This window comes from Leopardus geoffroyi, chromosome C3 (assembly GCF_018350155.1).
Source record: "Leopardus geoffroyi isolate Oge1 chromosome C3, O.geoffroyi_Oge1_pat1.0, whole genome shotgun sequence".
Lineage (NCBI taxonomy): Eukaryota > Metazoa > Chordata > Mammalia > Carnivora > Felidae > Leopardus > Leopardus geoffroyi.
Genome location: NC_059338.1, coordinates 58,596,711 through 58,667,478, shown reverse-complemented (window position 1 = coordinate 58,667,478; position 70,768 = coordinate 58,596,711). Strand labels below are relative to the sequence as shown.

The window sequence follows — 70,768 nt, the reverse complement described above, 5'->3', positions numbered from 1 at the left end:
TCATGACCTGAGCAGAAGTGGGACACTTAAACGACTGAGCCACCCAGGTGCCCCTGGAATATAGCATTTTAACTGTACTTCTCCAGTGGGGTATGTTCTAAAGACAAAAAGAACCTCTGAAAAATCCTAATCTCATTCAGTCGCCTTACGTCAGTGACAGTTCGTTACTGTTGTCTGAAACAACGATAGACACTGTGTAGGAGAAAGCAAACAAACAACCGTGTTTACGGTGTGGGACCTGAGATTTTGAGCGATGAAAAAAGGAGATGAAGGGTAAAATTGAGGAGGTTAAACAAAAACCTGCAAAAAAGTAATTTGCATTGGAAATGTCAATACGATCTCATGATTTGTTTCCTCTTAAAAAGTCTGTGTTTCCTAACTCTAGCCACTAAAGCAGGAAAAAATGACAACCCAGAAGCAATAAACACCCTTAGCAACCAGACCTGGTCTCAAAATACCATTTCTTATAGAGAGGAACTAAGTCTCCTTCCAGAAATGGCTGATTATTGCCCTGGACCAGAACATGTGTAAAATGGATCTAGAACATCTTGTACCAAAAACGAAGAGAGATTTCAAAGATGAATGAAGTATTTTCAAAACGACACAAGAGTCAGGGCACCTGGGTGGCTCAGTCGGTTAAGCATCCGACTTTGGCTCAGGTCATGATCTCATGGCTCGTGGGTTCAGACCCTGCAACTTCTGTCTCCCTCTCTCTCTGCCCCTCCCCTGCTCGTGCTCACTCTCTCTCTCTCAAAAATAAACGTTAAGGGGCGCCTGGGTGGCGCAGTCGGTTAAGCGTCCGACTTCAGCCAGGTCACGATCTCGCGGTCCGTGAGTTCGAGCCCCGCGTCAGGCTCTGGGCTGATGGCTCAGAGCCTGGAGCCTGCTTCTGATTCTGTGTCTCCCTCTCTCTCTGCCCCTCCCCCGTTCATGCTCTGTCTCTCTCTGTCCCAAAAATAAATAAACGTTGAAAAAAAAAATTAAAAAAAATTAAAAAATTAAAAAATAAACGTTAAAAAAAAATTTAAGAAGACGCAAGAGCCGAAGTGAAGGGACAATCTGAGCATCAAGAAGGAATAACTGCAGTGGATGGAAAATACCCAATAAATAAAACTCTGCTTTTGTAGTTAAATCTAGTGGTCACCACTGGTGATTGCTAAGTAACCAACTAATTTCTCTAAAAAATTAATAAACAGAAGGAATCAAATATTCATTCCACCTTTTCTATAGGAATTGCATGCCCGTGTAACCAAAAGGGAAGTGAAGGAAGAGTTCTTTTTGATGGAAAAGTTCCAGCCAATAAATGCAGAAGAAAGAATAGAATTTTAAAATCGCTCCTTTGCCACTGTTAAGGGAATCAGGGTGGTAGGCACCAATCATCAACGGATACTGAAATCATTAGGTGAATGGTTGATGAACAACTGATCCATTTAATCTTAATATGCCAAAAAATGGGATGCAATGGAAGTCTACGGCACCATTTAGTAAGTATTCTTGCATGAATCTTACGAAGCAGGTGGATGTTCAGCAGGAAAAATGAGTAAAAAAAAAAAAAAAAAATTGCCATGTTAACCTTCAAGCAACAATTACTGACTTAGTGGACTTCCAGCTGAGAGAAAGCCCCAGTGGAATAAGAGAAAAGCCCGGAACACTACCACCGCGTTCTACCCACCTTATGATTTTACCCTGAAGGGGCTTTCTTTGCGCTGTTGACTTGTCAGTTTGCTGCCGTGCTAATTTCGAGGTGCCTCTTAGCGATTGGCTCTGGCCAGCAATGAAATCTCGAAAGTCAGAATACGTGGGAAGGAACCCATCAGGTTAAAAATGGGAGCTCTTGAAAACCTGTACACTCGCAGGGCAGAGAAACTTAGTATTTTTTTCAGTGACGTTCTGAACCAGCTGAGAAGGCAAAGATATATCTGTGTTCTTACACTTGATTTGTTCAGGCTTAAAACTCAAGATCTTTTCGGATTGCAAACATGTGTATATGCATACCTTTCTAGTCTATTGCTGCTGTTACTATATGCATTATGCATATAATACATATATCACTTCATGCATGGCCCTTTGAAGGATGGCCTGTGGTATAAATGGCAGTCTGCAGTTTGAAAGTCGGAAGAGCTGGGTTCGGATCCTGACTCAGCCCCAGCCTTGCTGCTAGTCCTGACTCCACAGGGAGTCAGATCAGATACTAGCAAGGGCAGACGTTGAAGGTAAGGCTCCCAATGCTAAGAGCCATAGAGACCTCTGAGTGGGCTCAAGAAAAACACCCAGGAGGCTGGCGCCCGAGGGCCAGGAAGTGGAGGGAAGGTGAGACCTCAGGACGGTTGCAGAGCAAAAGCTCCCCAGCAAGGAAAAGCAAGAGGAGCTGGGAGAATTCTCCCCAAGATCATGAGGAGAGAGATGGTTAAGAACGAAGTGTTGAGGGGCACTCGGTTTCCTTCCTGCTAACTCTCCTGTCATGGCCAATGTAACTTACTGTTGCTTTGTGTTCCCTCAGAGGGGGGAAGAAACGGAACCGAGGCTGGAGCCAATCAGCCGTATCAATCGAGAGCTAAGACTAGGTTTGGGTCGTCTTAAACTCGGAAGCTGTATTTGCTGTTTGGAGCGTCTTCTTAAAATTTCTCTTTGTTTTCCCTTGGTTCGTCTGGGGGATATCCTTTTGAAAATCCCCGGGAGACTTATTTCCATTAAGAAAGTTGGAAACGATGGGGCGCCTGGGTGGTTCAGTCGGTTGGGCGTCCGACTTCGGCTCAGGTCGCGATCTCACTGTTCCTGTGTTCAAGCCCAGCGTCGGGCTCTGCGCGGACAGCTCAGAGCCGGGGGCCTGCTTCGGATTCTGTGTCTCCCTCTCTCTGCCCCTCCCCCACGCAAGCTCTGTCTCTCTGTCTCAAAAATAAATAAACATTAAAAAAAAAAAAAAAAGTTAAAAAAAAAAGAAAGTTGGAAAAGAGAAAAGGCATTTTTCTCTGCCCACAGGCCAGGGGAGCAGAGGGCCCCTAGTGGTCAAAGTTGGAACTGCAGGAGCCCCAGCCGTCCTGGTGTGCGGACCTAGGGTGAAGAATGGGTTGGAGGGGGGAGATGGGGAGGGGGGAGATGAGGAGGGAGAGATTGGGAGGAGGGCAAGGAGAAAATAATAGAAAATAATAGAAATATAGAAAATATAGAAAATATAGAAAATAATAGAAAGAAGAAAAGGAAAAGAATGAGGAAATGCCAACATGGGAATATAAAACATATGGTATATTCAGTATTTACTTTTAGCAAACAAATCTAATATTTTATCCAATACAAGATCATATTTTGTTTCTCTACAGAAAAACTAAAACATTAGGGTATTTTTGACATAAAGGTTAGAATTTTTGTAGCAAAATAGTATTGCTGAAAGAATTGTTCTGATTACTGTTTGAATGACAGCCATGTGTTATACTTAAGCTCTAGACTTAATTGAATTTAAAATATTCCATCAGAGACGGCAACGTTATACCATATACTTGTGCTCACAACAAAAATTTATTAAAAGATAAGTATTACCAGTGGGGTGGACAGATAATGAGACATATATTTAAGGTTGAATTATTAATATTTTCTTTCTCCAGTCCTGTCAAGTTTTCTGTTGCTTATAATTTTATTATTGTTTTAATGTTTTAATGTTTACTTATTTTTCAGAGAGAGAGAGAGGGAGAGAGAGGAAGAGGGGCAGAGAGAGAGGGAGGCATAGAATCTGAAGCAGGCTCCAGGCTCTGAGCTGTCAGCACAGAGCCCAACGCAGGGCTCGAACTCAGGAACCCCGAGACCATGACCTGGGCTGAAGTGGAACGCTTAACTGACTGAGCCACCCAGGCACCCCTGTTGCTTATAATTTTATTTGGTGATAATGTGAAAAGTTTTCATTGAAAGTCCTTTGTTAAAGGGAGTCCCCCATCAGTTGTCTTTCCTGATCTCTGCCCCTTCATTCTCCCATGGGGTAGATCCTACAGAGACAAACCTGTGACTTCCAAATCTTAGTACCTATTAAAATTACATGGAGAGGGGCGCCTGGGTGGCGCAGTCGGTTAAGCGTCCGACTTCAGCCAGGTCACGATCTCGCGGTCCGTGAGTTCGAGCCCCGCGTCAGGCTCTGGGCTGATGGCTCAGAGCCTGGAGCCTGTTTCCGATTCTGTGTCTCCCTCTCTCTCTGCCCCTCCCCCGTTCATGCTCTGTCTCTCTCTGTCCCAAAAATAAATAAACGTTGAAAAAAAAATAAAATTACATGGAGAGCTTTGAAAAAAATAGAGATTCCTGAGTCCCTCCCGATGCCTACTAAATGGACAATTCATGAGGCGGTCTCAGGCTAGCATTTGGAACTATGACCTGTACTCTCCTACATTGCTGGTAAAGTGTGTGTTTGTATAGGCATTGAAAAGCAATCTGGCAATATCTATTCAGTGATAATAATTGTATGCCCTTTGACTCAGAAATCCTACTCCTGGGAATCTATTCCACAGAAATAAAAACACCAGGGGCACCTGGGTGGCTCGGTCAGTTGAGTGTCCAACTTCGGCTCAGGTCATGAGCTCACAGTTTGTGGGTTCGAGCCCCACGTTGGGCTCTGTGCTGACAGCTCAGAGCCTGGAGCCTGCTTCGGATTCTGTGTCTCCCTCTCTCTCTGCCCCTCTCCCCTTCGTGCTCTGTCTCTCTGTCTCTGTGTGTCTTTCTCTCTCAGAAGTAAATAAACATTAAAAAAAATTATTAAAAAAACCCCACCAGTACAGAAGAATATACATATGCAAGAAAGTTTATTGCAACATTATCTGCTGTGGCAAAAAGTATAAACAAGTAAATACCCATCCATAGAGGAAAGTTTGAATAACCTAGAATAACCATACTATGGGTTATATTATTAAATAAAAAGGGTTAAAGTGATATCAACTGATCTGGAAGGATTTTCACTATTGTTAAGAAAATATAGCAATAAGTAGTATATATATATATATATATATATATATATATATGTGAGCATAGAAGTGCATAAAACTATATATTGTGAGAAGTATACAAAACAGGGGCACCTGGGTGACTCAATCAAGTGTCTGATATCAGCTCGGGTCATGATCTCACGGCTTGTGGGTTTGAGCCCCACATCCAGCTCCGCGCTGATGGTGCAGAGCCGGCTTGGGATTCTCTCTCTTCCCTTCTCTCTGCCCCTGCCCAGCTCAAGCTTTCTCTGTCTATCTCAAAATAAATAAATAAACTTAAAAAAAAAGAAAAAAGAAGTATATGAAACAAACTATGGCAAGTTCCTCAATGCCACCAGCGAGAAATGTATGGGAAATACACACCAACTGCAATTGTTTTTGTTGGGGGAGGGGGTGACCCAGGGAGAGGGCAAGAGGTGTGTAAGAGAAAAAATAACAAGATGATAGAAATACATGTATGCATATGTGGAAAAGTTAAAAATACGTAATTTCCATAGACTATATAAAATATATTAAAACAATAAAACTGTACAGTATAGTGGCAATTGAGAATGAATACTATAGAATTCTGATATTATGGTAAATCTGTAAAAATTAAGTATGCAGGGGCGCCTGGGTGGCTCAGTCGGTTGGGCGTCTGACTTCGGCTCAGGTCACGATCTTGCTGGGTTTGTGAGTTTGAGCCCCGTGTCGGGCTCTGTGCTGACAGCTCGGAGCCTGGAGCCTCCTTCGGATTCTGTGTCTCCTCCTCTCTCTGCCACCCCCGGCTCGCGCTCTGTCTCTCTCTGCCTCTCAATAGTAAATAAACATTAAAAAAAAAAGTAAAAAAATAATTAAGTATGCAAATGCAAAGTTCTAGAAGATGACAAAGACAGATGAAAATCAATGGGAGTTTTAATGAGACCAAGAGTAAGTTTCTTCTTAAATTTGCTACTTAATGCAGAATCTGTAATTGTGTGGGTTTTTTTTTTAAGAGAAGGAAAAAATAAACCTCTGCTCTGGACTCCAGCTGGGAAGAATTGCTTCCCTTAAAAGGCGTATGAAAGAGTTTAGACTTTCCAGCCAGACGTTCTTGAGTTTGGCTTTCGATTCTATCACTTAAGGAGCCTTGCAATCTTAAGTAAGACCCTTTGACTCTCTAAGCTCTGGTTTCTTTGACTATAAAGTAGGGATAATAATTGTACCTGTGGGTAAAGGGCTTAATGTAGTCCCCGCACACAGCAAACTTTAAAAAAAGGTAGCTTCGTGGTCGATTAATTAATTGCAATATTAATTGGAATTTTTTTATTTTTACTCCTGTGGAACTGTCCAAGAGAAAAAGCTATTTGTGCTGTACTCTGAGTATTTCCCTCCCCTGCTCTAAAAGGGCTTCTTTTTTTATTTATGTATTTGGAGAGAGAGAGAGAGAGAGAGAGAGAGAGAGAGAGAATCCCAAGCTGACAGTGCAGAGCCCCACGTGGGGCCTGATCTTCCGAACTGTGAGATCATGACCTGAGCTGAAATCGAGAGTCAGTTGCTTAACCCACTGAGCCACCCGGGTGCCCCCTAAAGGGGTTTCCTGTTTCAGGGGATATTTGCATCATTTGGTGGGGGAAGGGGAGGGGAGGAGAGGGGAAGTGGGAGATAGGCAAAAACAGAGACATCGAGACTTCTGCCAACGGAGAAGGATACGGAGAATTAGGGGAACCATGAGTGGCACGGACCTCCCTCCCCACGCCCTCCATACATCCTGCAACCTGGGACAGGGCAGGATCTCCACGCGACAGAACTCTCAGGGGGGCTGAGCACAGGCAGAGGGGCTCCGGCACTCCAGGAAGCTGCAGGCTGGACTTGTGGGCATCGCAGGGGTGAGCACGTGAGCCAAGACCACAGAGGCTTCCTCAAGCACTTTCCCCTGCGTACGATCCAGAACCCTAAGACCTTTGCATCAGCCTAAGGACAGGGGTGGATCGCACTGGGGTAAGGATGGCACTCGGCTGAGGTTCTGAGTTGAATTTAACCTGATTTGAAGAAAAGGCAGGGGCTATCTCTAGTGTTGCAAGTACCTTCCGTATTTGTATTCTTTTTCTTATTTGCTTTATTACTGTGTGATACTGGGGAGGTAGGCTGTTTGACCCTTACCCTCAGCTTCCTCCTCTGTAGAATGGGCATAATAGCGGGTAGCTCCCAGAGTGTGGCAGGTGAAGGTTGAGAGGGAGCGTGTGTCTGCAACGCCGTCTGTAACTGGTCACTGTTATCGCCCCTTCTATCATTCCCGTGGGCGTTCCGGGCTCTTGGCCTCTGGACGTGACGCTTTAGCGCTTAGAGTCATTTTTCCTCTTCTGCTGTTTGAATCCTACTTCCTCATTCAAGTCCTAACGTTAGCACGGTCCGTTTATGCCTTCCTTGACCACGAGGCAACATTCCTTTCTCTGGACTCCTGAGGCATTTCTTGATCTCGCTCCATTCTCCTTTCACTCATCTGACATTTCTTAGACACCCTCCGAGCGGCAGGTACACCCAGGGGAAGAAGACAAGGTCTTGCCCCCACCCCCCACAGCTCACGTAAGCAAATTGTGTCCATGGTTTTTTTTTTTTTTTCCTGCCCCAAGAGTGGTCAAGGTTGTACTTACCGCAAAGAAAATGTGCACATAGGGGCGCCTGGGTGGCGCAGTAGGTTAAGCGTCGACTTCAGCCAGGTCACGATCTCGCGGTCCGTGAGTTCGAGCCCCGCGTCGGGCTCTGGGCTGATGGCTCAGAGCCTGGAGCCTGCTTCTGATTCTGTGTCTCCCTCTCTCTCTGCCCCTCCCCCGTTCATGCTCTGTCTCTCTCTGTCCCAAAAATAAATAAACGTTGAAAAAAAAAATTAAAAAAAAAAAAAAAAAGAAAATGTGCACATGAGCATCTATCGTATCCACTTTCCATGCCGTATAGCCTGGGATTGAGCTGGTGACCCTGGGGGCCGGCTGGGCTGCCCTTTCCACATTGGCTTTGGCTTGGGGCTTCTGGGAGGAAACACCGTGAACAATCCGAGAACAGTGAGATCTCCTGCACCACAGGAGCACTTCCAGCTCCTTGATGTGGTGGACGAGGAACCTCCAGAAGCTTCTGGGCAGCGTGGGCTTTGTTTTCTGGTTGCCCCACGGCCATCATGGGGCATCACCATCTGGCCCTGGAGGGAGGACGTGATGCTGGGGTAGGAGACGGCTGCCATCCCAGCTGGTGGTGTGAAAAGGGAGCGTATGTCTTTTTTTTATGGAGATGTGTCACGTTCCCCAATACGCTATCTGCTTCCTAAGGTCAGAGGTGACGTCCTTTACTTCAGTATTGTCTACAGAGAACAGTGCCTAGAATACAGAAGATACAACATGGATGCTCTCTTGACTGGGTGTGCCCTGAGGCAAGCGATTCCTCCTTCCCCTTTCTTTCAAACCTAGATTCCCCCTCTGTCATTTAGTCCAAAGTGGCGCTTCCTGGGCATCGTGGTCCGTATCATTAGCTCTTTTCCCAACCCAGCACAAACCAAGCTCGTGTATGTTGGAATACATAAAATAACACAATATTTGAAAGATGGCTGACAGGATTGGGGTGCGATCTGTGGCATGGACCCGTAGGATTCTGGGCAGATGCTCCTACCCAGTCCCCACTTTACCCCTGCTCGGTCACCTGAGTGGCTTCAGAATTACTCAGAAGAGCCAAAAATCATTGGGATTTCCAGAATTCCGTATTAGGGTCAAGTAATGGTTGCCTGCATCTTTCCACGTTTGCGTCACAATCAGGAAAACAGACCTGTGTGGTTGAACGTTTGAATCATTATAGTAACTGATATTTGCATGGCCATTAATGGTTTAGGAAGGGTCCCACATTTGTGAGGAAGCTAAGGGAAGTCATTCGATCGTCATCGTTACTATTATTACCACTATGAGGTTACAAAAATACAGATTCCAAACATTATCTCAAGGCCTTATGGCACCGCAAGGCAGTAGCAGATTCAGGAAACGAACAGGCCGACTATTCCAACTCCTGTGGTCTTTGCATTACATCACACGGTGTTTTTTGCTTCACTTTCCCAAAAGCCCACCTCCTCTAGCCCTCAAAGATTTCTTTCATCGTGTAAGGAGGAAATAGATGTCTACATTCAGTCGCTTCCTGACACGCCTAGTTCACAGCCAAGCTGAAGTAACCACCCTTGGTTTCAAATACCCTGCTATTTTTTTTTTAATTTTTTTTTCTGAATGTTTTTATTTATTTTTGAGACAGAGAGAGACAGAGCATGAGCAGGGAAGGGGCACAGAGAGAGAGACACACAGAATAAGAAGCAGGCTCCAGGCTCTGAGCCATCAACACAGAGCTCGATATGGGGCTCGAACTCACAGACTGTGAGATCATGACCTGAGCCGAAGTCGGACGCTCAACTGACTGAGCCACCCAGGCGCCCCTCAAATACCCTGCTATTTATTTAGGCAGCAACCACTATAACCCCCTGGTTCCACGCAAGGGGGTACTTCTCAGGAGAAAAAAAAGAAAGACATTCCTTGGGTGGCGGTGGGGGAGTCGGTCATAGGAAAGACACGGAGAAACAATCTGATATTGTTATCGAGTTGATTCGTTAATCGTGCCTTCCTTGGGGAATATTTGTTAAACTGAATCATGGTTATGCAGTAATCAATTAGCTCTCGCTGTGTGAGGAGAAGGTCATTGTTTTCTCGCTGAGGTAATAAGAAAGCCCAGTATAATCCGGGCCTCTTTATTTGTGCCTCAACTTAAGTCAGCTAATACATTTCCCGGACACCCTCCGAGGATTTGCAAGGGCTGGCTTTTATTTCTCCTTTACTAATGAGTTGGTATGATTTCCAACTCACGGTACAAGTGAGAGTAGGCAACGTTTCTTTTTTAAAAATAAATTTGGATGGGGGCGCCTGGGTGGCTCTGTCGGTAGAGCGTCCGACTTCAGCCGAGGTCACCATCTCACGGTTGGAGAGTTCGAGCCCCCGTGTCGGGCGCTGTGCCAACAGCTCAGAGCCTGGGGCCTGCTTCCGATTCTGTGTCTCCCTCTCTCTCTGCTCCTCCCCCCGCTCATGCTCTGTCTCTCTCTCTCTCAAAAATAAATAAACATCAAAAAAAAATTTTTAAATAAATTTGGATGCAGTCAACTCTCCATAGGAGAAAACTCCCGTGGGTTTTCTGCGTCCTCTCTCCCAACCCACTTAGCTTGTTGAAATATTTATATTCTCACCCCTGGCAGGCTCCTCCCCTCCTTTTTGAATTCCCCAAAGCCAGAATTCCCTTATTCTCTCATTCTGCTCCCTCCCCTGCACAGAACCTGGCCTCCCTTATACATTCTATGTGAAAATTGGGGGATGAAGGGCCGTGGCTAGCGGTACTCCGGGAGATGTTGCAAGCAGGTTTTTGTTTCCACTGAGCTCTTTGGTTGTAAGGAACGGAGACTCTCACAAACGGACTTGACGAGATGATACACATGACAGTGAGGAAAGAGCCATCTCAGCCCAGGGACTAAGTTCTTCCCTTGTTGTTCTGTGACGAAACCTCTCTCTTGAGTGATGGAGCCCTCTTTTCTCCCTATGGGTCTGATGCTCTGAGCCCATTCTTTGTTACAACACCTGTCGGTGGACGGGCTTCTGACTTCCTCTCTTCATGCTGTGGAGCTGGAGTCCCAGTCTTGGTCCTCAGATCTGTGACTGCATCTTCCACCTAGATGGTCCCACCAACGGGATACTTCTGTCTGGGCTGTTTCTCTCCTCGTCTACTGTTGGATTTCTCCCGAGACGGTCCCTGTCTCCCTGGGCTTCCTCCCACCAACTATCTCTGGAATCCATCCCAATCCTTGCCTTGACCCTGGGAGTCCCTCCAGTCCCCAGCCTGGCCCTTCCCACTATTGCCCAAGCCCTGGATCATCTGTCCGCTCCTTTGAATGGTTTGTTGAATGACTACTGTGTCCCTCACGGTTCCAAACAGGCTCTGAGGGCACACACGTGAGTAAGACGAAGGTCCCTGCCCTTGAAGAGCTCAAAACTGAGGAGTTTTGATAATAGCTTCAACTGAATGGGTAAATCAGTGAGGAATTGGAAGCTATTTTGAATTGGGAGCCAAGAAGAGTCGGAGGGAAATAAATGGACCAAAGGAAGTAGGAAGGAGAGTTTGTCACCTAAAGACAGCCCGGTAGAGCTATAGTTTGGTTCAGTGTGGCTCATTTGGAAGGTAGAATCACACTGTTATGATACAAAGCAAGTATTTAAAAAATTTTTTTAACGTTTATTTTTGAGACAGAGAGAGACGGAGCATGAACGGGGGAGGGGCAGAGAGAGAGGGAGACACAGAATCCGAAGCAGGCTCCAGGCTCTGAGCCGTCAGCCCAGAGCCCGACGCGGGGCTCGAACTCACGGACCGTGAGATCGTGACCTGAGTCGAAGTCGGACGCATAATCGACTGAGCCACCCAGGCGCCCCCAAAGCAAGTATTTTATTGCTGATTCTTCCTATTGAGACTCCCAGGAAATTGAACAGAGTGGAATAGTTTCAGCACTGGGCCATTTTATCTGTGTTTATGCAGCCCCAGCCCCAGTTGTCCCATATGTGTGTCAAAGGTACTCTTCACCGTGTGCATTCTGCAAGGCAAGGTGAGTTCTAAGCTGGCTCTTCCTGACACTTAGAAGATTCTTGGGTCCATTCCTCCCATTAGAACTAGCTCAGGGAAAGTGCCAGGAAATGTAAAGGCCTTCCATATTATTTTATTAGAAATGTGGTTTCATTTTTTTTTTCATTTTTGAGATCTTAGCATAATCGGATTTTCAGAAATTTCTTTTGAAATATGTTATAAAATTATTTATCCTAGGAGCACCTGGGTGTCTCAGTTGGTTGAGTGTCCGACTCTTGATTTCCGCTCAGGTCACGATCCCAGGGTCATGGGTCGAGCCCTGCATCAAGCTCCGCATTGCGAGTGCGGAGCCTGCTTGGGACTTTCTCTCCCTCTCTCTCTCTGCCCCTTCCCCGCTCGCGTCCTCTCTCCCTCTCCCTCTTCCTCTCTCTCTTTCTCAAAAAAAAAAAATTATTTATCCTAATGAGACGAAACTTTTATTACTGCTTATCTATAGCATGACCACGAAAAAAAAAAAGCCACGTAATGGTTTTTGAGCAGGAATAAGGTATGTCGATATGGTGTAGCCTCTTCCCAAACTCGCCATGCTCCACCTGAGACATCACACTGTTCCTTCTTTTTGGCTTCTCCATGGGGATTCATAGCCTTTTGGGGGTCTGCTTTCACATGAGAACCCTGCAATCATTCCAGTCTGGTCAGCGGCCCCTCTGTATTTTCGTAGCGCTTCCCACACGTGTCTACTGGCATTGGGGACACTGTTTATGTGTCTGTCTTCTAGGTGTAGATGGACATTCCTAAGCGTACATACCTTGTCTTTCTCATCTGTCAATCTTCAGGACCTAGCAGGTGCCCGCACTGCAGTTGGCTTTCAGTAAAAGCTTCTGAATCCGTGAGTAAGTCCAGTCACAGGCCCAGACTTTTTTTTTTTTTTAATTTTTTTTTTCAACGTTTATTTATTTTTGGGACAGAGAGAGACAGAGCATGAACGGGGGAGGGGCAGAGAGAGAGGGAGACACAGAATCGGAAACAGGCTCCAGGCTCTGAGCCGTCAGCCCAGAGCCTGACGCGGGCCTCGAACTCCCGGACCGCGAGATCGTGACCTGGCTGAAGTCGGACGCTTAACCGACTGCGCCACCCAGGCGCCCCTTTTTTTTTTTAATTTTTTTTTTTTTAATACTTTTACATGCCTCGCAAAAAGGCTTTGAAGCACTCTGTTAAAACATAAATTGGGGGGCGCCTGGGTGGCTCAGTCGGTTAAGCGTCCGACTTCAGCTCGGGTCACGATCTCGCGGTCCGTGGGTTCGAGCCCCGTGTCGGGCTCTGGGCTGACGGCTCAGAGCCTGGAGCCTGCTTCCGGTTCTGTGTCTCCCTCGCTCTCTGCCCCTCCCCCGTTCACACTCTGTCTCTCTCTGTCTCAAAATAAATAAACGTTAAAAAAAAAAATTAAAAAAAAAAACACATAAATTGGTAAATAAGCTGGAGGAACATGCCAATCACTAGTACTAAATCACTAGTGTGCTTGTTTCGATTAGCTTATCAGATAATTTTGTCAGTTACCTAATGAGTACTGAGATAATGAGACACAGAGAAAGTGAGCTTTCACTGGAGAAGGTGTGCAAGGTTCCATGGTGACCCTACCTGCCTCAGGAAAACAGGGGACGCTTTAAGGGACTCCCTGCTCATCGGGGGTTGATGTTAAGGGTACGAGTAGAGGAAAGGGGGTGGGGGCTATGATCAACCAGGCACAAAGGTTGCTTAATATACCGTTGAAAACCCATGTGAGCTTTCTGGATTTATTTATTCAACAAATATCCATGGAAGGTTTATCACGTGCCAGGCACTGTGCTAGGGAATTGGGGAAGATGAACCCACAGCTTCTCCCGCGCAGGTTCTTGACATGCGTCACCTGGACCAGCAGCAGCAGTATCACGTTGGAACTTACTGGAAATGCAGATTCCTCGAGTTCCTTCGACGGAGTGGTAATAAACCCCCTAAGTAACTCTGGTGCACACTAACGTTTGAAAATCACTGGCTTATACTATGTCGAGAGAAGCAGAGGAAGAAGGGGACAGTTGCTATGTGATGAGAGAAGAGCTTTGATGATGCTGAAGGGAAGGTTCGGTGACAGCATGAAAGAAACATTTCATTCTGACAGGATAGGTGGGGAGGGAAGATTTTCTCAAAGACAGAACACCGGGGCCTGCTTCTGAAGGAATTTATGATGAGTGAGCCAGATGGGGCGGGAGGATGGACATTCTCAGGCCAGAGGGGTTTGTGCAAAGGCCCAGGGGTGGGAGAGAGAGAGAGAGAGAGAGAGAGAGAGAGAGAGAATGAGAGAGAGCAAAGGAGAGGGGAAGGAAGGAGATGGGGGTGCCATTCACCGATATCCATGAAAAACAAATTCTTACGTATGTTTTTAAGCTGTGTATAGACTGCTCCTTTCAGCGTCCTTAACTGAAATCTTTCCAGGAGGACTCTGCTTCCCTCGCAGCCCTCGTCAGCTGGGCGGCTCATTCTTCCCGACCCGTATATGGTGGTGGGTTTCAGTCTCCTTACTCGACAGTGGTGCTTCAGAACCATTGCTTTTCCAACACTCCCTGAACCCCCTACCCTCTGAGGCCAAATCACCCCACTTTATCGTTCTCCCACCATCCTCCGCTCTGTCGTCTCCGGGCCTGAGAGACTTGGCAACTGGCCTTCTGTTGCCTGTCCCTGCTAAGTCCTGCCATTACCCAGGGGACCTCAGTGCTCAGCAGATGGTCTACCCATCTAGAATCCTGGCCCGGCGGCCCCCGGGAACAGTTTCAGTTACCTGTAGCCCCTTTGCTGAAATTAGGATGCCCTACTCATAGGTTGGCAGGACATGGGTCACGGTCTACATCAGGTGTCTCACAAATACGGTTAGCTGAAGCTGAGATCATATTATGTTTTTAACGTAAAAGAAGAGTGTAACTTAAATTTTATTCATGTTAAGAATTAATTTTTTTTCTAATGTTTATTTATTTTTGAGAGACAGAGCACGAGTGGTGAAGGAGCAGAGAGAGAGGGAGACACAGCATCCGAGGCAGGCTCCAGGCTCGGAGAGGTCAGCACAGAACCCGATGCGGGGCTCGAACTCACGAACCGCGAGATCACGACCTGAGCCGAAGTCGGTGTTTAACCGAAGGAGCCACCCAGGCGCCCCTATTCATGTGAAGAATGAAACGGGGATGCGCGGGTGGCTCCCTCCGTCCAACATCCGACTCTTGATTTTTGGCTCGGGTCACGATCTCACGGCTCGCGGGTTCGAACCCCGTGTCAGGCTCTGTGCTGACAGTGCAGAGCCTGCTCTGGATCTCTCTCTCTCTCTCTCTGTCTCTCTCTCTCTCTCTCTGCCCCTCCCTCTTCCAAAATACATACACTTAAAAAAAAAAAAAAAGAATTAAATGAACTCATTTTGTAAGTAACTTATCCCAGTGTCTGACACAGAATAGGTGTCCAAAACATGGTAATTACATCATCACTATGTTTAGCATCAGGCTCCACCCCTTCCAAGCGCACAGGGGTGCATACACGCCGACACACCCCTCCCGGCAGAAGAAAAACACCGTGACCAGCAATTTGTAGAGACATCACATTTTCTCCCAACAGCCCGTGCTCTCTCTTTCTGGGTGAAAGCTGCCTCTGGGGTTGCTGCGTTCTGAAGATTCTGAGTTTTACATACCTAAGACTAGTGTGGAGGGCTTGCTAAAAACGAAGTACCCCTCTGGAATCAGATCCCACTCTTGGAGATGGCGGATTAAGTGATTCCGGGGTGCACGTGGCCTCAGGACCACACTTGAGAAGGAGCGACGCTCTGAGCGACCCGCGTGCCCTGGGCCTTTCTCCACTGCTGCGGCTGCATTTATTTATGCCGATGGACTGCTTACCGAGCAAGGGCCTTTGCGAGGTACTGTGCTAGATGTCCGCTTGTGTCTACCAAGGAAGAGGCCTGATTGCCACTGAGGATCCCCCCAGATCTCAGCCCTGTTGTCCCCCACCCCGCCTCGACCAGCTCATCCCTGCCTCCAGGGTCTGAATTTACGTTGACGCTTAGCTTTCAGAAAGAAAGCCTGTTTTAGCCATTCAAGTTCCCGGCCTGTAACTTGCCTCAGTTTCTTTTATCCTTGTTTTGGCTACAAAAGAAGCGGGGGAAAAAGAAAGAAAAATATTTTGGCCATACAGCATCCCTGGATAAAAAGAGCATGGATTCCTGAGAACAAAAAGAGCACAGATACTCATTTTGTTGTTGTGTTTTTTATTTTATTTTATTTACTTACTTATTTACTTATTTTAAGCCATCTCTACACCCCGCATGGGGCTCGATCTCACAACCCCAAGATCAAGGGTCGCATGCTTCTCTGACTTAGCCAGCCAGGCGCCCCTATTCGTTTTGTTTTTATTTTTTATTTTTATTTTTTAATTTTTAATGTTTATTTATTTTTGAGACAGAGAGAGACAGAGCATGAACAGGGGAGGGTCAGAGAGAGAGGGAGACACAGAATCGGAAACAGGCTCCGGGCTCCGAGCTTTCAGCCCAGAGCCCGACGCGGGGCTCGAACTCACGGAACGCGAGATCGTGACCTGGGCTGAAGTCGGACACTCAACCGACTGAGCCACCCAGGCGCCCCTCGTTTTGTTTTTAATCCGTGTTTCTCGGCCGGCGGCCTTAGAATCCCTGGTTCACTTGCTCATTCCTGCCTTCAGACATGAGCATACGGTGTAGTTCCCCGAGTAAATCTGTGCATCCTCTGGAGTTTTATAACTTCGTATTTGTTACCCGAATTAAGGCACACACACATCTACCTGTACCAGAGTCTACTGCTACAAAAACACTTTCGAAAGTGTAATCTGTCTTGTTGAAGAATCATCCGGTAATTTTCCTCACAACCTTTTCAGATAACGTTCGAATCAAGGTCTTTTGTGTGTGTATATTTTCCCGAGTCCCCAAATGCCCACCTATGTACGGAAACAACACCAATTGTCTATGAAATGGACCAGTGACTCCAAAAGTTCACATTATTGTCACAAAGAGATAGTACCCGTTTCCCTTTATAACAGATCCTAAAATAGCGTCATTTACGGTCTGTCAGCTTTTCTGCCACTGTGGCATGCCATGCGCCTAAAGCTACACTCACAACGGGTCCCTCTATCGTATGCATGACACAACAAAGCGCTACAACGTTTGTGTAATTAAAACCGCGATGCCCAACGTGAACATCAAAGACCAAAAAATTAATGCAAACAATGCGACTGATTCCCAACATGGTCGCCACTCTCAGCCATTCGAGTGCTCTGAGAGGGTCTCAACACAGCTAGGGACCCCCAGCTCTCTGGATGGCCACTCGGTGGGTCCTGCTTCCTGGCGCTCGGCAGCTCTCCAGGCAGGTGAAAAGTCACATCGGCCCTGGGTAAATTCAAAGAAATGCCTCAGAGGCCTAAGGAGGAGTGTTCATTCTCATCGATTGGGTTTCTCCTAATCCAAATGGGCATATATCAGGTTATAGCAGTAACTATTGAAGACTAGAAGACTGACCTATAAGTAGATACCCCCCCCCCCCCCGTTTTGCAAATTTTGTGAGCCTACATAGTTTTAATGTTGACTTTCGGAATAACCTGGTGCACACCTTTATTCCATCCTTTTGCGGGTCCCCAAACCTTGCCAAAGTGTTGATGAGACATTGGGTCTGTTTTGGGTCACAGAAAACTGTAAAGTACGTAGAAGTAAAATTTCATAACTTCTCTTGCAACTTCTTTTTTCATATCCCATTCTGCCAATATTTTCCGTCCCCAGTGGGGCTTGCCTTTACTAAATAACACATACTTAAAAACCCTTCTGTTTCTCCCCTAATCAGCCCAAAGCCCACTGTTACAAACACTGGGGGTGGGGGGTGGGGGGTGTATATCTATCTCTGAGAACCATTGTCTCCAAAGTCGAGAGGCTTGTACTAACGTGGCCCCATTTAGTCATGCTGACTGGGCTATGCTGAACACGGGACTCGAGCTGAGCCAGTCAGATTCTCCCTTCTGGAAATTTAAAACGTGAACCAAGAAACGGCTATCAAGATGTCTACCAGGAAGCTTCTTAAACACGTAGAATAGACTACTTTGCTAAAGCTAGTTTGAAGAGGGTTTCTGTTACTGTCAACCAAGAGTAACCTGAGTAAGATGCTCCCTTAGGGAATGTGCTTTGCGTTTAATATTCTCTACAGGCATTTAAGTCAGGAGACACTTCCAGGCCCTAGGCTAACCCACTGTGAGCTGCTCTCTCTGCTGCGGGGGCTTACAAAACATCTCACATGTCTGCTGCTCCTCTCCACCTTTCTTTTTTTAATGTTTATTTTTGAGAGAGAGAGAGCGTGAACGGTGGAAGGCAGAGAGAGAGGGAGACACAGAATCCAAAGCAGGCTCCAGGCTCCGAGCTGTCAGCACAGAGCCCGACGCGGGGCTCGAACTCACAGACCGCGAGATCATGACCTGAGCCGAAGTCGGACGCCCAACCAACTGAGCCACCCAGGCGCCCCATCTCCACCTTTCATAAGAACTTTTCTTCTCCTTGCCCACGTTGGAAGGGACCAAAGGGTCCCGACCGCCACCTCCTCTGTTTGTTTTTGATGCAAGTACAATTCCTTTTGAGGGTTTTTGAAAAAAAAAAAAAAAAAAATCAGTTTAGGCAGCTAGTGAAAACAGGGAGCCAGAGAATGGATTTTTTTTTTTTTTAAAGCACAGGAGGAAAATAATATACATAAAGTGAGATGAGCGGTCAGGATGAAAGCATGCCAAGATCCTTATGTTGTCTGAGAGGAGGGTAGTCGTATAAACTAATAGGCTTTGGGAAGTACGCATGTTGGAAATTTCAGGGGGAACGTTAAACGGGAATAGAATATAGAGCTTAAATCCTTGGCCTCGTGCACTGTAAGCAAGAAATTCAGGGAGTGTCTATGGTCACCTGTTATAAGTATCTCTGGCCTGTTAGAGCTACGAAGCTAAAATAGCACAAAATGAGCCACAGTGATGGCCTTGCAGGTAGCCAACCTGCAAGCCTCTTTTTTTTTTTTTAATGTTTATTTATTGTTGAGAGAGAGAGAGAGTGGTGCAGAGAGAGAGAGAGAGACAGAGGATCTGAAGCAGGCTCCAGCAGACAGCCCAACATGGGGCTCAAACTCACACCCCATGAGATCGTGACCTGAGCTAAAGTCAGATGCTTAAATGACCGAGCCACCCAGGTGCCCGTAGCTCACAGGCCTCTTTGGGGACTTATTCGACCCCGAGTGGGACATTTAGAGCTGAGGCAGTGAGATTTGAGAAAACTTTAAATACCCTGTTCCCTCAATCGCTAGCCCCCTTCCTGTCTTTAAGGTGGTCCTGGTTTGCTTCAAGGCTCTAGGATGACCTCCTTTGAGGCAGACACCTTGCAAGAGGGTGCCAGTTTTCTCTGTGCCCAACACCTACCCCTTCTCGTGGCTTCTGGGTCCTTAGCTATATTCACTGTCAGGGCATCCAGAGGGCAAGACGCAAAGTCACATCTAGAACTTGTAAACAGCAAACGAATCGCAATAATTTGGTAACTTACGTTGGCAAGATTCCAGGAAACCAGTAGCAAGATTCCAGGAAATCTGTATTTCCATGCTGAGGATGCTGGGCCAGCAAAGGAGGAATGTAATTTTACAGAGAGCCGAATGCGTTGCTCTGTGGATTCGATGTGCTAGTGTGAGCAACTGGGACTCGTTCGTTCAGTAGGCTCACTGCAACTTGATCTCAACCATGACCCGTGATGCCAGAACTAGAGATCCTGAGTTTCTTTCGTTTAACGTAGAAGTAACGCAAAGACGTAGGGGACAAGCACGTTGGCATGGATTTCGCTCACGTCACCTGCTCATCCGCCTCCTAATTATGTCCCGAGAGGACTAGAGTCCATGCCCTTTACCCAGAAATACACTGACAAAAGGGGCACCGCCATCCTTGAGAGGTGTTTCGTTGGCTGACTTCTGCAAGGCAGGGATGGAGATAGGAGATGTGCCATTAAGAGTGGACTCCATGATTTCCGTGAGGATGTAGCGATGTCCAAGATGGCAAAAACCAAATAGCGGTACTTAACCGGCCAGAGGCAAGGTGAGTACGGTGACTATAACAGGCAGCAAAGACAGAGTGATCATCAGAACGGGTTGACCCACAGAGATCTTGGGAATGTAGGGGTAACTGACAGTGGGTCCCGAGGCCAGAAATAGATGAGCGATACCTTAAAGTTCCCCTTGACGTGTACTACCAACACAACCCCGAGTGTAGTAACACATACAAACTGGGATCGCCACAGTAGTAGCCACAGCTACTCCCTAATTCCCAGATCGGAGTCAGTTCACAGACCCTGAACCCCTAGAACGAAGGAGAAGCTGGGCAGCCTTGTAGATGGGCAATGTGGCCAAACTGTTTGCAGTTTTAAGGTTCATCTTTCTGCATGCTCTCTTGCAGAGCAGAAGGGAATCACTCTGAAATAGAAGAGACAGTTAAATCAACTTATAACTGATGCCATATACATACTTCAACAATATCTACTGTTTAATGACCACGATCTTTCTTCTAGAAATGCCCCCGCCTCACACAGATCTTAGCATTCTGTGCCCATGTGCATCATCTGGAATTTCACATATGGGGGAACAAAGCAAGTTGGACTTCGTTTCCACAGGCTCTTCCTCAGAAAATTCCTTTTCCTCTCTTTTTATATGATCATGTCTTTTCTCTTGGGGGTCCCTGTCTTTCTTTGTCATTGCAGAATACACAGGTCAGTTGACAGGCACCCTGATATCGGTGTCGTGATATCCAGGCCACAGACCGGATGCTTCTCTAACATCCAACCAGTCACCTAGCCCTCTCCCATATCTGTCCTCGCCTCTCTAACCCCTCGACTACTGCCTTCAAGTAGGTCGATGGTCCACAAGGTCATTTGATCACTTGACATTAGTATTTGTAAAAAATTGAGCACACATCCCAATATTTGTTTGCAAATAAAATACACATGAGTATGTGATATATTATATACATTATGAAACATGCACAAAAACAGAACTAAAAAAGGCGAGAGATAAATATAAATAGAAGTATTAATATTTTCTTCCTCCCCTCCAATGCATTTTGCAGTATGATGATATGTGTGCATGGATCTCACTTTGAAGACACAAGTTTAGGCCATCACACTATCTCACGGAGGCAGTGGCCCCTAATCACCCATTGGAAAAAGTCCCAGGTTCTTTAGCATGACATTCAAGTTCCTTCTCAATTTGGCCCATGCCCACATTTTTCGACTCATCTCCTAGATACTCCCAGTAATGGGCTCGTCTGATCACTCCATCTGTACAGTGTGCTCTCTGTCCCCAAACACACACACACACACACACACACACACACACACACACACACAACTTAACTGTTTCTACCTAAGTTGCTTAATGTTCTGCACAGAACTTATCCATTTATGAAATTATAAATCGTATTTGTTTACTTACTTATTACCTGTCTTCTCCATTATCATGAAAGCTCTAAGACGAAAGGGATCTTGCCTGTCTTATTTCCTGCTGTGTCCTTAGGCCTAAAACAGATTCTGTCACCACAGTTCAGTGCCCCAAAAAGCCTGTGTAATGAGCAAATTTCTATAATAACCCGTTGGTTGTTCTCAGAACTGAATCTTGACAAACTTGTGTGGTAGATGGCTTGATTTTGCGGTTCAAACATCCTTTGTCCAATCTAGCTGAAGAATCAAGTCCCAGGTATTATGCCTTCCCTAGAACCAGCTTTATAAAGCAGATAGTTTTTGCATGATAATACTTGAATGGGGATGGACAGTACCCAGTTAATGCCTAAATATCTCTCTTTCTAATGTGTGAGTGCTTTATCTTTCTTTAAGTTTATTTATTCATTTTGAGAGACAGAGAGAGAAAGCATGAGCAGGACAAGGGCAGAGAGAGCAGGAGAGAGAGAATCCCAAGCAGGCTCCACGCTGTCAGCACAGAGCCCAACTGGGGGATTGAACTCATGAACTGTGAGATTATGACTTGAGCTGAAACCAAGAGTCGAATGCTTAACCAGTTAAGCAATCCAGGCACTCCTCTAATGTGTGAGTGCTTTAAATTGTACCTTTAAAGATTTGTTTCTTTGTACTCTCAAGAATTTTAGTCTTAAAAACTCTAATAAGTTGCTGAATTGGAGGCCATAGAGACAACGGGCTGAAATGTTAGATTTTAAATTTAAATTAAAAACTCCTTCTAATAGGCAGTCTTCATCATATCTTGCCTAGGAAAATCTGGGAGCAGGACAAATGTTTTGGAAGGGTAGGTGGGAAAGCACTGACTCAGGTCTGGATAGTGTGGCCTGGTACTTCTCTGTCAAGGCCAGCTCACAGAAAATGCTGTAATAAAATCATTTAGACTAAGACGTAAATGACTGATTAAGCAAATCAGTGGCCCATGGCCCTATCTAGGAGTATTTGAAATTTTAGATGAAATTGGATAGATAGATAGATAGATAGATAGATAACATACATTTCAAGGGGAAGGCAGTCCTGCCTTGTATCGCTGAAATCATGTCTAAGAATTCCATTGTCAAGCTCTGTTATAAGACAGGGTGAGAGTGCTATTTTTGTAATAAAACGAATAGTTGGCAAATAGCAGGTGCTTACATTTTGACAATCATTTGGATGAGTGGACACTGAAGTTGATTTAAATAAACATGTTGGCCCAGAGAAAGAAGTAAGTAAATCCAGCTCCAAGGTTTAGGAAAAGCCATGCCGTTTTGCGGCAACTGAACCCCAAATCATTAGTTAAGTGATTTGCCCAAGGATGCACAAAACAGCACTGCAGAAGAGGGTTTAGCACCGGTCTCTCCGGTATCGCTTCCACCATATCAAGGGCCTAGACCAGGAGAGCCTCGACCTGTCCGAAGGATGAAATTTTTGACAGGAGTCTGTCTTAGTCAACAGTAATTACGTGTCCACTTCTAACTCATGTAACGCTTGGTGCAGGACCTCCTGAATTACAAGGATTTCTGCTTTGTGGCCTCAACAGAAGAATATAAGGGCCTCTCCTTTGCACAACGATTCGCCAAAATGCAAGGTAATCACACTGCTTTGCGAGGTCCGGAAAGGCCTTGTAGAAGTCGCTTTCTCCACCTCCGGCATTCCGTTAAGTACTCCCATCGGTACCAGCAAGTATCGGATGATGACCCAATGAGTCCGGGGACGGGGGCGGTGCGTCCCTGACCACACCCACTGCCGCCGAAGCCCCGCCCCTCAGCGTTTTCTCCCCTATTCTGTTTTCCGGTGCATGGTGACGTAAGACGTGGGTCACGCAACATTGGCGACTGGTCCCGGAAGCAAAAATCGAAAGGGCGGGGTAGGCGGAAAGGAGGGCCTGCGTCCGGGTCGGCCGGCAGGGGGCGGGGCGGGAAGGGGCCGGGCATGGACGGCTCGGAAGCCGAGGGGGCTGGGCTGGACGGAGGCGGAGGAACCGGTGTCGGCCGCCGCCGCTGCCGCCGCTGCTCCAGCCTGTTCCGCGAGGCCCGCGCCGGCGCCGCCTCGGCCATGATGATCCACGGCTTCCAGAGCAGCCACCAGGACTTCTCCTTCGGGCCCTGGAAGCTGACGGCGGCCAAAACCCACATCATGAAGTCAGCAGATGTGGAGAAGTGAGGCTCCGGGACTCGGGACGCGACGCGGCGCGGGGCGCGGGCCGGGGAGCTGGGCCTGGGCGGGAGGCAGGGCGAGCTGCACGCAGCCCCAACCCTCCCCGGGGCGGAGGCTCCGTCCCTGAGGACGGGACCTTCGAATGACATCGGGAGAGAATCCTGTCGCCACCTCCCGCCCTGCGGTGGGGGGTTCGCCAGGCGCTGCCTTCGTGCAACTGTCACTCCGCCCGGGTTTGAGCGGCGCTTGACTGTGCCGGTGGACTTCGCCCTCGCCGCAGGTCCCTACCTGCCCCAGCCTGCCACACCTTTAGACCGTTGCTTCCTGAGTGGCTGGGACCGGTTTTCTTGGGGGTCGATAGCGGGGATGATACATGTGCTTGGATTTTGAGCGCGTCAGGTGCTGTGCCAGGCGCTTGAGATACGGAAGATGAAAGAGCCTCTTGCAGGAATTCACCGTCTTAGGAGAGAGACGGAGAGGCCATTGTAATGCCGGGTGAATAACGGATAGAGACGTGTACGCGAGGTTATTTGAGATCGTTGAGAGGGGACAAGGCGTCCGGGAAATTCGGATGCCCGAGTGGATCTTGATAAAAATCAGAGGCACGGGGTGGGGGTGGTCGCGTGTGTGAAGCCGGGAGGCCAGGCATGGGGCGAGCCGTGAGGCGTTTGTGATGCCTGAACAGGATCTGGACAGAGTTTGGGGCTGTCAGGGGACACGTGTAAAGCCGGGAGGCCGGGGAGAGTGCGGGCCTCCATTTGTTCGAAGAACCGTTTCTGCCTGGTTGGAGCGAGAGGTACCAGAGCGGGAATAGTGGGAAATGGGAGGGCCCCAGGGGAGTGGAGCTACTGAGGGAATTTGTATGCCAGGCTAAGGAGTTGGTATTGTATGGGGGCTCCCACCGGTGTCCTTTTGTACGAAGGAGTGACATGGGCAGATGTGCACTCGGAAAGGTTTCTCGGGGGTTGGGGGGGGGGCGGTGTGTGTGATGCGGAGGATGGATCGGAAGGCCACAGGACTGGGTAAGGAGACCAGTTAGAAAGGGCAGAGAAGAGGAGAGGTTTCAGGAGATTAAGTGCCTGGATGGCCACTTGGCAGGAGGAGGGAGGAGAGAGGAGAAATCTATGCCAATGAGAAGATTTCTGGCTTGGGAATAGGAATGGGAAGCCTCGCCATTGAACACGATGGGCACAGGAGGAGGAACAGATGGGGGCAGTTGTTGGATAGAGGATGAGTTTAGATGGTTGAAGTGTGAGTCGCGTGGAGGCCCTAGAGTGGTGGGCATTTGTCTTGGAACTCCAAAAAATGGCTGTCGGTGGGTTTAGATTTGGGAATCATCAGCTTATTGTTGACACCTGGAGCCTTGGGCGTGAACTAGGATCATGTAGAAGTCATCCTGAAGAAAAGGAAAGGTTATGGGATGGTATCCTAGGGAACCCTAGGGTATTTTAAGATTCAGGCAGAGGAAGTCATCAGGGAAAAGAGTCATGAAAGGATGGTTTAGCAATGTAAATTAGTGACTAATTATTTTATGTACATAACCGGAGTATTTTGTAAGACCCCTAGATTTTTTCAGGTATATTGGGGAAAATTCAGAATCACATCTTATTTCATGTGTGCATTATTCCGTTAAGTAGTTAAAATTTATTTAATTGCTTTTTTATGGAATTTTTGTCCTAATACATTCAGTCTTCATCTTATTTAATCTTTGAAGTATTTAATTTTTTTTTTTTTTAATCTTGGTGTAGGGGCCCCTCGGTGGCCTGGTCAGACTTGGGCTCAGGTCATGATCTCATGGTTTGTGAGTTCGAGCCTCACATGCACCCGGCTCTCTGCTGTCAGTTTGGATCCTCTGTCCCCTCTTTTCTCTGCCCCTCCCCCATGCACTCTCCCCTGTCTCTCTCTCTCTCTCTCTCTCTCCCCCTCTCTCTCTCAACAATGAATAAACATTAAACAAATTTTTTTTAAATTTTGCTTTATTGTAGTAGAAATACTTAACATGAGATCTATGTTTGTAATAAATTTTTTTTCTTCCCCCTTGGGAGTTTGCACTTTTTTTCCTTGGAAGTGTGTGTGTGTATATATCTGTCTATATTTCTATCTTTATCCATTTATCCTTCGATGGACACCAGTTGCTTTCATATCTTGGCTATTGTAAATAATGCTGCAGTGAACATAGGGGTACATATATCTTTGCAAATTGGTGTTTTGGTTTTGTTCAAATAAATACCCACAAGTGCCATTGCTGGATCGTATGGTAGTTCTAGTTTTAATTTTTGGAGGAACCTCCATAGTCTTTTCCATAGACTGCAAAATGGCTGCACCATTTTGTATTCCCATCAACAGTATATGAGGGTTCCCTTTTCTCCACATCCTTGTTAACACTTGCTATTTCTTTTTTTTTATTTTAGCCATTCTGATAGGCGGATATCTCAATAGGGTTTTGATTGGCATTTTCCTGATGATTAGTAATGTTGAGCATCTTTTCATGTGTCCGTATGTCTTTTTTGGAGAAATGTCTATTCAGCTGCTCTGCCCATTTTTATTTTTCTATTTTTTTTTTTTTTTTTTTACAACGTTTATTTATTTTTGGGACAGAGAGAGACAGAGCATGAACGGGGGAGGGGCAGAGAGAGAGGGAGACACAGAATCGGAAACAAGCTCCAGGCTCCGAGCCATCAGCCCAGAGCCCGATGCGGGGCTCGAACTCACGGACCGCGAGATCGTGACCTGGCTGAAGTCGGACGCCCAACCGACTGCGCCACCCAGGCGCCCCAGTTTTTATTTTTTAGTTGCTCTGCCCATTTTTAATTAGATTGTTTGTGTGTGTGTGTGTGTGTGTGTTTTTTTTTTTTAATATTGAGTTGTGTGAGTTCTTTACCTATTTTGGATATTCATCCCTTATTGGTTATTTCACTTGCAAATATCTTTTCCCATTGGGTAAATTGCCTTTTCATTTTGTTGATGGTTTCTTTCGCTCTGTAAAAGCTTTTTAGTTTTATGGAGTCCCATTTATTTATTGTTTTTGTTGCCCTTGCTTGAGGAGACAGATCCAAAAAACATTGCTAAGACCGATGTCAAGGAGTTTATTGCCCAATATTTCCTTCTAGGAGTTTTATAGTTTCTGGGCTTACAATGAAATTGTCTTTAATCTATTTTGAATTTTGATTTTATTTTTGTGTATGGTGTAAGAAAGTGGTTCAGTTTCATTCTTTTTCTTTCTTTGTTTATATTTTAGAGAGAGAGCGTGTGTGTGCATGAGTTAGGGAGAGGGAGAGAGATTGAGAATCTCAAGCAAGCAAGCGCCATGCTCAGTGTATGGAGCCCGACACAGGGCTGGACTTCATGACGCTGGGATCATGACCTAAGCCAAAATCAGGAGTGGGATTTTCAGTCAACGGAGCCACCCAGGCAACGCTCAGTTTCATTCTTTTGCATGTAATTTTCCAGTGTTCCCTACACCGCTTATTGAAGAGACTATTTTTTCCTCTTCGTATAGTCTTGCCTCCTTTGTCAGAGATGAATTGACCATATAAGTGTGGGCTTATTTCTGGCCTCTCTAGTCTGTTCCATTGATCAGTGTGTCTGTTTTTGAGCCAGCACTGTATTGTTTTGATTACTACAGCTTTGTTGAAATCAGGGAGCATCATACCTCTATCTTTGTTCTTCTTTCTCAAGATTGCTTTGGCTATTCAGGGTCTTTTGTAGTTCCCCTCTTTACACGTTTTTAAGTTTACAATGCTTTATTATTAACTACAGGTACAGCAGATTTCTAGGGCTTATTCCTCTTGCTTGACTGAAAATGTGTGTCTGTTGGTTAGTAACTTCTTTCCCCACCCCACCCCAACCTTTAGTAACCACCGTTCCACTTTTTAAAAATAATTTTTTTTAACGTTTATTCATTTTTTGATAGAGAGAGACAGAACGTGAGTGGGGGAGGGGCAGAGAGCGAGGGAGACACAGAATCCGAAGCAGGCTCCAGGCTCTGAACTGATAGCACAGAGCCGGACGCGGGGCTCGAACTCACGGACCGTGAGATCGTGACCTGAGCTGAAGTCGGACGCTTAACCGACTGAGCCACTCAGGCGCCCCCACAATTCCATTTTGTGATTCTGTAAATGTGACTATTTTAGATACATCATTTAAGTAGAATCATGCAGTGTTTGTCTTTTTGGGACTGGTTTATGAGGCCCTCAAGGCTCATCCACGTTGTTGCATATCGCGGAATTTCCTTCTTTTTTTTAAGGTTGCATTGTGTTCCGTTGTGTGGATAAACCATGTTTTCTTTATCCGTATATCTGTGAGTGGATGTTAGGTGGTTTCCACATGTTGGCAATTGTGAATAGTGCTGCTATGAACATAGGTGTGTTAATCTCTCTAGTACTTGATATTTTCTATTTCCTTTTTTTTTTTTAAGCAGGCTTCACACCCAGCACAAAACCCAACGTGGGAGCTTGAACTCACGGCCCCGAGATCAAGACCTGAGCTGAGATCAAGAGTCAGACACTTCGGGCGCCTGGGTGGCTCAGTCAGTTGAGCGTCAGACTTCAGCTCAGGTCATAATCTCATGGTTCGAACGCCACGTCGGGCTCTTTGTGCTGACAGCTCGCTCAGAGCCTGGAACCTGCTTCGGATTCTGTGTCTCCTCTCTCTGCCTCTACCCCACGCGCACTCTGTCTCTCAAAAATAAATAAATGCTTAAAAAAAAAAAAAAAAAAAAAGTCGGACATTTAACCAATTGAACCACTCAGGCATCCCAATATTTTCTATTCCCTGATAATGAATACATTTTACTTAAATTTATGATGAACAATTAACATTATTAGATATCTTAAAGACGTGCAGCTTAAAATGTTAAATCACTGATAGGTGCACACATACATACACACACAGATGTAATAAATATGTGTCCACTTTTTTACTACTATTGTGTCATAAACATTTTTCTACATTATTTTCTTGTTAAATAAACATTTTTAACGATTCTATAATGTTTCATTCATCCTATGGATAGACCGAAGTTTACATTATGGTTTATTTCCTTATATTTGGACATTCCAGGTATTTCTCATTTACTATTATAAATAAGATGATTTTGAATGTCAATGTGTATAGCTCTTTTCTGCATTGGAGATGATTTTTTTTATTACGGATTTCCCATTGCTGCCCTTTGGAGTCAGAATATAAATTTGATGAAATTCCTGGTGCTTTCTCCCTAATTGGTGCCCCAGGGGATAGACGGTAGATTTGCACAATCCTTCCAGAAATCCATGTAAGCAAGTGCTGGTTTCCCTCATCAGCCTTGGTGCTTTTGCCTTCTTCATTACCACCTTTTAAAACTTGTGACAAGGCAGGGCACCTGGGTGGCTCAGTTGGTTAAGCGTCATGATCTCACTGCTTGTGAGTTCGAGCCCCGCGTCGGGCTCTGTGTTGAGTTGTTTTAGCTTGGACCCTGGAGCCTGCTTCGGATTCTGTCTCCATCTCTCTGCCCCTCCCCTGCTCACACTTTGTCTCTCTCTCCCTCTCTCTCTGTAATATAAAATAAAACATTAAAAAAAACAAAACGTGACAAGTTGAGAATTATACTGGAAAAGTTGTTTTCCTACAAGAGACAGCATCTTTAATTGCTATATTTTCTTCATAACTTTAATTAATATAATTGTGTAAGAACAAAAATCTACCAGAAACATGAAGCTTATGGAAACATGAGACTGTGGTATGTTAGGTCATCTCCTAGGCAGTCATAGGAGGATTGGAACCCATATTTATTCTTGAAAGTGGTGGGCCTTTGATGACCCAGGAATGAAATAGATATTTCTAGTTGGAATCAGTATTTTTTTCCATTGTTTAATTTGTTCATGTAGTTTTCTTGGCTTGTTTGTTTTTAATATGTATGCAACACTTGATTGGTATGTCTGATTGAAAATAAATCTAAAGCGATTAGAAAGAGGGTAATTGTGGTCTTAGGATATGTGTGATCTTTTACTGGATTTATGTAAGAATATATTCTTTAATATAGTGTTATTTTACCTTACCTAACAATAATAGCTGTGTAACTGTTCAAAAATGCAGAAGTCTCGGGGCACCTGGGTGGTTCAGTCGGTTGAGTGGCCCACTTTGGCTCCGGTCCTGATCTCAGGGTTCATGAGTTTGAGCCCCGTGTCGGGCACTCTGCTGTCAGCATGGAGCCCTCTGCTTTGCATCCTCTGTCTCCCCCTCTCTCTGCCCCTCCCCTGCTCATACTCCCTCTCTCAAAAATAAATAAACATTTAAAAAAAAATCCAGAAGTCTTAAAGAAAAGAAAATCGAAAAGAAAACCTGATCTGCTAAAGTGGCTGTCGTAGAACACTTGCACTAAAGTCCGATGCCGCCTTTGGGGTCCCCTAGAACTTTACTCAGGGCACATTTAAATTTTTGCCTCTGTTGCACACTTTATAATTATACACATATTGGAAATATTACCTGACTTTTGGTCTTGCCTAGGTTAGCCGATGAATTACATATGCCATCTCTGCCTGAAATGATGTTTGGAGACAACGTTTTAAGAATCCAGCACGGCTCTGGCTTTGGGATTGAGTTCAACGCTACGGATGCCTTAAGATGTGTAAACAACTATCAAGGAATGCTTAAAGTAGCCTGTGCCGAAGAGTGGCAGGAAAGCAGGTAAGAATCTCAACATTTATGGGTTAAGTGAAAAACAAGAGTGGGGCGCCTGGGTGGCTCAGTCGGTTAGGCATCTGACTTCGGCTCAGGTCATGATCTTGCGATTCGTGAGTTCGAGCCCCACGTCGGGCTGTGAGCTGACAGCCCAGAGCCTGGAGCCTGCTTTGGATTCAGTGTGTCCCCCTCTCTCTGCCCGTCTCCTGCTTGCACTCTCTCTCTTTCTCTCTCTCAAAAAGAAATAAACATTAAAAAAAAAATGAAAAAGAAGAGTTGAAAGAAATCTTCTGTCATGATGTGTGTATTTTATGAGAGTGAAGGGCAGGTATTATTATTAACTTAACAGTTGGATCATTCTAGAAGTCATTTTTCCCATCCATAAAACGGAGATTAGTTACCCTACCTTTTAAATACTTGTTGGGTTAAATTGAGTTGAGCCATGCAAGGTTTACATTTTTGAGCTTTCAGTGTTCCTTGGTGAAGACACAATAGGCTGTGTACTTCACTGTTCCTGTTTTTGAAGAAAAATGTTTACTGATGATTTGAACTGTAAATGTGAGGAGCATTAAAATAAAAAAAAATGTGTTTTCTTTGATAATCAAATCAGCGGTTATTTACTTTGTGCCTGTCGTATACTAGGTACCTTGCAAGATACCAAGAAGTATAATAACGCCTTTATTTTTTTTTTTTTAATTTTTTTTAACGTTTATTTATTTTTGAGACACAGAGAGACAGAGCATGAACGGGGGAGGGGCAGAGAGCGAGGGAGACACAGAATCAGAAGCAGGCTCCAGGCTCTGAGCCATCAGCCCAGAGCCCGACGCGGGGCTCGAACTCACGGACTCACGGACCGCGAGATCTTGACCTGAGCTGAAGTCAGACGCTTAACCGACTGAGCCACCCAGGTGCCCCAATAACGCCTTTAAACTGTGTCCTCAAGGAGTATACTAACTAATTGGAGAGACCACATCAGCATATGACAAGTTTAATAACTGTAAATATGCAGACAAACCAAGAAGGATCTTGTATTAGTGAATTATGACAAGTATATGTATGTATTTATTAGGATATTTGCATTATTTGTAGAGTGTAACTTGGTGTGATATATGAATACAGACAGTCTATATTCTGCATCACTGAATCTGATCCTTCTCATTTTAATATTTGAGGACGGAGGGCGAACACTCCAAGGAAGTTATTAAACCATACGATTGGACCTACACAACGGATTATAAGGGAACGTTACTTGGAGAATCACTTAAGTTAAAGGTAAATCTTTATTTTTTGCTTTTATGATAAAGTCATTAACTGTCTTGGACAGTCTCAGCATTAGAACTTTCTAGTAATGGATTATTTTTGCTACTACTTTCATCCCACTTTCTTTCTAGTGAGGGGAAGCTTCAGAATCTAATGTGAAGGGGTTTTGCTAATTGATTATAAGCGGAAAATAAGAAGGCCACAGTGAAACAATGTTTTTTTTTTTTAATTTTTTTTTTCAACGTTTATTTATTTTTGGGACAGAGAGAGAGCATGAACGGGGGAGGGGCAGAGAGAGAGGGAGACACAGAATCGGAAACAGGCTCCAGGCTCTGAGCCATCAGCCCAGAGCCCGACGCGGGGCTCGAACTCACGGACCGCGAGATCGTGACCTGGCTGAAGTCGGACGCTTAACCGACTGCGCCACCCAGGCGCCCCAACAATTTTTATTCTCAAAAGTAACCATGGCAAACTGCCTTAGTGTTACCGTTATCACTGTCAAGAAGCATTCAAGGGGCACCTGGGGCGGCTCAGTCGATTAAGCGTCTGACTTCTGCTCAGGTCATGATCTTACAGCTCCTGGGTTCGAGTCCCGTGTCGGGCTCTGTGCCGACAGCTTAGAGCCTGGAGCCTGCTTTGGATTCTGTGTCTCCCTCTCTCTCTGCCCCTCCCCTGCTCACGCTCTGTCTCAGTCTCTCAACAATAAACATGAAAAAAAAAAGAAGCATTCAAATGTGTATCTGTTCTTGGTGTGGTTAATTGGGTGATTGAGACAGAACCTGCTAGTTAATAGGTTACGGTTTTCCAGATGAACAGGTAGGTGGGCAGACTGCTTCAGACTTTGTTCAGACTGCTTATGTTTTTGTCCTTCCTGCACTATGTGTGAACCTGGTATGACTCCAGGCCAGTTACTGAATCTGAGTCTCAATTTATTAGTAATTTGGGTAAACAGACATATTTACCTCACATCAGAGTTTTGATAGGAGATAATCTGTGGGAAAGCTCTAGGTGAATTCGAAAGCCCCGTATTAATAATGCGAAGTTGCATCTGTGTGAGTCCTACTTAGGAAGAGATTCGCTTCGCGGTGAATGACACTGGGAAAGTGGATTTGGTTGGTGTCGTATTGGGAGCTTAGCTACATTTCGAAATCAGACCGTATGACTGAAATGAAAATCTGGCTTAGGTTGCATGTCTCTGATGATCAGAGATAACATTATGGAGAACAAAATTATTTTACCGTAGATGAACTATTTATTGGAGACCCTATATCATGTGTCGGTGCTTAGGCAGAAATGTTAAGGAGATGAGTTGTGTATGGGCTTCTGGTCTCTACAGAGATTTTTAGTCTTGGGAAGACAGAACTTAAAGCAGGAATTCAGTTCTCAGTTTTTGCCGCTCTTACAATCCAAGCTTTACCTATTTTTCTGTGCTGCTTCTGAGACAAATACACACATTTTTTGAGAGAACATGTATTCATTCACTCACTGACTCGCTCTTGAGCTCTTCTCTGTGCCAGGCACCAATCCTAGGAGCCATGGATACAGCAGAGAACAGACAAAAATCCCTCCTTTACAGTCTGTGGGGAGCAAGGTTATGTCAGCCCCTTAATACTTCACAGATGAACGTTCTCCTTTCTGTCTCACTCCGGATTGAAAAACTTTGTAAAGAACACAGTCCATTTGATATTTCATTGCCGGGATTGAAGAAATGGGAACTTGTTTTAACCCTGTGCAGGAATGATGACTTCTAAAAAGCCTCCTCTAGGTTATGAAGTAGCATTAGCTGTGACTGAGGAGCTAGAACCATGGCAGTAGAAATGGGAAAAGGAGAGTAGTGGGAGGTGAAAAGCGTGTGTTCAGTCCTCTTCCTGACAACTTCCGCCTGTAATGCAATTTGTTCTGAGGCGTTGTTGACAAATAGCGGTGTGATCACCTACTCACTGGAGTTCAGGCTTTGGCAGGCCTGGGTTCAGATCCCAGCACCATCACTCGACTTGGAAAAGCAATTTAATCTTGCTGAATACTGTTTCTCACTTTGGTAAACTGGATAATAGCAGTTGTGGGAAGTAAATAAGATTATATATGTAAAGTGTTTAGCACAGTGTCTGTTATACAGCAAGATCTCAATAAATGGTAGCTGCTGCTGTTAATAATATATCTCAAATGTCAGGGGAACTAAAGTAATATTATTGAAATACCAAGACTAGAAGTAGATATATAGATATAGTATCTAAATATTTATTCTTGCTTTATGGTCTAAACAGAGTTGTGAGTACGTTCCTTTGCTTTCTTAAAAAAATTGAATATCTTTTTTTTTTTTTTTAATTTTTTTAATGTTTATTTTTGAGAGAGAGACAGAGACAGAGCATGAGCAGAGCAAGGGAGGGACAGAGAGAGAGGGAGACACAGAATCCGAAGCAGGCTCCAGGCTCCAAGCTGTCAGCACAGAGCCCGACGTGGGGCTCAAACTCACGAACCATGAGATCATGACCGGAGCCGAAGTCGGATGCTTAACCGACAGAGCCACCCAGGTGCCCCTTGAGTACCTGTTTTCTAGGCAAAAGTGTTAAAACTTTGTTGCTTAATCTTCAAAATAACCTTGTAGGATAGGCCTTCTTATCCTCGTTTTGTGGATGAAGAAATAGGTTCAAGATCTTAAAGTATGTATCTCTTGATAACATAATACCAATGCTGTAGCTTATTGTTAAGCATGTTGTATGTGGAAGATCACTCCACGGGCACATTTTTTGCATTTGACTTTCTTAATACCTAAGGGTTTTTTTGATCTATAATATTACTTGGGATTTTAAATTATTTAATGCTTACACCCTTTCTGAAATCAAAAGCCGTAGTGTATATAGGAAATATATGCCTGTGTAGGAGCATATATCTTATATGAACAGTAAGAATGTCAGAACGAGGCATTAGAATGAAGCCTTTCCTTTTGCACTTAAATTCTTGCCTTTTAATTGCTGGGAGCTGCTGGTGTGTGTGTGTGTGTGCATGTGTGTGTGTGTGTGTGTGTGTGTAGTGCTTTCTCGCTCTTTTTTGAGTTGTTTTACCTCTCACTCGTGAGTTGTAGCATAATTTAAGAGAAGAAAGCCAGTCATAGAGTTGTGCTGGCTGCATTCAAATCCAGCTTTGCTATGAATTGGCTGGGCCACCGTAGGAACATCTCAAAGATTATGGTATAAGAATGTTAGGAGGTCATAGGGCGCCTGGGTGGCTCAGTCAGTTGAGCGTCTGACTTCGGCTCAGGTCAGATCTCACAGCTTGTGAGTTCAAGCCCCGCGTCGGGCTCTGTGCTAATAGCTGACCCACTCGCATTCTGTCTCTGTCTCTCTCAAAAATAAATAAACATTAAAAAAAATGTTTTTAAGGACTGTTAGGAGGTCAGATGCCTAAAAGGTACCTGGCAAAATGTGGCCATTTTCTTCTTTTCGGTTAAATACGTAAACTGACATTGTAGGAGAATAGAGTAGAAGACTACCTCTTCTAATTATATTGCTTTTTTGGAATAAAATGTGTGTAATGTCCACGCATTTAAAAAGCATTTTTTTTAAAGCATGTTGGAACATTTGCCAACTCCTTCAGTGTGATTTAATGTTTTGAACTTTTTTTTTTTTTTTACTGTGGTAAAAAACAACAAAACTTACCATCTTAATTTCTAAATATATTAAGTTAGTGGTAAATAAGCATATTTATATTGTTGTGCAGCCAGTTTCTGGAACTTTTTCATCTTGAAAAAATGACAATTGGTACTTTTTTTTTTTTGGGGGGGTGCATAAAGGCAATTTTATTAAGGCATCCTAGGACACCTGGGTGACTCAGTGGGTGAAGCGTCAGACTGTCCATCTAGGCTCAGGTCATGATCTCATGCTTTGGGGGTTCGAGCCCCACGTCGGGCTTTGAGCTGTGCTGGCGGCATGGAGCCTGCTCGGGATTCACTCTCCCCGTCTCTCTGCCCCTTCCCTGCTCGTGTGCATGCTTGCTCTCTCTTTCTCAAAAATGAGTAAATTAAAAAAAAAAAAACGAAAAAAAAACTTTCTTGTCCTTACTTTATATATATATATATATATATTAAATGGCAAATATAGGGGCGCCTGGGTGGCTCAGTCGGTTAAGTGGCCGACTTCGGCTCAGGTCACGATCTCACGGTCCGTGAGTTCGAGCCCCATGTTGGGCTCTGTGCGGACAGCTCAGAGCCTGGAGCCTGTTTCAGATTCTGTGTCTCCTTCTCTCTGACCCTCCCCTGTTCATGCTCTGTCTCTCCCTGTCTCAAAAATAAATAAAAACGTTAAAAAAAAAAAAATAAATGGCAAATATATATCTCAGTGTGTACATACACATATGTACTGCTTTCGGTAATATTTAGAGAGGACATTTTTGAAACAAATTTAAAATAGGGTTCTTAGGATTTAGCATTAGTTGACTTTATATGGTAAATTTAAAAACACCTATAAATCAAGTGACTTCCTTATCATAAACCTCCATCTGACGTGAGGGAGGACTTCTTCAAAGGATGTAACTAGGACTCATTTTTCTTGTCAGGTGTCAAGAATGCGGTGTTCCATATTTTTTTTAAGCCTTTTAACGATTGTCAAACAACTCCGAAAACATGAAGTTACAGTGTAATGATTTGTGAAATGTAGCCATTCAGGAAAAAAAAAAATAGAACATTGCAACCACCCTCCAGCGGGACCCTACCTGATCACAATTCTTTTTCAAAAAACATTTCCTAGTATATTGTGGCGTTTTTCAGCCTTAGCTTTGATTCCCTTGAAACTAGCGTGCATTGTTGCTGAACAGCTCAGGCCTCATTTCCAGTATCTGGGGTCCCTTGGGTCTTGTTCTATTGTCCTGTTCTTCTGTTGGTTCTGGTTTATGGTGTGCAGGCTCCTGATGGACCTGACCTCCTTAGTTTTGAGTCCCAGGATGATGATGTTTTTCCCCAGAAGGCAGTTCTGACAGGCACCTGAGGGTATTCAGAGTCAGAGACATAGTTGTACAAACTTTCTGTGAAGGTAGGAAATACTTGAGGCTCTGAGGGCGGTAGGGTTTATGAGCAGCTGCCCAGCTGTGCTGTTGTAGTTGAACGTAGCCATGGACAGGAAGTAAACAAACGGGCACAGCTTTGTTTCGGTAACATTTTACTTAGGGATGTGGAAATGTGCGTTCCACAGTGTGAGATATATGTGAATTCTTACATAGAATTTCATGTCATGAATTTGAATTTCATGTGCTCTGGAATATTCTTTTTTTTTTTTTTTTCCAATCATTGAAAAAATGTAAAAATGATTCTTAGTTCCCAGTTCACGCAAAAATGGGTGATGGGCCACATCTGGCCACATCTGGCCTACAGGTCTTAATTTGCTAACCTCTGGTCTGGGACCCGTGTTTGAGGTTTCTGGGCCTGTAACATAAGCTGTGACACCAGTGTGGCCCCATAGGGTACCATCCCCAATTCAGGAGGGGCGCGGGGAATTCTCCAAGGTCCCTGTGCTTAGCACTGAGCGGTGATGGGGCCAGGAACTAGCAGACCCCAGCCTCTCCCCTGGAGCAGCCATTACAGATACCTCAAGGCCCAAGCCAGCCAACTACAGGCTCACTTTCACTTTTTCTGGGTTCCAGTTCTCTTGCAGATCTCAGTCCAGGAATTCTTCAGGATCTTGACCGTGTGATGCTTTTCAGAAATTTTTGTTTCATGGGGCGCCTGGGTGGCGCAGTCGGTTGAGCGTCCGACTTCAGCCAGGTCACGATCTCGCGGTCCGTGAGTTCAAGCCCCGCGTCGGGCTCTGGGCTGATGGCTCAGAGCCTGGAGCCTGTTTCCGATTCTGTGTCTCCCTCTCTCTCTGCCCCTCCCCCGTTCATGCTCTGTCTCTCTCTGTCCCAAAAATAAATAAACGTTGAAAAAAAAAAAAATTTAAAAAAAAAAAAAAAAAAAAAAGAAATTTTTGTTTCTTCGTCCAGCTTTTAAGCAAGAGGGTTTGTCTGGGTTACTCATTCTGCCAATACTAGGAGTCAGAAGAACTTGTTACATTTTAAATGTAGCTGTTGGTTTTGGTTTTTTTCCCCTTTTCAGATGCCTGAGTTTAGTGAGAACATGAAAAGAGTTGAGAAAGAGAAAAGAGAAAGAGCAAATGTGTTTTAAATATATTTGTCCTTGTAAATGAAGAAGATAGTATAGATAAATATAATCAGTATCCTTAATGCATGTTTTATCTAATTATTTTCTCTTCCAAATATTAAAAAAATTTTTTTTTAATGTTTATTCATTTTGGAGAGACAGAGAGAGACAGAGCATGAGCGGGGAAGGGGCATAGAGAGGGAGACACTGAATCCGAAGCAGGCTCCAGGCTCCGAGCTCTCATCACAGAACCCAACGCGGGGCTCAAACTCACAGACTGCGAGATCATGACCTGAGCCGAAGTCGGACGCTCAACTGACTGAGCCACCGAGGCGCCCCCATTGTGTTAATTTATGGTACAACTATGTCAAAGAATGGAAAAGCTCAACATTTTGTAGTGAAATTGGATGGAGTAAAGAATGATGTGAGCTACCGATTTAGTGAGCTACCGATAGGACCTGCCTTATTAGCATTGGTGACGCTCTTGTTGGGTTGTGAATATGTATGTCCGTGAGCTGCGAAATAACACAGTGAAAAACTGGCCAGCATCCTCAGAAGCCCAGGATGCTAGGAGTTCTTCCCTCAGAATTTCTCGGAAAGTTCTTAATATACCTCATTATTTAAAACACTGTTTTGTAGGCTTGGGGGAGCTAGGCTGCAAATCTAAAATACATAGCAAGACTCTAATGGGAGTTTTTTGTAAGTTCCATACCGATGTTTTTTTACAAGTAGACTTTCACCACACAAAACCGCTTTGGGTGTCTATGATAGCAGTCGTCCATCACACTGACTAATGTTCAGAGGACTGATTTTTCTCATAATCACAACAGAACACTTGATTTTAATTTGACTTATATGAAAGCTGAAGAATTTTGACTCTGTCTTGTAAGGCTACAGTATCAGCCACCTGTAGTGTTGTCAGCGTTTGAGGGACAAGGCACACACCTCATCTTTTGTGTCTACTGAGGACACCCAGGTGTAGAGCTGTGTGCTTTGGCCATGCAGAAAAGACTGGTGGGAAGACTGTTTTCCTGTGTCTCCAGTTCCTTAAATTTTCACGTGTTCCTTCTGAAATTTTTTCTTTCAGGTCGTACCTACAACAGACCATATAGATACGGAGAAACTGAAAGCCAGAGAACAGATTAAGTTTTTTGAAGAAGTTCTCCTGTTTGAGGATGAACTTCATGATCATGGAGTTTCAAGCCTGAGTGTGAAAATTGTGAGTATTATAAAATTAACTTCTTTCGGGGCGCCTGGGTGGCACAGTCGGTTAAGCGTCCGACTTCAGCCAGGTCACGATCTCGCGGTCCGTGAGTTCCAGCCCCGCGTCGGGCTCTGGGCTGATGGCTCGGAGCCTGGAGCCTGTTTCCGATAATGTGTCTCCCTCTCTCTCTGCCCCTCCCCCGTTCATGCTCTGTCTCTCTCTGTCCCAAAAATAAATAAACGTTGAAAAAAAAAAAAAAATTAAAAAAAAAAAAAATTAACTTCTTTCTTCCAGGGGCTCTTGGGTGGCTCAGTCCGTTGAGCGTCCAACTCTTGATTTCAGCTCAGGTCACGATCCCAGGGTCTTGGGATCAAGCCCCCCATTGGATGCTCCGCGCTGAGTGTTGAGCCTGCTTGAGATTCTCTCTCTCTCTCTCTCTCTCTCTCTCTCTCTCTCTCTCTCTTTTCTTCTGCCCTCCCCACCCCACGTGCAGCACTCTCTCTCTCTCTCTCTAATAAATAATAATAATAATAAATTAAGTAAAACTAAATTAACTTCTTTCTTCCATTCTTCCCATTGGTTAGAGATATAAAGCTCAGAATCACAGTGCCTTAACATGATCTCATGTAAAGTATCACGTGGGTCTAGAGTACATCTTACTATCCATTATAAAGTTCATAAAATCTTAGTATATTCCTAAGGCTTTAGTAGAACATTTTCTTTCAAGAGCTGCCTGACTGCTTTGTAGTTTTTTGTTTGTTTGTTTTGTTTTTTTTTTGTTTTTTGCTGATTAATTAGAATGAAAATTATGGATTAATTTTCACTTTTGAGTTAAAAATTATATCGAAAGGATCTGCAGGGGCACCTGGGTGGCGCAGTCGGTTAAGCGTCCGACTTCAGCCAGGTCACGATCTCGCGATCCGTGAGTTCGAGCCCCGCGTCAGGCTCTGGGCTGATGGCTCAGAGCCTGGAGCCTGTTTCCGATTCTGTGTCTCCCTCTCTCTCTGCCCCTCCCCCGTTCATGCTCTGTCTCTCTCTGTCCCAAAAATAAATAAACGTTGAAAAAAAAAAATTAAAAAAAAAAAGGATCTGCAGACGGCACCTTGGGGGATCAGAATTTGGGTGCTCCAGAAACTGCACGTCCTTCGCCAGCACAGAGGTGACAGAAACGACAAGTGTAAAACCCCCTTCTCCGTTTGTACTCTCTTCTATCAGTGGAAGGTACTTCCGTTTACAGTGTTATCGGTGGAACATGTTTAAGAAGGGTAATAAATAGCTCATTCGCATTGACTCATATGTGTTTACTATTAGGTCAGAATTGTGTTTCTAACACTTCACAGGACATCTACTGAAACTTTGTATTACGTGCCTTATCCCTTAAGGCCCAGCCAAAATGTCACCTCCTCTGTAAGATGCACCACAGCTCCCCCGGGCAGAGTTCAGTATTCCTCTTCCAGAGACCCATGAGCACTTTTTCTTAACCCCTCAAGTATAGAACTTACTAGAAGGTCTCTCAAAGACAGGACCCTAGCATCAGAAATAGCTCTTAGATGGGGCGCCTGGGTGGCTCGGTTGCGTGTCCCGACGTTTGCTCAGGTCACGATCTCACCGATCGTGGATTCGAGCCCCATGTCGGGCTCTGTGCTGACAGCCCAGAGCCGGGAGCCTGCTTCAAATTCTGTGTCTCCCTCTCTCTCTGCCCCTCCCCTGCTCGCACTCTGTCTCTCTATCTCTCAAACATAAATAAACATTAAAAAAAAATGTTAGAAATAGCTCGTGGAGCATAATGGTTGTCAGTGTTGGGACTGAAATTATTGTTTTGTCCACAACAAATCAAAACAGCGATATATTTTAAAGCCACGTTTTTCTGTACAATCATAGCATTTTGGAATTATGATGAATTGGTAGAGAATCACTTAGTCTAGCTTCTGTATTTTATAGACAAGGCCCAAAAGGTTCATTTACCTAAGGTCATGAAACTAATTAGCAACAAAGTTTTCCTTGTGCTATGTCGTTATTCTAGCATTAGATAACTGAAGAGTAGTGTCATCCTATCACGTTCTTTCTTTTACCTCGTGTTACTTTTAAAAGTGATGTGGGATAGGGTTGCATTTTAAGGATGCCTGGAAGAATTTCATTCGAATAGCGTTTCTTTCTAACAGTGAAACACATATTGCCCTAAATAAATGCCATAGTTCCCAGCAGTGCGGTGTGGATAAATGAAGTTGCTTCTCTAAGCACAGACTAGCCTGGTAAATATAAATGCGGGTGAGAAACCAGGAACGTGGTGCCTGGGAAGCTAAGGAGGCACAGCTTTGCAAGAAGAAGGACGTGAAGGGGCAGCGTCATGCTGTAAGGAGATCTTAGAATGTGATGGTGTCCACCAGACTAAAAAATTTATTGGTTATAGCAACTAAGATACCGGTATTCACCTCTGCAAGTGCAGTTTAAGTTACATGGTTAGGAAGTAAAGGAAAGATGTGGAGGTGGAGACAGAGTAGACCAGACTTCCAAAAAGCTTCCTAGATGGAGAAGATACAGGGACACGCCTAAGAGAGGACACGCGGTTGACAGGTGTGCGTGAGCACGTGCTTTTTGCTTTTTTAACATGGGGAAGACTAGCGTTGATCAGGTGCTCACAGGAAGCAGTCCCTTGTAGAGAGGGGAGAAAAAGAATGGTGTGAGGTTTTGGAGGAGGAGGAAGAGGGGAGGGAAGAGGAAGGCTTTGAGCTTTTACCGGGAGGAAAAATTTACTGTGAGACCCTGGGTTGGAAGAACTCCAGTCTTCTCCTCCTGTGTCTCTCCTTTACTCTCAACGCTCAAAATGTTTCCGACATCAGATGTGTGGTACTTTTACCAACACCCAGAATTCAGGGACACTGGCCTCACTATCGACTTGGGGATAGTGTCAGATCTCCTAGGTTAAGGGCTCAAGCCCACAAGACCGCCATCCCTCGCCCTGCGTCCTCGGCGCCAGCCACCAGGGATCATAGGTCCCTACGTTCCCCACAACTTCTGTCCATCTTGGCTACAAATTGGAGGTTCCCGTGACTTCCTCTCCTTGGATTTAATTATTTGCGACAACAGCTCGTAGACCTCAGGGGAACGTAGCCAAATGTACTATGGATAGTCAGACAAGAAATATTCTTTGTCTTATGTTCACCAGTTTATTAAAGGATATGGTAACAGAGGTATGGATGAACACCCGGATGAGAGAGATATAGGGGGAGGTGTGGGATGGTCCCAGGTGCAGGAGTTCTGCCCCCTTGGAGTTGGGGTGCATTACCCTCCTAGTATATAGATGTGTTCACCAACCTGGAAAGTCTCTGAACCCCATCCTACTAGGATTTTATGGAGGCTCCCTCACAAGGCATGATCAATTATTAACTCCCATTTCTGACCCCTCTCTTCTCTCTGGAAAATGAGGGGTGGAGCTGGAAATTCCAAGCTTCTGATCATGGCCTGGTCTTTCTGGGGACCAGCCCCCACCCAGGAGCCCCCCCCCAGAATCGCCTCATTAGAACCGAAGATGTTCCTAAGTGCCCTTCTCACTTAGAAATTTATAAGGGTTTCAGAAGCCCTCTGTCAGGAACTAGAAGCAGAGACCTATATATGTATTTTCTATTATTTCACATATAGCTTATTTATATTATCTCATTTAATCCTCCAGAAAATTCTGCTCAGTGAGAGGAAACGGAGGGTCAGAGATATTAAGTAACTTGCCTAAGATCAATCACACAGTGGATCAGTTTGTCTTTGCTCATAATCTTCTAGGATCCAGATCGTGGGAGGGAGGATTAGCTTTAGACAGGAGAGATGCTTCTGTGGTGATGGGAGGAAAGGGGGACTGCGTGTAGATAAGCTTACCTCTCGTCCAGTGATTCCCAAACCTGGAGTTTTATGAGAATTAACTAAGCAGATTAGAGATTTAGTTGTCTCCGCACTATGGGACAAAGAATATTTCTTGTCTGACCGTGGTACCCTTGCCTATCTGACTGGAAAGTTGGGTAGACGCACGTGGGAATGGAGAGAAGAGGTCAGAAAAGGCCTGAGAACGAAGTGTGATGAAATGTAGAACAAAGTGTGACGAAGTGTGACAATCATTTCCAGAGCCCTTGCTAGGTACTTTGCACATAAAGCTCACTTGATGCCCTTCACCTGGCCTTTTTGACATAGAACTTTTTCCGATTTAAAGTCTATGTGTTTCCCAGTTGCTCTCAAATAAAATCTGAACCATCTCAGATCATTTTTAGTTTTAACAGAGCTCTCCAAGGAACTTCTAAAAATAAGTGTAAATGTTTAAGGATTACCTTATATCTTTCCTTATGGCTAGGAGTTTGTGGGTATGGAATATACCGTTGACTCTCGAATAGTGAGGGAATCGGGGCAACCAGTAACCCTCTGTCCACAGTTGAAAATCGTTGTGTAACTTTTTTTTTTTTTATGTTTTTATTTTTATTTTTTTGAAGGAGAGTGAGAGAGACGGAGCATGAACGGGGGAGGAACAGAGAGAGGGAGACACAGAATCTGAAACAGGCTCCAGGCTCCGAGCTGTCAGCACAGAGCCCGACTTGGGGCTCGAACTCACAGACCATGAGATCATGACCTGAGCCAAAGTTGGCCACTTAACCGACTGAGCCACCCAGGCGCCCCTCGTTGTGTCACTTTTAATTCCCCAAAAACTTAACTTCTAATAGCCTCCTGTTGACTGGAAGTCTTACTGATAACATTAACAGTTGATTACACATTTTTTGTATGTTATATATATTATATACCGTATTCTTACAAGAAAGTAAGCTAGAGAAAAGAATGTTATTTATTAAGAACATCATAAAGGGGGCGCCTGGGTGGCTCAGTCTGTTGAACATCTGGCTTCGGCTCAGGTCATGATCTCATGGTCCGTGGGTTCGAGCCCCACTTGGTATTTTAATCTTGGCCAGAAAACTACTAAAAAGTTCTTACTTTAGAATTTGTGAAACTAGTTGCTTATGAATGCTTGATTTCTTGGTTTCTATAATAATTATAAAGCACCCTGTAAAGAAATGATACTGTAATGTGGAAACTACTTACATAAACAAAGTAACTTACTTATTTAAAAAAAATGTTTAAGTTTATTTATTTTGAGAGAGTGCAAGCAGGGGAGGGGCAGAAAGAGAAAATCCCAAGCAGGCTCCATTCTGTCAGTGCAGAGCCTGATGTGGGGCTCGAGCTCACTCACTAGGAGATCATGACCTGAGCTGAAGTCAAGAATTGGCTGCTTAACCGACTGAGCCCCAGGCGCCCCTTTAAACTTTTTTTAACGTCTATTTATTTTTGAGAAAGAGAGCACGAGCTGGGGGTGGCAGAGAGAGGGGGAGACATAGGACCTGAAGTAGGCTCCAGGCTCTGAGCTGTCAGGACAGGGCCCGACTGCTAAGGGGCTCAAACTCAACGAACCATGAGATCATGACCTGAGCTGAAGTCAGACGCTTAACTCACTGAGCCACCCAGGCGCCCCCAAAGTAACTTTGGATTCCTGTTATTGTTGGATGGAGCCTTTTAAGTTGCTTTTAACTTACTTAGTTTGTTTCAGGTTTTGAAGTAGTTTTACCATCTTAAAATTTTAATTCTAAACCTAGACCATTTTAATTCAAAAAATAATAATGGTTTCCTTGTGACACAGTTCCCCAGGGAGAAAGAGTGGAGCTCTGTGCACCGTGAGGTTTTTCGATTTAGTTCAGCGAGTTTATTATGAGTTTTTTTTGTTTGTTTGTTTTTTTAATTAATTAATTTATTTTTTTCAACGTTTATTTATTTTTGGGACAGAGAGAGACAGAGCATGAATGGGGGAGGGGCAGAGAGAGAGGGAGACACAGAATCAGAAACAGGCTCCAGGCTCCGAGCCATCAGCCCAGAGCCCGACGCGGGGCTCGAACTCCCGGACCGCGAGATCGTGACCTGGCTGAAGTCGGACGCTTAACCGACTGCGCCACCCAGGCGCCCCATGAGTTTTGATAATTTTGTGTGGTTGGCATTACCTATATCTAATTATGAGGTATTCTAGGAATTAATTTTTGTTTTGTGTTTCTAAGGTAGCTTCTTTCAGCTATGTTTTTAGACTAGGATTTTGTGTTATAATCTACTGTCCTTGGTATGATTTATAGTTTATAGGACTACTCTAAGATCTAAAGAAAAGCTATTTTCATGCTAATATGCAAGGTTTTAACTTTCAGAGAAAATACATTTCCTGTCTCCCAAATACTGGCAGTGATGTTATGTAACCAGCTAATGGTTAGTTCCATTCTTTTTTTTTTTTTTTTTTTAATTCATTTAATTCATTTAACATACAGTGTAGGGTTATATAGCTTCAGGATTAGAACCCAGTGATTCATCTTTTATATAAGACACCCAGTGCTCATCCCAACAAGTGCCCTCCTTCATGCCCATCACCCATTTGACCCATCCTCCCACCCAACACCTTCCAGCAACCCTCAGTCTGTTCTCCGTATTTAAGAGTCTCTTATAGTTCGCCTCCCTCTCTGTTTTTATCTTATTTTTCCTTCCCTTCCCCTGTGTTCATCTGGTGAGTTTCTCAAATTCCATATGAGGGAAATCATATGATATTTGTCTTCCTCTGGCTGACTTATGTCACTTAGCATAATACCCTCTGGTTCCATCCGCATTGTTGCAAATGGCAAGATTTCATTCTCTTTTATCACCAAGTAGTATTCCATTGTATGCCGCATCTTCTTTATCCATTCATCAGTATATGGACATTTGGGCTCTTTCCATACTTTGGCTATTGTTGATAGTGCTGCTATAAACATTGGGGTGCATGTGCCCCTTTGAATCAGCATTTTTGTATCCTTTGGATAAATTCCTAGTAGTGTAATTGCTGGGTTGTAGAGTAGTTCTATTTTTAATTTTTTGAGGAACCTCCATACTGTTTTCCAGAGTGGCTGCACAAAGTTTGCATTCCCACCAACAGTGCAAAAGGGTTCCCTTTTTTCTGCATCCTCGCCAACATCTGTTGTTTCCTGAGCTGTTAATTTTAGCCGTTCTGACAGGTATGAGGGGGTATCTCATTGTGGTTTTGATTTGTATTTCCCTGATGATGAGTGACGTTGAGCATCTTTTCATGTGTCTGTTGGCCATCTGGATGTCTTCTTTGGAAAAGTGTCTATTCGTGTCTCCTGCCCGTTTCTTCACTGGATTATTTGTTTTTTTGGGTGTTGAGTTTGGTAAGTTGTTTATAGATTTTAGATACTAACCCTTTATCTGATATGCCATTTGCAACTATCTTCTCCCATTCCCTTGGTTGCCTTTTAGTTTTGTTGTTTCCTTTGCCGTGCGGAAGCTTTTTATCTTGATGAGGTCCCAATAGTTCATTTTTACTTCCCTTGCCTCTGGAGACACGTCGAGTAAGCAGTTGTGGTGGCCGAGTTCAAAGCGGTTGCTGCCTGTTTTCTCCTGTAGGATTTTGATGGCTTCCTATCTCAGATTGAGGTCTTTCATCCATTTTGAATTTCTTTTTGTGTCTGGTGTAAGAAAGTGGTCCAGTTTCCTTCTTCGGCCTGTTGCTGTCCAGGTGTTCTCCCAGCACCATTTGCTAAAGAGGCTGTCTTTTTTCCATTGGGCGGTTAGTTCCACTCTGAGTAGTCAGGAGTGAATGTGGTCTACCTTCTGCTTCCATGTTTTACCTAAGAATCCAAGTATATCAGGTAGGCACGTATCTCATCTCTGTGGTACAAAAAATTCCACAAAGCCTGTGCTGAGGTGGCTTTTTGGAAGTAGACTTATAGAATGGTCGTGTTTTACGGAGACAGGGTCTAAGAAACGGTTTCTTCACACCCCCTAGTTTTATAGATGAAGAAGGAGACTTTAGGTGGTTTAGGATCTTGATCTGAGTTACTGGTTCTCAACTACTTCCCCTCGTTGCTCCTTTTTTTTTTTTTTTTTTCCTAACCAAATACTTTTAACACCCCCTCCCTTTTACTACCCTGAAATGAATTTCATAGATACTATAACCCACCTTCTTTCCAGTAAACCAACATCGTGTCCTAATTAGAAAAGAGAAAAGGAAATTGATTTAGAATAAACGATGTATTTCAGTACGTACGTATGAAATATGCATAATATGACTACACTAAGGTCATAATGAAGCAGTCATATACTTACATTTGCATATTGAATCACTGTGAATGTGACAGCTACAAGTGAAGGCTGATAGGGGTGCCAGGTAGCAGTCAGTGACTCAGGTAACACAATCAAGACTGCCATTGGTGATGTAATTTTTCAAAAATGGTGAACAACCCTTTAGTAAAGTTCCAAATGAAATAAAGTATAATCCTTCCTTGATTTGCAAAGTAATTGCGTGCCTGGAAATTCAGTGTGTTTTGTATTTGTATGTAAAATGGAGTTAGGTTCTAAGGTTAGGTCAGTATAAATTGTTGGCTTATTTATGTATGTATGTATTTGTTTGTTTTTATTGCTATTGTTATCTTTTTCCCCACATGAATGCCAGAGAAGATCTTTGGAAGTTTTGTGGATGCAGGATTGGACTTTGTTGTATAGGATGGTCCTGTGCGTTACAGAACACCTAACGTCTCTGGTCTTTAACTGCCTAATATCATTGTGACAACAAAAAACACCCTCAGAAATTTCCAAACATCCCCTGTGAGAGAACTGCCGCCTTAAAACACACAGTTAAATTGCGAAATTAGGACGAGCACTTGGGTCTTCTGACTCCTGCTCTGCTCTCCGCCATGCTGAAACGTTACTTCAGCTCGCTTCCTGTGTTGTGCCCAGTGTAACTGTCGATAACCCACTTGGAAATGTGGGGAAATGTGGCCAGTGAGTCTTTCCAGTAATTACAAAGAGCGCTCTGTCAAGTAACGCTGCTTCCCAGTCAGTTGGCTGTGACATAGCAACTTGTCTAGGTCAGGTTCTTCCTCCAGCCCTTCTTTATTCTGGGTTTTGCTTTGAAGTCTGTTTCTGATAATCCCGCCGGAAGGCAGGGTGACTGTGGGCCTTTTCTCCGGCAAAGAGAGCTCCAGCCTCTCTTTCCTTCAGGGAATCGCTGACGAGCACCCACCGTGTGCTCGCTACTTGTCTAGACAGCAGGGACAAAGTGATGACCAGAGCACATGTTCGCAGTTATGGAGCCTGCGGTCTAAGTGGGGGCAGATAGGCTTTAAGCAAGTAAACACGTGAACGGCTGTAGTTACAAATCTTTTCGTTTATAAGGGAATCGAGAGAGAATAACAGAAGCCTGTGGTCATAGAATGGTAGGAGAAGCTTCTGTGTACAAGTGATATTTACACCGAGATCTGAGACCAGTAGGCATTAGGTCAGGGAACAGGGTTCGTAAAGGTCCTAGGGCAGGAGAGCTTGGCCTGTGGCTGGTGACTCTTTAGGTAGTAAAGCCACTGTTGTTAGTGGGTTATCGTGTTAATTTCTTCGCTCTTCATTAATGTTGCCCTGTGCTTCTACAACTCACTCAGTTCCCTGCGTGTATCTTCTATTCTGTGCCTTAGTACTTGTTATACATGGTGTTTCTTCTTTTTGGCAAAAAAAAAGGAGCTCGCCCCCAGCTCTTCTTTCTATGGTCAGCTTTCCGTTGTCTTCTCTAACTTTCTTCAGCCAACTTCGGGACCTTCTCTGAGTGCTTATTGAACCTTGTGCATACCTCTGTTACTATATCTGCCACATCATTTTTTTTTCTCTGTTTCCCTCTTTGATAAACTTCTTGACCACTGGGATTGTATCTTTTTATATAAATCCAAGATCTACTTATAGTTAGAACTGGACACTTAGTAGACAACGAGTGTTTATTTAGTAAATGGTCAAGCTTTTTTTTTTTTTTTTTTTTAAGAAATGGTCTATATTTTATTTTATTTTATTTTATTTTATTTTAAGTAATCTCTACCCCCAATGTGGGGCTTGAACTCATGACCCCAAGATCAAGAATCATATACTTTACCAACTAAGACAGCCAAGTGCCCACAAGCATATTCCTTTTAAAGATCTAAAGGCCCCACAATATCCAACCCCTCTCTCCCTGCCACCAGGACCCACCTTCTTACTCTGTCACTGTCTCTGTCTTTTTTCCCTGGTTTACGCTTGGAAAACAGAAATGTGTAGATGTGACATAGATGAAAGATGCCAAGAACATGTTATAATGATCTGATAAGCCAGTCTTCGGCAGTATGAAATAATACTTAATCGATTGCACTGAATTAGAGCATTTCGTTTAAGTTCTCGCCTTTATTTAATGTAAAGTGAGTAGAGATGAGTAACAACAAAGAAATAGGTTATTCTTTCCTTTTGGTATTACTGGTGTTGACATTAATGGTAAGTACTGTCAGTTTTTAAAATTTTTTTTTCAATGTTTACTTATTTTTGAGAGAGAGCGACAGAGTGCGAGTAGGGAAGAGGCAGAGAGAGAGGGAGACACAGAATTCAGGCTCCAGGCTCTGAGCTGTCAGCACAGGGCCTGACGCAGGGCTCGAACCCACGAACCGTGGGATCATGGCCTGGGCCGAAGTCGGACGCCTAACCGACTGAGCCACCCAGGCGCCCCAAGTACTGTCAGTTTTTAAAGTGAACATTGTAATTTTCATATTACTTAGGTAAGTGTTAAGTCTTTTTAACCTCAATTATCTTTTGACCTAAAAAATATTTTTCTATTGTAGGAAACTGAAGCCAGGATATTTAGAATAGAATAGAATAGAATAGAATAGAATAGAATAGAATAGGACTAAGTTGGTGCTATGACAAAGAACCTTTAGTTCAGAGATTTCTGTATACTGCTAATTCAGCTTTTCTCTGATGCCTTTTAAAAAAATTTATTTTCTCAGCAAAGTAATAGCATTTAGTTTTCATTAAAATATTAACGTACTATTTTTTTTTTCAGAGAGTAATGCCTTCTAGTTTTTTCCTGCTGTTGCGATTTTTCTTGAGAATCGATGGAGTGCTTATCAGAATGAATGACACAAGACTTTACCATGAGGTATCTCTTCTTATTTAATGAGTGTACTAGTTGATGTTGGGCTCGTTCGTGTTCTTTCACTGTCTATCTGAGAATTTGAAATGAAATAATGCTTTATAATTTATGGCAGTCCTTCTAACCTTGAAGATTGGGTGTTCTACATTCACTATTGACCGCATCACATCTTCCTTTCTGAAAGGTCTGGTAGCTGAAAATGTTTTCTGAAAGACGCTCCCCAGTGTTCCTCCCCAGTAGAGAATGTCTGATGCCTTTTTAAAAACTTCATGTGTACTTAAGCTGTGTTTAAGAAACCTGTCCCTGGGGTGCCTGGGTGACTCAGTTAAGCATCCAGGTCTTGATCTGGGCTCAGGTCATTATCTCAAGGTTCGTGAGATCGAGCCCTGCATTGGGCTCTGTGCTGACAGTGCAGACTCTGCTTGGGATTCTCTTTCTTTCTCTCTGCCCCTCCCCTGCTCGCCCTCTCTCTCAAAATAAACTTAAAAAAAAAAAAAAAAACCTGTCCCTTAACTCTTACCTTTGTGTATCATATGTATGGTTTATATAATGTCTTGATATTAAAAATAGCGGGGCGCCTGGGTGGCGCAGTCGGTTAAGCGTCCGACTTCAGCCAGGTCACGATCTCGCGGTCCGTGGGTTCGAGCCCCGCGTCGGGCTCTGGGCTGATGGCTCAGAGCCTGGAGCCTGTTTCCGATTCTGTGTCTCCCTCTCTCTCTGCCCCTCCCCCGTTCATGCTCTGTCTCTCTCTGTCTCAAAAATAAATAAAAACGTTAAAAAAAAAAAAATTAAAAAAAAAAAATTAAAAAAAAAAAAAAATACCAATCACGAGGGGGCACCTGGGTGGTTCATTTAGTCAAGCGTCTGACTTTTGATTTCAGCTCAGGTCATGATCTCGTGGTTCGTGGGATCGAGCCCCTCGTCGAGCTCTGTGCTGACAGCACAGAACATGTTTGGAATTCTCTCTCTCCCTCTCTCTCTGCCCCTTCCCCGATCATGGTCTCTTTCTCAAATAAACTTAAAACAAAACAAAACAACAATCACATGACCTACTGAAATTTGTATTACATAATCATTTTGATAGTTGTTCTACAGTTTGAAAGCTCTGTACTCACCTCTGAAGGAACTGTTAACATACAAGGTTTTCAGAAAAGTTAAAAAAAGGAGGAGGCTTAAATTGAAGGCATGAAAAGTCTTCTAATAGCTTATAGCAGCCTGTCCTTGTGGAATGGATTTGTACCCTCAGATCTGTGATCATGTAGAATGGTGACTTAGCGAAGGGAACACGAGTACCAGTTGGGCAGTCCTAGGAACAGTGAACTCTCACAACCACCCTGTGAAATAAGTCCCGTTATCATCGCTGTTTATAGCTGTGGCAACTACAGCAAAGACAGAGTAAGTAACTTACCCAAGTTACACAGTGATTGGGTGGCAGAAGTGAGATTTGTACCCAGTAGGGTGAGGTTGGATTGGTGTTTTCCCAAATCCTGCACTTATAGATGGGTGGGGCTTTTTTCCTTGAAATAACATGGTAACTGTAATCTTTTTCTTTTTTTCTTTTTTTTTTTGCGATCTTTTTCTTTTAATAAGTGGTAGCGAAGTACTAAAGATAGACTGCATTTTTCTCCTTCAGAAAAGATGAAATCTAAGTTTTAAAAATGCTTATGCTTTAAGTCAACAGTATTTCTTAGGAATTTATCCTAAAATCATTCTTATACAGTAATCTGCAAATATTAATCAGGCAGTTGTACATTTATATATATATATTATATATATACAGCATATATATGTATATACATATATATACATTATGTATATATACATTATATATATTATGCATATATAATGTATATATAGGTATGTGTATCTATCTATATATGTATATACATATATACATTATGTATATATACATTATATGTATTATATATATTATATGTATATATTATACATTATACATATAATATGTATATATTATGCATATATATACACACACGTATGTGTATCTATATATAAATGTATATACACATACATATATATATATGAATGTTCATGGCAATGCTGTTGTTTATAATAGCAAAAAGGAGAGAAGGAGCTTAATGCCCACTGAATGGGGACTGATTTAAATTGTTTAATTTATATCCATATAGTAGAAAAGTACACATCCATTAAAATGAATGGCAGAGTTGTATTTAACTGGTATGTAAAGATCTGCATCTCAGTGTTGAATTTTAAACATTCGCTCATTTATTTTTGAGAGTGCACATGCATGCACGAATGACAGAGGGAAAGAGAGAATCCCGAGCAGGTTCTGTTGTGGGGCTGGTCTCACAACCCTGGGATCGTGACCTGAGTCAAAATTCAAGAGTTCGATGCTTAACCAGCTGAGCCAGCTAGGCGCCCCTCAGTGTTGAATTTTAAAAAGCAAGTATGGGGGCACCTGGGTGGCTCGGTTGGTTGAGGGTCCCACCTCGGCTCAGCTTGTGATCTCGTGGTTTGTGAGTTCAAGCCCTGCATCAGTCTGGCTGCTGTCAGCACGGAGCCTGCTTCCGATCCTCTGTCCCCCTCTCTCTCTGCCCCTCCCTCACTTGTGCTCTTTCTCAAAAATAAATAAACATTAAAAATTTTTAAAAGAAAAAAGCAAGTATGAATCTATGTAAGATTTTGTGTAGAGATTTCTAAGTTAAAGATAGTATTATCTATAGAAGCTGTACTTATATATTATACTTTTATATCATCTAATTTTTCTTTCCTTAAGCATTAATGTGTTTTTATTGATAGAAAAGAATAAAAGTTGGGATGCCTGGGTGGCTCAGTTGAGCCTCTTGATTTCAGCTTCAGGTCATGATCCCAGGGTCGTGGGATTGAGCCCCATGTCAGGCTCTGCACTGAGTGTGGAACCTGCTTGAAATTCTCTCTTTCTCCCTCCGCCCCAGGCCCCGGCTTGCACTCTCTCTCTAAAATTACAAAAAGGATAAAACTTTAAGGGAGTTTAATCTTATGTGATTTTTCTTTTATTGAATAATGTTTCACCAAAAAACAAATTGTAATACATTGCTTTTTAAAACTTAATTTTATTAAAAAAATTTTTTTAATGTTTATTTTTGAGAGAGAGAGTGCAAGCAGGGGAGGGGCAGGGGGTGGGGGGAGACATAGAATCTGAAGCAGGCTGCAGGCTCTGAGCTGTCAGCACAGAGCTCAACGCGGGGCTCGAACTCACAAATTGTGAGATCATGACCTGAGTCAAAGTCAGATGCTTAACTGAGCCACCAGGCGCCCCTCTAACACCTAATTTTAAACAGTTGTAAATGGAGGGTGCCTGGCTGGCTCAGTCAGTAGAGCATAGGACTCTTAATCTCAGGGTCGTGAGTTCAAGCCCCATATTGGGCATGGAGACTACTTAAATATATAAGTAAAAAGTCATAAATTGGAAAAATGAAGTACCAAAAACTTGCTTTATTAAATAAGCAATTTGACAAGAATTTTGTGGAAATAGGAGAGAATAAAATTTGGTAAAGCTTTCTTTTGTTTTGTTTTTTTAAACATGAGAGTAGCCTGGTTATATAAGTAGATACTATAGCTTAAGGAAAAGGTATAGTTCCAAACATGCGGTAATATTAAAACCTCTTGCATATCTCATTTGTAAATATACATACTTTCATAGTAAAACTTTGGCTGTGTTTCTCTTAGTTGGTAATTATCAATCTGTTTACATATGCTATCACTGTGATTTATAGAGATTGGAATCAATAATTCCGAATTCTTGGTGAGATTAGTTATCTCATTACAGAATAAGATATTCTTATCAGACTTTATGCTGCTTTTGCAACCTGTTCTGTTTGTCATAGGTGGTTCTGTTTAATAGAAACTATTTTGTAACAATAGAAATATTTATTGCAGCCTTTTTTTTTTATCTTTCCACATAGGCGGACAAGACCTACATGTTACGAGAATATACATCACGAGAGAGCAAAATTGCTAATTTAATGGTACGGTGTTTAAATACCGGTTTCTAGAAGTTGACTTTTAATGTTTCATTTTGTATATTTCCAGCCACATCTGCCTCCCTAGATCTAGCGATTCACCCAATAAGCCCACCTATAAGATAAAGCCCCCTGGAGCGTAACTTCTCTGAATTCACCCCAGATACCAGGACAGGGTTGTTATGGGTAACAGCACCATCATCCAATCTAATTTCCACTTTTTATGGTGGAAAAACAGACCCAGAGTTGGTTGGCGGTGGGTCTGGTACTGGCACCAATTGGATGTTCATTCCACTTAGCGCCTCGTCCCCCCCCCCCCCCCCCGTAACTTCTTTCTACCCAGTCTGCTTTTCTGATTTTTTTCTTAAAGTGTGGTAATTCTGTACCGTAACTTGTTTTCACCTAACGTCCTTTATTTTCTTGCCCCTCTGGGACTTGTAAAGGGCTTCTCCAAGTCTGTAGGATTCTGTAATGGGTTGTTTCCCAGGTGCCACCTTTCTGCAAACTTGTTATTCTTTTTCACCCCTAGCGCTGTTTCCTTCTGGGGGGAGTACGTTCGTGGGTTAGAAAAGTTACTTAAGAGTCTGGCGTAGACACCGTTCTGGGCTCTACCCGAAGGCTAGTGCTTTCAAGGTACAAAAGCAGCAGGGAAAGGGGATTGGATTAAGATGTATTAAATTTTAATACATCTGTGGGAGCGTTATAAATAATATATCCCTGTGAGCTTTGAGGAAGTCATTCGGTAACAGGGCTGAATGGTCCAGTAACGAGATACCCGTTCTCATTAGAAACACCTATACATCCTCATAGACGTCGATTGCCACTCATTTTAGAATTGTCATGCTTTATGCATGCTTGAACCAAAGCATTTCCAACAAGTATCCGTGCAGTGACTGAATATATACTAATACGACTTATGTATCTCCCAGCACGTTTCACCTTCCCTCTTCACGGAACCCAACGAAATATCACAGTATTTACCAATAAAGGAGGCAGTTTGTGAGAAGCTACTGTTCCCGGAAAGAATTGATCCTAAGCCTGCAGACTCACCAGAAAGTACACCTGTGGACTAGAATGTGCCACACAACGTCTACTCACCATGGAATCTGACTGGAGACCTTAGCTCCTTGGAGGGGGTATTTTTATTATGAGAATTAACCGCCTTGTCTATGTGCAGATTTTCTGTAGCCTTAAAGGAAAAAAAAAAAAAAGTAAATACAGGATTGTTGCAGGCAGGTTCCACTCAACTGCTACTTGTATTGTCTATCTGCAGAGTCCTATTCCAGATTTATATTTTCTGGAGCCAAATTTGGATTTCTAAATTGTTACAAAGTAGGATCTCACGAGTCTCGATGTGTATATGTCTCGTGAGCAGTGGGCATAATCCACATCCGTCACGGAACACTGTCTTCTCCCAGGAGGAGGTTCGTGGAAATCACAGAACCGCAGCACCTTGTGACTTTCACGGGATTCCTGACCGCGCATGTTGATGTACTAGCTCTTTACTTTGGGCTTTTTGATGTTTATTCGTACTTCTGGAGAGTCGTGAGTTGCCTTTTAGGAAAATCAGTGTCAGACTTTCATGATCTTTACCCACAGATTAAAAAAAAATATCTCCCCTCTATGTTTAAATTGACTTTTGACGTCTTAGAGAAGATTTCAGACCCAGAACTGAGTAACCTAGGGTTTCGGCGAACTAGGGTGTTCTGTCCGTGGAAACACGTGAGCGAGGTGTGCCTCTCCCAGGCAGGCTCCCAGAGCTGTCCCTCCTCCATCCGTAGGTGCTTTTTCTTATGTGTGGTTCTACTTGTACTTGACGTTTTTTACTTCCTTTTCCATGCAACCGTGGAATGAATAAATCCATTGAATATTGAATTTGTATTACCGTCTAGCTAATTTTGTTAGCTAAATTTTGTCAGAAGTGATTTTGGTATTTGTTTGCTTTCTGCATCACCTGCAGGGTATAGGAAATCGGGATTTTGTTGGCTTCAAGAAAATACATGGCATGTTCACTGTATATTAAATATACCTGTATTTAATGTTTTCTCTTAGGACAGAAAAGTGTATATATTGTACTCAGCTTTCTGTTGTATTTTATTTGCCATGCAGATTTGAACAGAATAAACTCTTTATTCATACAAGATACAAGAAATGAAAACTCCATATTCATTCGTTGAAGTTTCGGGGCAACGTCATTATATACGTGCTGACCTTGAATCAGATGTCTTTGTCTCTGAGTCAGGGTTAGGTTACTTATTTTGAGACTCCATTGTTGAAAATTGTGAGGAATGAAAAGAATTGACTTTTTTTTTTTTTTTTTTTTTTTTTTTTTTAAACAGAGGGTGGAAAGCTGATAGGATGAGGGCACTTCTGGAAGCTCCTTTAGTTCATCCCTGTGGACAGTACCCAGAAAAACCTGTATTTGCCCATTGCTAAATAAGACGTATGCCATTTTATATTTATTTGTTCCAAGTGTCTTTTTGTAAGAAAAGAATAAACAATAAGGAATTACTGATCTATGTTTTTTGCTAGTTCATTTATTTCAGTTGTTCCCGAAGCTTCATGAAAGAAGGGTTTGGTATCCTTGTCTCATTTGCGCTTTGTTTTGAACTTGGTCAGCATCACAGCCAGATTCTCTGGGCAGATGATAAATGAAAATCTAGCAGATAGTTCAGAATATAATCTCCCAGTTTAGCTTTTGGGCCCTCATTCTTCCTCTTCCTCGGCCCTCCCCCGCCCCCCGGTACTTCTGTGGATGTTTTAATCAGCCAGTGTTTGCTGTATGGTGGGCTAATGATTTTTGAAAAAAGAAATATCTGTCATAAGTATCATTTTGTTTAGTTTTAAGGGCTTTGTGTGCAATGTGGCACTCGGTGCGAGGGATTACGATCATGAAGAGACAGAGTGTATGTTTTCACGGTCTTAAAGTTAAGTGGGGGAAACAAAACAAAAATAATTACAAATTTACAAATTTTAATAAGTATAATGATGGAAATAATAACTGATTTCAGACAATAACAAAATCACCGTTAGTTGAGGTAGTCCGTTCTGCTTCTGAACAGGGTGTAGAAGTCTCGAGACTGTAACCTCATAAGGAAAAACTTCTGGATAATCTACAAAATTCCAGCTTTCCTTGAGCGTGTCAGAGAGCTGAAGTTGGGAAACGGAGCACACAATCCCGGGGAGTGATCAGCGCTCCAACAGGAGATGGGATATGCACCCATTTCCTTCTAGAAAGAGTGCTCAAGAAAGAAGTGGCCACTGTATGAGCAGCTAAAGATAATCTAGAATGTTAAATTCTTAAAGGAGTTTAAGAATTTGGCATAGCTGAGAGTTTCAAATCGGGGGACTTGATCTTTCCAGTGGTCTATACCAAGTGTTCACAAGAAACACCGAGGCAGGCTGGAGACCAGAAAGCCCCCCGGTCGTCGCTGGTTCAAGCATTCGGGACGTAGTTGGCTACTGCGGAGGGATAGGTAGGTATGAAACCCTGCCCACTTCCCCAGACCCGTTTCCAGAAGATGCAAAAGCTTTAGGCTGCTGAGGGAGGCGCAGTAAATCCTATCACCCCTGGGGCTCAGGCAAAAATCCATCATCTCTAGGGGAGGAATAAAGACAAAACCCATTTGCCTGTGCAGGAATAGGAAATGTTCTGCCTTTGGACACAGGCAAAGAACCATTACTGCCGAGAAGGAATACAAGCCAATATCCTCCAAGGTCAGAGGAGGGACAGAAAAACCTGGGCCCAGGATCCTACATGGATAACATGACCCGCTACCGTGGGGAGGTGGGCATGAAATTCACATAACCGTATAATGCACACCGTCTTCAAATGTTTAGGGAACATTCACCGAGGTAGAGAATATTCTGGGCCATAAAAAACTTATACGTAGAATTAAAACTAGTAAAAACCAATAACAGAAAGGTATCTGGGAAATCCCAAATAACTTAGGATAAGAGAAATTAAGGAAGTCCTGAGTAAATGGGGACAAATACCACATTTATAAAATGAAAGAATCAAGGTGTTAATATGCCAGTTCTCCCAGGACTAATCTATAGTTAATGTAATCCTGTGAAAAGTCCTAGCAGGCGGGGACTCGGGTGGCTCAGTCGGGTAAGCCTCTGACTCTTTGATTCTTGGTTTCAGCTCAGGTCAAGATCTCATGGTTTGTGAGCTCGCGTCCCGCGTCCGGCTCCGAGCCCCACACCAGGCTCCGAACTGACACCCCGCCTTAGGCTCTGTGCTGACATTTTTCTCGAAGTTTTTCTCTCCCTCTCTGCCCCTCCCTCGCTTGTGCGCGCACGTGTGTGTGTGTGTGTGTGTGTGTGTGTGTAGCGTGTGTCCACGCCTGGGTGGTTCAGTCAGTTAAGCGTCCGACTTTGGCTCAGGTCCTATATGGTTTGTGGATTAGAGCCCCACACCAGCCTCTGTGCTCGGAGCCCAGAGCCTGCTTCAGATTCTGTGTCTCCCTCTCTCTCTGCCCTCCCCAGCTCACACTGTCTCTGTGTCTCAAAAACAAACAAGTGTTAAAAAAAATTACAATAAAAAACTTCCACTGTTTGAAAGACACTCTTAACGCGTATCAACAGACAAGCCACAGACTGGGAGAAAAGATTTCCAAGACACAAATAGGACATAGGACTTGTATCTAGAATGCATAAAGAACTCTTGTAACACAATAACCCAACTGAAAATGGGTAAACGCTGCGGATGGTAAAAACGCGTATGAAAAGATGCTCAAAATCATCACCTATTAGGCAAATGCAAATTAAAACCAGTAAGATACCACTGATGAGGGAGCTGACATCCGGCAAAGACCCCGCCCCCAGGTGGGAGACCCCGCCCCCAGGTGGGAGACCCCGCCCCCAGGTGGGAGACCCCGCCCCCAGGTGGGAGACCCCGCCCCCAGGTGGGAGACGTGTAACATTCCTCAGGCACATCTGGCTGCCCAGGAACAAAGGAAAGGACAGAAAACAAATGGTTAAACTGCTAGAGTCGCCCTCAGTTTACAAACATCTTCTCAAGAGCCTAAACTCCAGGAACTCCCTACTGAATGATAAGGCTTTGCTAGAGGGGAAAACCACCTTAGCTTGAAAATAGCTAGGCCTCCACTATCCTGGGAATCTTCCTTAGCATATGGAAATCCCTTTAAGAAACTTCCTCTTGTCTTTAGTTCCCCCAACTCCACGGTATAAAACCAGCCCGTCTTCGCAACCCCAGGGCAGCTCTTCCTGCCCGTGGATCCTGTCCCCGTGCATTAATAAAATCACCTTTGCTGCACCAAAGACGTCTTCAGGAATTCTTTCTTGGTCGTCAGCTCCGAACCCCGCCATCACCCCCAAACCTCACCGCCGCCACGCCTGTTGCAACAGCTGCAATTTAAAAACGGGCGAAACCACCGTCAGTGAGGATGTGAAACAACCAGAATCTCATAGGCTGTTCGGGAGAACGTGAAATCCGTTCACCCGCTTTGAAAAACAGTTTGGCGGTTTCTCGCGAATGTCAGCTTTCACTTACCTTTCAGCTCCTAGATAAAACGGGTCCACACACTGGCCTCTATACAAATGTTGATAACAACTTTGTTCGTAATTACTGGAAACTGGAGACCATGCAAATGTCCAGATAAACTGTGGTACATTTTCTTATCAGTCATCCACAAAGTGGAACTATTAATGTGTGGATGGTCTCAAAATCACTATGCTAAGTGAAAGCATACCTACTGTATGCTTTCATTTATTTTTTTTAATGTTTATTTATTTTTGAAAGAGAGACATTGCGTGAGCAGGGGAGGGGCGGAGAGCGAGGGAGACACGGAATCCGAAGCAGGCTCCAGGCTCCGAGCTGTCAGCGCAGAGCCCGACGCGGGGCTCGCACTCACGGACCGCGAGATCCTGACCCGAGCCGCAGTCGGGGGCGTAACCGACCGAGCCACCCAGGCGCCCCCGACTTCATTTCTGTGGCCGTGTTGGGGTTCTTCAGAGAAACAGAACCAGTAGGATGGGCAGATACGTGTGCGTGTGTCTGTCTCCATAGATTCCGCGAGGTCCCAAGAGCTTTAGTGGGCAAGCCGGAGACCCAGGAGGGCCAATGGCGTGACTTCCGGTCTGAAAGCCGGCAGGCTTGGGAAAGCCTTGAGACCCAAGAAGAGCCACTGGTTTTCAGCTTAAGTACAAAAGTCAGAGAAGACCTTTGTTCTGGCTCAACAGGCAGGAGGAGTTCACTCCCCAGCAGCGTTTGGTTCTCTTCAGTTCTTCAGACGGTTGGGTGAGGCCCATCCACAGGAAGGAGGCCCACCGGCTGCACCGGGCAGCCCCCTCAGATGTTCGTCTCTTTGGGGGGCCCTGGGCAGCTCGGTCTGACTCTTGGTTTCGGCCCAGGTCGCGACCTCACCGGTTAGGAGTTCGAGCCCCGCGTCAAGCTCCGGGCTGACAGTGCAGAGCCTTCTTGGGATTCTCTCTCTCCTTCTGTCTCTGCCCCTCCCCCACTCGCTCTCTCTGTCTCTCTCTCTTTCTCTCAAAAATAAACTTTAAAAAACCGCTAATCGCTTTCAGAAACACCGCCACAGACACACCCAGGATAACGTCTGACCCAGCTGACCCAATGCCTGCCTGGGCACCCTGTGTCCCAGTCGGGCTGACATAAAATTAACGGTCACAGCAACTTTCTGGAAAAGGCAACCCTGCTGGGCAGAAATCGGATCAGTGGTTGCAAGGGCAGGGGGAGGCCCCTGAGCACAAAGGGCGGGGAAGGAAACTGGGGAAAGGTGAAGGAATGTCCTAGGAATCTCCCTGTTTGTTATTACACCTCAACAAACATTCATTTAAAAACACAGAGAATTTGAGGAGCCATTTAAATAAGAAAAAGAGGCAGTCTGGGGAATGTCGTTGAACTTGCAACCTGAAGGATGAAAAGAAGCTGACCAGGGGATTTGTTCAGGGTGGGAAGGGCTTTCTCAGGGAGGAGCAGTACGAGAACAGTCCTCAGGGCAGGAAAGATTGGCTCTTTCCTGGAAGTGGATAGAGCACAGGGTGAGTCCGAAGGGGCCGGTTGAGGCCAGCTGAGACCCACGAACGGGTTTCTAGTCCTCTTTTAAGGAAGACGGAGTTTGAGGCAGTGAGAAACAAGAAGTTAAGCACGGGGGCAAGTGATGTGACTTACATTTTAAATTCACTTTAGCCGTTGGGGCACCTGGGGGGCTCATTTGGTTGGGCTTCCGACTGTGGCTCACGGTTCACGAGTTCGAGCTCCGCTGATAGCACGAGGCCTGCTTCCGGGATTCTCAGTCTCCCTCTCTCTCTGCACCCCTCCCCCTCAGGAATAAATACATAAACATTAAAAAAAGAAAAAAAAGAAATTCACTTTAGCTGTGACATGAGGACGAATTGAAGGTGTTAGGAGGAGAGGCAGGGAACACATCGAGGAGGCCAGCAGACGGCCAGGTGAGTGACGGTGCCTTTTGAACCAGGGTTACAGCAATGCCTAGGAAGAAAACGAGACTCAGATATACTTTGAAATATTTTTATTGTTTATTTTTGAGAGAGAGAGAGAGAGAGAGAGAGAGCGAGAGCGCACAACTGGGGGAGGGGCAGAGAGAGAGGGAGACACAGAATCCGAAGCAGGCTCCGGGCTCCGAGCTGTCAGCACAGAGCCCGACGCGGGGCTTGAACCCACAAACTGCGAGATCATGACCTGAGCTGAAGTCGGATGCTTAACCGACTGAGCCACTCACGCACCCCTCATTTTTTAATATTAAAAAAAAAATTAAGTTTATTTATTTTTGAGAGAGAGAGACAGAGCAAGAGGGGGAGGGGCGGAGAGGGAGACAGCGAATCCCAAGCGGTCTCTGCACTACCAGCCTAAAGCCCGATGTGGGGCTCGAACGCACGAACTGTGAGATCACGACCTGAGCTGAGATCAAGAGTCAGACGCTTAACCAACCGAACCACCCAGGCACCCCTGAATTTTTCATTTTAAGTTATTTCTGAGAGAAAGAGAGAGAGTGAGAGGGCAAGAAGGAGAAAGAGCATGCATGCGTGCATGGGAGGGGTGGAGAGAGGGAGAGAGAGAGAGAATCCCAAGCAGGCTCTGCACCATCAGTATGAGCCGGATGCCGGCCTGGAACTCACAAACCGTGAGACCATGCCCTGAGCTGAGATCGAGAGTCGGACGCTTAACCGACGGAGCCTCCCAGGCGCCCCTCACTTTTCATTTTAAAGTGTAGTGTTGACAGGGGCGCCTGGGTAGCTCCGTCGGTTAAGCGTCCGACTTCAGCTCAGGTCACGATCTCATGGTTCGTGAGTTCGAGCCCTGTGTCGGGCTCTGTGCTGACGGTGCAGGGCCCGCTTTGGATCCTCTGTCTCCCTCTCTCTCTGCCCCTCCTCCACTCACGCTCTCTCTCTCGCAGAAATAAGTAAACGTAAAAAAAAAAAAAATTAAAGCGTAGTGTTCATAGTCAATCAGTACACATTAGTTAAGCATTTACGTGCAGAGGACAATGCTTACATCATTGTTAGGAGACCAGGCTGGAAAGTCTGTTTGTCTGGCTTCGTGTAAAGGGGCCTTGACTTCCGATTCTGTGTCTCCCTCTCTCTCTGCCCCTCCCCCACTCTGTCTCTCTGTCTCCCAAAATAAATAATCATTAAAAAAAAAAAAAAAAAAAGTAAAGGGGCCTTGAATGCCAGGAGAGGCCTTCAGGCAGTGGGAAGCCGGTGGGGGCCTCTGAGTCCCGGCGTGAGCCCATGAATGTGGAGCATGAAGGTGACCACAGCTGTGGTGGTGGCCGGGTGGGCTTGAGGTGCAAGCGTGGCGAGGCAGGGAGGCCGCTGTGGAAGCGAGTGTCGCCTTCTGGATGTGGGGCGACTGGGACGGAGGCGGGAGAACCGGAGCGGAGAGGAAGACTTGCGGAGAATCTTCCTTCAGGCCATTAGCCTGGGATGGAGCAGGTTCACATGGCAGGGGACAGAGCGGCACCGACACAACAGTCCCCTTGGGAGGGGCCGGCAGGGAGAGTCACTGCACGGTTGGTTTTCTTGCCCTGGTGGTGGGGGCGTCAGAGGCACGTTGGTGGCCCGGGGAGTCCCGGAATGCTTGTGGGAGCTGGAAATTCTGGGGGTCCCTGGAGAAGTTCGGGCGCTACCCCGACTGATGCAGTTTTGGATCGGTGGTGGGGGTCTGGCCAAGCTGATGGCCACGAAAGAATTCTTGAGATGTCTTTGGTGCCAGAGGGTGGTTTTATTGGAGCGCAGGGACAGGACCGCTGGGCAGAAAGAGCTTCCCTGGTTGTCAGGAGTTATGGTTATATACTCTGGAGTTGGTGGGAGGGGGCGTAAGGAAAGAGAGAGGTTTCCCAAAGGACTTTCATATGCTAAAGAGGACTCCTAAGGTACTGGGGGCCTTGCTGTTGGGGAGCTAAAGTTATTTTTCCCTCTAGCAAAACGTTAACATTAGGTAGGGGTTTCCTGGGGGAACGTTCTATTTGTCAATGGGCTGCAGGTTATAAAGAGATTGAATTTTGTCTATACTCTCTTCTTGCCTTTGTTTCCCCATATCCCAGTGGAGGGGAGGATGAGGTTAGGGCTCCAGGAAAGGGAGTCCATAGGTTCCTGGAGAGTGCCCTTTTTCTTGTAAATCATTCAGACAGTTGCAAACTGATGGAGACTCCGGTCCTGTAGGACTGTGATCTTTATCAGTTCACCATTTGTTTTCTTTCCTTTCCTTGGTCCTTGGGCAGCCAGGAGGGCCTGAGGAATATCACACAGACCTCACCTGGGTGTGGGGGGGGGGGGGGTCGCTTGTGCAGCTTGCTTTGGCTCCCATGTCACTACTGTCCGGGGTGGAGAATAATCAGCCTTTTGTGTTAAGTGTTAAAAGAAGCTTCCTGGCCCTGCTGGGGCTACAGGGCCTTAGGCACCCAGCTGGGACTGGCCACAAACGCAGGGGGTGCTGGGAGCGGGTGAGTGCGAGCCTCGAAGGTGGCTCTGAGGAGGGCTGGGGGTGGGCAGGAGACATTGGTGCTCTGGATCCTTCCAATGGCAATGCGATGGTGGGTGATGAGGGAGCGTGGAGTGGGCTGGGGACAGAGTGCAATCTAGCGCCCCCCCCCCCCCCAGGTGGGAGGTGTGTGACATTCCTCGGGCACTCCTGGCTGCCCAAAGGACCAAGGAAAGGAAAGAAAACAAATGGTTAATGGATAGAGATCATAGTCATCTAGGACGTGGGTCTCCATCAGTTTACAAATATCTTAGTAAATGACAAGAAAAGGGCAATCTTATCAAAAGCCTAATCTCCAGAAACCTTGCAGACTCAGTTTCCAGGAGCCCCAACATCACACCTCCATAGCGATGTGGGGAACAAAGGCAAGAAGGAAATGGCAGCTAAAATTAAACTTCCTTATAACCTGCAGCCCATTGACAAGTACTTGAGGCACGGACAGAGTAGAACATTCCTCCAGGGGCCCCCTACCGTCTAATGCTTTGCTAGAAGGAAAAGCAACCTTAGCTTGGCCATCGAGGAGCCGCAAGGTGAAGGATGGCGCTAGACATCAGGGGAACGCCCAGGGCGGAAGGCAGTAGGCACCCATCGGCTCTGGTGTCCTTCCCAATGCCTGGTCTTCTCCCTCCGACTTCCTGATCACTGGATCACTGTGACAACTGTCTCCTCCCCCAATTCCTGACTTAGCACACGCCTCTGCATACAAAGCTGTTGGCTCAAAACCTTCCAGGTCAGCTGCCGTTCTGTTTTGCTGTTCTGTTCTACGTTCTCCCTTCCCTTCCCTCCCCTTCCTTCCTCCCTTCCCTGTCTCCCCCACCACCCCCACCCCCCGCTTTTCCTTTTCCTCTCCCTCTTTGTCTTTCAAAAAATAATTCATTGAGTGAAATTTTCATAAAATACAATGAACCATTTCAAAGCGAACAATTCAGTTGCATTTAGTACAGTCACAATATTGTGCCGCCACATCCCTATCTTGTTCCCAAATGTTTTCATCTCCTTAACCAGTTTCTCCCCAGTAACCCCTCCCCCAGCCCCTAGCAACCGCCATTCTGCCTTTGGTTTCCATAGATTTATCTGTTCTAGGTATTTCATATAAATGGGATCATAGAATATGTAACCTTTTTGTGTCTCTGTTTATTTTGAATAGCAGGTACATTGGCAAGGTTCATAACTGAAAAGTCAGTAGATACACAGGGAAAAGTTCTCTGCCCCACGGTCACCTGGTTTCCCTCCCGGGAGGTAAAGAGTAATATCAGTATTTTTGTTTGTTTATTCTTCGTTTTGTTTTTCTATCCTTCCAGATGTATTTTACGTATACGTAAGTAAATACAGATATGTCTACACACATATCCTATCCTTCATGCATCTATCATCTACCTGTCTACCTATTTGTTTGGATCTGATTTTTTTCTCCTAACAACATATCTCAGAGATAGTTTCATATCAATATATAAAAAGCTTCCTCATTCTTCTCTTTCTTAAAAATTTTTTTTTATGTTTATTTACTTTTGAGAGAGAGACAGAGCATGAGCAGGGGAGGGGTAGAGAGAGAGGGAGACGGAATCTGAAGCAGGCTCCAGGCTCGGAGCTGTCAGCATAGAGCTCGACGCGGGGCTTGAACTCACGAACCGCAAGATCATGACCTGAGCCGAAGTCGGACGCTTAACAGAGCCACCCAGGTGCCCCTCATTCTTTTCTTTCTCATGACTGCCTTGTATTCTTGCGAATGGATGTATCATAATTTACGTAACCACTCCTCCCACTGATGGACTTTTAGCTTGTTTCCAATCTTTAGGTATTATAAACAATGTCACGATGAGTCACCTTGTACATGGGTCCATGTTCTGTAGATAAATTAGGAGTCCAATATTTTGGGTTCAAACTCGGGTATATTTAGGGCAAGAGAAGAGTGAACATCTGTTACATTTTCTAATAAATAATATTCATGGATTGGGAAACACCCATTAGGCACTGTGCTAAGCATGTTTTCAGCAGCTTTGTTGCGATGAAATGTATATACCATAAAATTCACTCCAAGTGTACAATTCAATGTTTTGTTTTGTTTTGTTTTGTTTTGGTGTTTTCACAGAGTCGTGCAACCATCACCACGATTGATTTTAGGACATTTCATCACCCCCAGAGAAACCCTCTATCCATTAGCTATTACTTTCCATGACCCTCTTTCCCCAGACTGTGGAAACCACTCATCTGCTTTTTGTCTTTGGATTTGCCCATTATGGAACTCTCATATATATGAAATCTGAACATATGGCCTTTAATGTGTGCCTTCCTTCACTTAGCAACATACTTCCAAGGTTTATCCGTGTTGAAGAATGTGTACATTACGTCACTCCTTTTCGTTGCAGAATAATATTCCATTGTATAGAGTTACCACACTTCATTCATCCATTCACCAGCTGATGTCCATTTGCTTATGGTGTGAGAAAGAGGTCCAACGTCATCCTGTTGTATGTGGACATTCACCGTCCTGGCAGCATTTGTCGAAAAAAAAATATGCTAAGCATTTTCTACTCATTAGCTCATCTACTCCCCCCTAAAACTCTAGGAGTAGGTATGACTATTACTCTCCTTTTACAAATGGGAAAAACCAAGTCTTGGAAAGGTTAAATAAATGTCCCACGGTCCCAAAACTAATAAATGGAGGAGTCTAGATGCAAATCTATATCCTCTGACGCCAGTGAAAGGACTTTGCAAACTGTAAAGGATTGGAGAAAAGTGTTGTAAACCCTGAAAGGAATCAGCTTTCCGGAGGTGAGTGTGGAAAGGGAGAGAAGAGAGGGCAGATAACCCAGCCTTGAGAAACTCCCACTTTGGGAAAAGGAAACAAAGCTAAAGAAGAACTGGTTGTTGAGAGGGGTCCATGGGACCAGTGGTTCTCAGACGTATGGATGCCACAGACATGGTTTTCACAGTGTGACCCCTGGCACCTTGACCACATCACCAGATCATGTATGCCGCTCATAGAAGGGTCAGGTCAGGGCGTCATCAACAGAGTTGAGGAAGACCAAGATATTTAACATTGCTAAGAATATTTAAAAAAAATCCTACTCTTTTCATTTCAGAAAACCATCAGTTATTACAGAAAAAAGAACAATTCTCCCCCTGTGTGTATATCAACACACATGCATTACACCTTGTCATATATTGCATATTAAATATTTTTTTAATGTCTATTCATTTTTTCAGAGAGAAAGAGAGAGAGACAGAAAGAGAGAGCAGGTGAGGGGCAGAGAGAGAGGGAGACACAGAATCGGAAGCAGACGCCAGGCTCTGACCTGTCAGCACAGAGCCCAACGCGGGGCTTGAACCCACAAACCATGAGATCTTGACCTGAACCGATGTCGGTTGCTTAACCATCTGAGCCACCCAGACACCCCCCAATTGCCCTCCTTAATGCCCATCACCCAGTTAGGCCATCACCCCACCCAACAACACCCCACCAGCAATCCTCAGTTTGTTCTCTGCATTTAAGAGTCTTTTCTGGTTTGTCTCCCTCTCTGTTTTTATCTTACTTTTGCTTCCCTTCCCCTATGTTCACCTGTTGTGTTTCTTAAATTCCACATGAGTGAAATCATATGACATTTGTCTTTCTCTGACTGACTTATTTCACTTAGCATAATACCCTCTAGTTCCTTCCACGTCGCAAATGGGAAGATTTCATTCTTTCTGATCACCGAGTAATATTCCATTCTATACACACATGCCACATCGTCTTTATCCATTCATCCAGACTGGCATCTGGAACTTTACCCACTTGGAAAGCAGAACTGCGTATTTCTTCATTGGCATAGAAATTCAATAAATGTTTTTTGGAGTGAATAACAGACCAACTAAAAGAATGAATCAGCAGCCCCGGGAAGAAAGGGGAGCGAAAGGTACGTTTAAGACGCTCGTGGAGAATGTTCCTCGGACATTACAAAACTACCCGCCTAATTGCAGAACTAGTAAAATTGGCTCCATTGCAAAGTCCAACATTCGGCTTTCCTCCCCCTTCCCGTCACACAGCCAACTCCAAGTGCTTCCTTCCCTCCTCTTCCCGGCAGGAGAGGAGGTTGGTCTCTAAAGGTCCTTGAAGGCAGGGATGGTGTCGGTCCAGTTCTAAATCTGTGTGTCACACATCTGGCATTGTGCACGGTATGCTGTAGGTGTTCAATCAACGCGGAAGGAAGGAGGGCCGCGAGGGCGGCGGGTTGGAGTCGGCGGGCTTCGCGGGGCGACGCCTGGTCGCAGAGCCAGGCTGGGCGGCCCTTAACCCCCGAGCGGCCCGCCCCCTACCCCTGGCCGCAGCCCCCGCCCCCAAAAGCCGCGGGGCGCTTGCGCGGGCGGCCGCCAGGTGGGCAGGTACCTGGGCGGGGCGCGCCGTGGTTGGCGGGCGGCGGCTGCGGGCCCGGCACCCGGAAGAGCCGCCGACTCGAGTGCAACAGGCGGCCGAGCGGGGCTGCGCGGCGCCGACCGGGCCCAGGATGGACAAGCTGAAGAAGGTGCTCAGCGGCCAGGACACCGAGGACCGGGGCGGCCTGGCCGAGGTGAGCGCGTCCGCTGCGGGCTAGCGGGAACCTTTCCAGGCTTTCCTGGAAAGCAGCGCCGCCCGAGTGCGTCCTGCCCCCGGTCGGCCGGGCGCGGGTCCAGCGCCCCGCCCCCCCCCCCCCCCCCCCTCCCTGCGCCGCCACAGGTGCCGGGCGCTCTGCTCCGGGCGGTCGGCCTGTGCGGTGCGCTGTGGCCCGGCGCCCCCTGAGCGCTCCCCGCCCCGCAGGCCCGCTCGGGAGGGCGGCGCCGGAGCAGAACCGCGGGAACGCCCGCGGGGGCAGGCGCCGTCTCGGGGTTCTCCACCCGCTCGCCCCCCAGCCCCGCCGGCCTCCCCGGGCTCCGGGGCCGAGCCAGGCGGGAGGGCGTGCGGGCCCCCGAGAGCCAGGCGGAGGGAGCCGGCGTCGGGGAGGTCTCCTGGGCCCGGCGACGGTCCCGCAGCCTCCCCTGCCCGCTGCTCCCGCACGGCGGCCCTTAGTTGTGCGCCTGACCCCTCTCCTCCCCCCCAACCCCCCCGCCCTTGGTCACCTCTGGTTGTTGTGGCCCGTCTCCACCGCCGAACCGTGTTGTGTCTCTGGGCCCCCAGTCTGCATATAGACGCTGCAGGCGCCCGGGACCTCGCGAGGCTGCCTGCGTGTTCGCGGGACCGTTCCCGTGGGATGGTCCCGTCCAGCTGCGGTCTGCGCAGCCGCACAGAATGTTTGTTTCCTATTTCGGGCGCTTTTTCGCTCTTGTTTTCCTTTGTGGAAGGCAAAGTAACACTTTACGTTTTTGGTGTGTATTCCGCGGGCCTCGGTTTCCCCAGCCGGAAAGTTCTAGTTCTGTGCATGTGAGACTAGGTGATTTCTAAAAACTCCTCCGCAGTGCCTAATCACGAAGAGCCACCCGACGAGTTTTTTAATTGATGCCTCACCTTCATAAATACACCTTCAACCTTTAGTTTCAGAGGGCTTCTTTCTAAAAGTATAGGTCTTAGGTTTTCCATAAAGGATTCCAGGGAGGAGGAAGGAAGGAGTGGTACCTTTGAAAGCACAGGAATGATCAGTATTCCTTTCTCACCTTCTGGTTACCAGCCGGGTTTCCTCCAACAATTGTTAGCTTTTCTTTATTTTGGCAAGAGCCTTTCTTTTCCCAATCCCAGAGTCAAAGAGACCTTTGTTCTAACTGCCAGACAGCTTGTGAGCAGATTGCCTGCAAATTCTATCCAGGTGCCTTTTTTAAAAATGTTTTTCTTTCCTTATTTTGAGAGAGGGAGAGAAAGCGCTGGCATGCATGCTCGCAAGCAGGGGAGGGGCGGAGAGAGAGGGAGAGAGAGAATCCCAAGCAGGCTCCATGCTGCCAGCACAGAGCCGGACGCGGGGCTCGAGCTCACAAATGGTGAGGTCATGCCACCAGCCGAGGTCAAGTGTCAGATGCTTAACTGAGCCACCCAGGCTCCCCAGTAGGGTGACATTTGGATGGAAATTCAGCTTGAGAGACTTGCGGAACCAACATGTCCCTTTCCTTTCTGAAGGAAGAAACCAGAACTGCTTGGAATACTCCCCTTCTCCCAAATGGAAGTTAGGCCATTCTGTAGCAATGCCGGCCACACCTGGAAGAGCATCTGGTCCTTCTCTTCAAGCTTCTGGTTTGACAGGAAGTTTGGAGAGCAGGTTGAAAACAGGTTCCTGAGTTGGGAGCAGTCACGGTTGGAGGGGTTGCCAATCTAGTGACTCTTGCAGCTTCTGCCACCCCCTCCTTCCTCCATCAGCGGGTGGAAATGCTGCTGGCCACTTTCCCCCCCACCCCGTTGCTGGATGGAGACTCTGATGGCCACACGAGGTGAACCTTGTGTGAATACGCTGGGGTGGTTGGGCAGGAGGCAGGACCTTTGGTCTGAGGGGCAGCTGCCTGTCCCCAGCTTGGAGCAGCGGTGGCCACTTTCATCGGGTGGACAGACTCAGAAGGCCTCTGGCGTGACTGCTTGGCTGTCCCCTTTGACATGGCGGGGGGGGGGGCGATCCCTGGGGAGCCACCTGCAGGCTCCCCTGTTTTAGCAGAGTTGTTTTTGGAAATCTTGGCATCCTTTGAACCTGATCATGGTAGCAGAGAGTCAGAAGAGTAGGGCAGTCATGAATTAACTGGGATTTGTCTCACCCTTGGGTGACTTGGCCGATGCCAGCACCCTGCGGCACACCTGTGTCTGCCAGGAGTGAATACATTCAGCCGGAGCCTGACATGGACGAGAGCCTCAGTCCTTCGAGGTCTCAGGTGCCGCTGGGAGCAGCTCCTGCCAAAGCTTGGCTGGTTGATGCAGGAGACGATGCCCAGCAGACCCAACTGCCTGAGCGCCTGTCCCTGTCTTGTCCCTGTTTCCTGGGCCCCTGCCTGGTGGAGCCCATGCCTTTCCAGTTGACCTCGTCCTGCCTGGGCGGCTCTAGGGTCTGCCGCCTTGCATCACTGGGCGGGAAATGGTTTGTGCGGCAGGTGGAGAGTTCCCACCTCTGCAGATGTTCATCCGGAGGGAGGCTCGGTGACTTCTCATGTGCTGCTGGAGAGGAGATTCATGGATGGATAACGAGCTGGAGTCCATGACTCTCGAGGGCTCTTGGAGCTCTGAGTGAGTCGGATTCTTTGTTCCTGCCTTCCGCACTACAGACTCACGCACTACCTCTAATTATGTGCTTCCTGGGCGCCTGGGGGGGCTCAGCTGGTTAAGCATCCGACTCTTGTTTTCTGCTCAGGTCATGATCTCGCAGTTTGTGGGTTCGAGCCCCACATCGGGCTCTGTGCCGGTAGA

At 45.3% G+C, this 70,768-nt stretch overlaps 2 protein-coding genes and 2 long non-coding RNA genes across 5 annotated transcripts in view; 2 read left to right on the top strand and 2 right to left on the bottom strand.

Moving 5' to 3' along the window:
• Positions 1–18,039: 18,039 nt before the first annotated feature.
• On the bottom strand, positions 18,040–21,552 carry LOC123585171. Its single transcript, XR_006705963.1, has 3 exons — positions 21,071–21,552; positions 19,144–20,056; positions 18,040–18,199 (listed from the first exon to the last, which is right to left on the bottom strand). It is a non-coding gene; the product is annotated as an uncharacterized LOC123585171 (long non-coding RNA).
• A 1,442-nt stretch (positions 21,553–22,994) lies between these two features.
• TIPRL (TOR signaling pathway regulator) lies at positions 22,995–55,968 on the top strand. 2 transcript variants are annotated; one of them, XM_045453021.1, is made up of 7 exons: positions 22,995–23,243; positions 29,725–29,904; positions 31,071–31,170; positions 38,373–38,504; positions 49,384–49,479; positions 53,397–53,459; positions 54,383–55,968. In XM_045453021.1, the coding sequence occupies exons 1-7, from the start codon at positions 23,017–23,019 to the stop codon at positions 54,524–54,526; spliced, it is 942 nt and encodes a 313-aa protein (XP_045308977.1). In that variant the 5' UTR covers positions 22,995–23,016; the 3' UTR covers positions 54,527–55,968. The 2 variants fall into 2 exon arrangements, with proteins under 2 accessions (XP_045308977.1, XP_045308978.1); XM_045453022.1 differs by having other exon boundaries at positions 23,013–23,243; positions 53,371–53,459; positions 54,383–54,541.
• Positions 55,969–65,698: 9,730 nt separating this feature from the next.
• LOC123585169 lies at positions 65,699–68,779 on the bottom strand. The gene is made up of 2 exons (XR_006705962.1): positions 68,518–68,779; positions 65,699–65,932 (listed from the first exon to the last, which is right to left on the bottom strand). It is a non-coding gene; the product is annotated as an uncharacterized LOC123585169 (long non-coding RNA).
• The window catches only part of SFT2D2 (SFT2 domain containing 2), a 19,396-nt gene continuing 16,432 nt past the window's right edge, over positions 67,805–70,768 (top strand). The window contains exon 1 of the mRNA XM_045453020.1: positions 67,805–67,991. Coding sequence (XP_045308976.1) covers positions 67,929–67,991 — 63 coding nt within the window. The 5' untranslated portion in view covers positions 67,805–67,928. The remainder of the gene's footprint in view (positions 67,992–70,768) is intronic.

Coding starts and splice junctions, on each gene's coding strand:
- TIPRL (XM_045453021.1), top strand. CDS start 23,017: ATGGACGGCTCGGAAGCCGAGGGGGCTGGGCTGGACGGAGGCGGAGGA. Junction 31,171..38,372: donor GAGAATCACTTAAGTTAAAG/GTAAATCTTTAT, acceptor TTTTTCTTTCAG/GTCGTACCTACAACAGACCA. Junction 38,505..49,383: donor CAAGCCTGAGTGTGAAAATT/GTGAGTATTATA, acceptor TTTTTTTTTCAG/AGAGTAATGCCTTCTAGTTT.